This window comes from Bubalus kerabau, chromosome 3, assembly GCF_029407905.1.
Source record: "Bubalus kerabau isolate K-KA32 ecotype Philippines breed swamp buffalo chromosome 3, PCC_UOA_SB_1v2, whole genome shotgun sequence".
NCBI lineage: Eukaryota > Metazoa > Chordata > Mammalia > Artiodactyla > Bovidae > Bubalus > Bubalus kerabau.
Window position 1 is genome coordinate 154976529 of NC_073626.1, and position 72089 is coordinate 155048617.

General features: G+C 39.5%; 3 long non-coding RNA genes across 4 annotated transcripts; 2 read left to right on the forward strand and 1 right to left on the reverse strand.

The window, feature by feature from the left end:
* Nucleotides 1-31359: 31359 nt before the first annotated feature.
* Nucleotides 31360-36148, reverse strand: LOC129647825 (uncharacterized). Its single transcript, XR_008712525.1, has 3 exons — nucleotides 35307-36148; nucleotides 31583-31729; nucleotides 31360-31496 (listed from the first exon to the last, which is right to left on the reverse strand). It is a non-coding gene; the product is annotated as an uncharacterized LOC129647825 (long non-coding RNA).
* Nucleotides 36149-36321: 173 nt separating this feature from the next.
* Nucleotides 36322-40044, forward strand: LOC129647826 (uncharacterized). Of its 2 annotated transcripts, none has more exons than XR_008712526.1 (3): nucleotides 36322-36444; nucleotides 37505-37607; nucleotides 39495-40044. It is a non-coding gene; the product is annotated as an uncharacterized LOC129647826 (long non-coding RNA). The 2 variants fall into 2 exon arrangements; XR_008712527.1 differs by lacking the exon at nucleotides 36322-36444 and adding an exon at nucleotides 36838-37107.
* A 4794-nt stretch (nucleotides 40045-44838) lies between these two features.
* On the forward strand, nucleotides 44839-53656 carry LOC129646723 (uncharacterized). The gene is made up of 2 exons (XR_008712141.1): nucleotides 44839-45691; nucleotides 53207-53656. It is a non-coding gene; the product is annotated as an uncharacterized LOC129646723 (long non-coding RNA).
* Nucleotides 53657-72089: the final 18433 nt, after the last annotated feature.

A 72089-nucleotide genomic window follows, 5' to 3' on the forward strand; every position in this document is an offset into this window, starting at 1 on the left:
CACTTCACTATGAGAAGAGAATAATTTCTGTCTCTCTTCCTCTCCCCCTCCCTCTATCACTCTTCCTGAATCTCCCTTCCTCACTCTTTCTTCCTTCCTTTTCTCCTTTTTCTGGTCTTTTTGCTTATTGAAACAGGGACTCTCATCAGGATGTCATATGAAACTACCACATTATTGTAAATTAATTTGTGCACAGTAATATAGATTCCTTCCCTCACATTTCTACACATCCTATTCCTGCTGTTTTCTCATTCTAAACTAAGAAAACAGTGCATTAAAACAGATAATAATTACTCTATAAGTCTGGGATTATCAATGCCAATCCAAGTCACTTGAAACCCGTGTAACCTACACACAGTAAAGGGGAGGACTATTATGATGAGAGACATAGAATACTGATTGTTTTACTGATATATGTGTCCATTGCCATATGAGAATCCACACTGCAACTCTAGTTGATGGTTTCATTTCTGCGTTAATAAGGAAATTAAAGTCTTACTCTCGGGGTCATCTTGTTACAGAAAGTTCACTTCCTAGAGCAAAGGCCTATTAGGAATTTTTTCAAAAACCAGTCTGTAGCTACAATCAGGAACGAGGAAGCATGGAATAGAGTAGACCACAATCATTAAAGAAAGACTTAGTTACCAAACTTCAGGGCAGGATCAGACAGGCTAGGACCCTGCTAGGCATTGTGCTTCCTGGTCGAAAGAGTACAGGCCAATTGTAGGAGCTCAGAGCTGGGCCAAGACAGAATGAAGAAGCAGAAGAGGCTCTGCCTCTTAGCTCTCTTAGAAGAGCTAAGCTGGAAAGTTAATGTAGAAAAAAATGTTTTACTCGTGATTCTTTCATGAGGCCATAGACACAAGAAGCTCATAAACATGGTAAATTTTGACCACTGTGTATGAAATAGCCTAGATCAATAATTCAAATCAATTAAACAATTTTAGACATGAGCTGGAAATGTACTGGTGATGATTGACATCAGAGTTAATTGTTTTCATAGATTAAAAAGTTATAGAACTGGCATGGCATATTATTTATCTATATAAGTACAACTTTCACTGTTTATGAAGCATAAGGATAAAATTGTAGTGCTTTATTATTGTCAATCATGTAACTTTGCTCAGAGAAAGACCACATTTCAGTCTCTTGTCAACAAATTTGTAACAAGGAAATAAATACTTCTGAAGGTAACCATTTGCTCTACTTTTTCCTTATATTTAGTGATACTATTGGTATAACATGTAAGATGAAGTGTAGAAAAAAATTCATTCATCCATCCTTCCATGCTTGCAACAAATATCAGGTCTGGATTGGAGAAGTATATTTTGGGTCATCAGCCAATAGGAGGTAGTTGAAGCTCTGGATCCTAGAAATAGTGTATCATAATTTCAATTCAGATAAATTTGAGGTCCAATAGTGTTAAATGATACTAACAGATTAAAGAAAATAAGGGTTGAGAATTGACCTTTGGGTTTAGCAACATGAGGATTATTAGTGACTTTGACGGGAGTAATCATTTCTTTGGAGTGGTGGGGGGAAAAAGACTAGTTCACCCAAGTTCAAGAGAGAAGTCAGAGGCTGTAAATACTTCCAAGGACTTTGTCTAGAAAGGAAGGAGAGAAATGAGGTATTAGCTGGGGTACACTGGGTCCCAAGAGGACTTTTTAAGCAGCATGTTTGTAGGTACATGAGAGAGATCCAAGAGAGGGGAAAATTGTTGATGCAAGTAAGAGAGAAAAACTGCTGGGATGATGTCCCTTGACAAACAAGAGGGAATAGGATCTAGATCCTAAGTAGGGGGATTGGCCCTTGCTTGGAGACCAGATAGTGACAGCAGAGACATTTCTCAATAGATAGTTGTGAAAGAGTTTTAAAATGCTTAGTATGTTCTTTCTCAAAATTTTAATTTTCATATACATACATATACACACATGTATATATATATTTCCTGGTGGCTCAGTGGTAAAGAATCCACCTGCCAGTGCAGAAGATGCTGGCTCATTCCAAAGTCAGGAAGATTCCCTGGAAAAGGTAATGGCAATCCACTCCAGTATTCTTGCCTGGGAAGTCCCATGGACAGTGGAGACTGCCAGGCTACAATCCACGGAGTTGCAAAAGTCGGACTTGACTTAGCAACTAGGACCAGCATATGTATATAACTTAAAATGTAGTTCAGAATTCATGTGGGGGAAAATAGTCATCTAAAGAAATGAACTTCCACCCATTAATGTTTATGGGAAAGATATTGCTGCAAACTATCCTCAAACTAAGACATGGTGAATCAAATCCTACAATGTAAGGTTATGGAGAATTAACTCTTTCCTGAGCTATTCTTCACAATAGCTCAGAGCATCCTGAACTAGGTAGAAAAAAACAAGCATCACAGAAATTACCTTCCCCCAAATATTACACACTCCTTATGCCTTTCATCCCACAGACTGCTCGACTACACACTGACTGAATATGTGATGATGATAAGCATGAAGTGCATTATTACCAAAATAGATAAGCATCATAGGAGAAGACTCTTTAGAGTCCCTTGGACTGCAAGGAGATCAAACCAGTCAATGCTAAAGGAAATAAGTCAATCATTGCAATATTCATTGGGAGGACTGATCCTAAAGCTGAAGGTCCAATACTTTGGCCACCTGAGGCAAAGACAAGACCCTAAGGCTGGAAAAGATTGAAGGCAGGAGGAGAAGGGAATGACAGAGGATGAGATGGTTGGATGGCATCACTGACTTGATGGACATGAGTTTGAGTAAGCTCTGGGAGTTGGTGATGGACAGGGAAGACTGGCGTGCTGTAGTCCATGGTGTCTCAGAGTCAGACACGACTGAGTGACTGAACTGAATTGAATCATTTTGTGAGAGAAAAGATCTTACATCTTTGAACTTTCCAATGAGTGTAGGATCAGTTCCTCCCATGTGAATCACTTTGACATTTAAAGAGTTCATGGAACCAAGAGAAAGGTGAAGCCCATCATTGTAAAAGGAAAATGTTGTAACCCTCATGGAATGTTCCTGGGTCTCTGCCATACAGAGGAAGCAACTTGAAGTGGATGGCAAGAAGAAAGTCACCCAGGTGATGAGCAGCCAATCAAGACACTTAAGGTTTGCAATCATCAAGGCAATAAAGTGTCAGCATGGGCTCCAGTACTAGCAGCCCTCACTGCATTAAACATCATCTACACAAAATATGATCCAAAGGATTAAAAGACTCAAGCCCTTCCTTTGCGCACTCCCCTAAAGAGTGAAACAGACGTTGGTAAATATTTATTTAAGAAAGATTCTTTCTGATAACCAAACTGGATGCCTTTTCAGAGTAACCACAGCGGTAGGATTAGAATTGTCTCGGTGAACTAAGAGGAGGTAGTTAGAGAGGAAGTTGGGTGTTACCATGGAAAGCTGGAATCCTGCTCTACTGGTGTGTTAGTCTCTGCCACTTTGGAATCTTTTAATTGCCACCATTTCTGGGTAAACACAATGAGACCTGGGTTTGAAAAAAGGAGGGGGAAAGCACAAAGAACAGAGAGGCAGCCTTCCTATTTAGGGAAAATGGTAGGCAACCAGCATTTCATCAGCTGGGAAATAGAATCAAAATATATTGTATCTGAAACCTCAATAGGGCACTAAAAAGACCCAATATATTCAGAATTATCAATTCTAAAGCTCAAACCCTTTCATAAGGAGAAGAAAGAGGGGAGGGAAGGTCTCAAGTTCCTTAGTTACTCCTGGTGTTTCTGGCCGGAAAAAAAAAAAAAAAAAAAAATCACCTTTTCCCTCCTCCATTTTATTGGGATCATCTCAATGAAGGAAACTAACTGTCCATAAGCCAGGCCAGGCTAGACAGCCTGGACTTCACTGAATGCCACTGGCTAATTTTAACACCTGGCTTTCTTGTTCTTGAGTGTTAAGACTAGCAGTAATCAGAGGTACTATGCTCTAGTTCTTTTTAATCCGGTTTTAATTATAGTATAAACACAATACTCACAGCAATAGAGTGATTTCCATGGATTGTTTTGGCAGGTATTAACTTGTTTCCAAATGAATGACTTATTTTCTTCCCTTTTTCCTAGCACTCTTTTTTTCCCCCCCGAAGGAACATCTTATTTGAAAAGCCACTGTCCTTCTTGCTAAATTAAATTACCTTTATTAAGTAGTAAAAAAACGTTTTAGATTTACAGCAAGCAAGGCAAAGAAAGGTGTACCTCTTTTAGTAAAAATGACCCCAGGTTGGAGAAATAAAGAGCAATTTTATACTTTTTCAGAAAATAACTTTTGGAAATAATTAAACTTGTATTTCACAACGAAGGTGAGAAAAAAACTCTGATATTAAACTAGTACAATAAATAATGTATTCAAACTCAATAATTCTTATTATTGGCTTATGGACAGTTAGTTTCCTTCATTGAGATGATCCCAATAAAATGGAGGAGAGAAAAGGTGATTTTTTTTTTTTTTTTTTCCGGCCAGAAACACCAGGAGTAACTAAGGAACTAGTTACTAGTTCCTTAGTAACTAAGGAACTTGAATATTATTGTAATTGCTATTATTATATTACATGTGCATAGTAATGACCTCAACAGGTCATAGAGCCAATAGTAAGTGGAAGAGTTCAAATTTGGATGTGCAACTTCTAGTTCCAACGTTAGTCATCTTTATTCCACAAACACTTTAAATTCTCAGTATTCCTCATTTTCATATTTTTCTCTAAGTTTCATTCTCTTAATACCGTATACAAAAGTAACTAGATTAACCTTGGGTTAGTATTTCATCAGGGCTAAATTTATGAGCTATCTCCTTTTTACCTGCTTCTCTCTGAGTATTTCCATAGTGTTTCAGGCAAAGTTTAACTTAGTTCAGATGTGCTTTCCCACCCTACAGACTGCCTACCTTTCTAACTCTATTAAATGGGAATAATAATCGCAACTCTTAGAATTCTTCAAATATGATTAAAGCAAAAATATATCTTCCACATTATGCTTTGTTTTTAATTAGAAATGAATCATAAGCATCTATTAATTTAAAAAAAAAGAGCTGACAAGATTTTATTGCAAATGTCTTTGATAGACTAGGCTGTCATCCAACATAACTTGGTAGTAAGTTTAGAAAGTCACATAGGCAAACATTTTTTTCAAAAATATAAAGGAATAACAATGTGAGAGAATAAAGACATTTCTTTTCTTTCTTTCTTTTTTTAACCATGTGATAATAAGCAGGAGGGATTAACAAACATTTAAATTTTTCATTTCTAGATGTTGCAAAATTTCAAACTTAGCCTGACCTTTTGGTGTTTAAGTTTGTCTACTTTTGGCATAAGATAATTTCCTGATTTAAAGACATCAGGCAGCTCTTACCAATGAATGTTTTAATTATTCAAGTTGCATAAATGACTTGAAAACATATGGAATCAATTTCCCACACAATATTCATTGGTTAAAAAATCGTGAGAAAAATGGTTTTACTGTACATGGATTCAGTCTTCTTGAACTTTAAATTTTATGGGCTTCAAGGTAGAAAGATTATTAGACCTCAGACAAGTCAGAATGGACCATGAGGCAAGGTCCATCCGAACTATTTCAATTATTATTCGCTTACACAGCAATTGGTTTTTATCTGCACAATATATTTATCACTGCCCTTCCCTTGCCCCTTATACACTATCATATTATCCTTTAAAATGTTACTAAACCTCTGCAAGATAAATCAGGCCTCCTACAATCTACAGAATATCAAAGAGAGCCGAAATATATGATTTGTGGCAATATTCATTTTGCATGGACTTGTGATGGAAAAAAAAACAAGCCCGTTTAATGATAAGATCATATTGGAAAAGGCCACCGTTCATCAACTCACCAGTGTTTACCAAGCTCTCAATTCCTCCATTACATGATTTTCACCACTTGCTTTCTAAGTCTAAATTCCAAGCCATGGGGACACATAACCCTGCTGTTCTATTACTTATTTTTCTGTCACTTCACTTAATGGCACTGAGCATCATGTGGACTGTGTGGGATTATAGCACATGGTATGAGAAAGCTAGTGGGAGGACATTACAGAAACAGTTATGTTGGAACGAAAGTCTGGCATACACACCAAACCATCTTCTGATTCTTTCCCATTTCCAGTTTTGGCCCTACTATCATATATTATCACTAACATTTATTTTGTTATCCTTCTGTGTGATATAATAAACCTTAAAATATATCATATTTAAGTTAGTTTATCCCTAAAACTTTAGTAGAAAATGCATTATAATTTGAAAGGGTACAGACTGAAGTGAGGTTGATCATTACACTAATAATTGATCACCTAACTCCTAGTATAAAGATTAGGTTCATTGATTCCTCAGTGTGGATAGGAATGTAAGAGGCCACGGGATGAAAATGAGTTTTGTATGGTTTGTTTGCATTTACAGTTGAGTCTCTTTGTTCTCAGATTCTGCCTTTGTGAGTTCACCTACTCACAAAAATTTATTTGTAACCCACAGATCACACAGTTTCATGGTCATTCATACACAAGCCCAGAGCAGTGACAGCAAGCATATGTCCCGGTGAGGTAGAACAAAGTGACGCTTTCATACTGGAAATGTGTCATTTCTGTAGTCTCTTTAGTGTAACACTTTTTTTGGTTGCATGTTTGTGCTTTTTGTTGTGATTCAGTGTTTAAAATGAACTCCATCACCCAGTGATGAAGTATTGTCTATTGTTCCTAAGTACAAGACGTCTGTGATTGTATCTTCTGGATGTGTGTTAGATAAGGTTCACTCAAGCAAGACTTACAGTGCCTTAAGCTGTGAGGTCAATGTTAATGAATCAATGATAATAGTAAATAAAGTGCTTTTAAACAGAAACAAAGCAAGGTTATGTATTAATCAGTTATTGAAAATGTGACGATTGTAGGAACTTATCCCTTTATTTCCTCTAGGAACAGAGGTTTAATATTTAAGCCAATTTTATACGACAGAGCTACCACAAATAAGGAGAACATAGGTTGTTTCCATGTTCTGACTACCGCAAATAGTGCCACAATGAACAATGGGGTGCATGTATCTTTTGGAATTATGATTTTCTCCAAATATACACACTACTATGTATAAAAAAGATAACTAACAAGAACCTACTGTGTAGTACAGTGGGAAGAAAAGGTATGGTCTTGTTTGTAGGACATATATTAAGTAACCTCAAAACTGCATTCCAGTATACATTAGGTATAAACAAATACTGTTCAACTCCACTTATACAAGATACTTCAGTTCAGTTCAGTTCAGTAGCTCAGTCGTGCCCAACTATTTGCAACCCAATGAATCACAGCATGCCAGGCCTCCCTGTCCATCACCAACTCCTGGAGTTCATCCAAACTCGTGTCTATCTAGTCGGTGATGCCATCCAGCCATCTCATCCTCTGTCGTCCCCTTCTCCTCCTGCCCCCAATCCCTCCCAGCATCAGAGTCTTCCAATGAGTCAACTCTTCCCATGAGGTTGCCAAAGTACTGGAGTTTCAGCTTTAGCATCATTCCTTCCAATGAACACCCAGGACTGGTCTCCTTTAGAATGGACTCGTTGGATCTCCTTGCGGTCCAAGGGACTCTCAAGAGTCTTCTCCAACACCACAGTTCAAAAGCATCAATTCTTTGGTGCTCAGCTTTCTTCACAGTCCAACTCTCACATCCATACATGACCACTGGAAAAAACATAGCCTTGACTAGACGGACCTTTGTTGGCAAAGTAATGTCTCTGCTTTTGAATATGCTCTCTAGGTTGGTCATAACTTTCCTTCCAAGGAGTAAGTGTCTTTTAATTTCATGGCTGCAATCACCATCTGCAGTTATTTTGGAACCCCCAAAAATAAAGTCTGACACTGTTTCCACTGTTTCCCCATCTAGTTCCCATGAAGTGATGGGACCAGATGCCATGATTTTAATTTTCTGAATGTTGAGCTTTAAGCCAACTTTTTCACTCTCCTCTTTCACTTTCATCAAGAGGCTTTTTAGTTCCTCTTCCCTTTCTGCCATAACGGTGGTGTCATCTGCATATCTGAGTTTATTGATATTTCTCCTGGCAATCTTGATTCCAGCTTGTGCTTCTTCCAGTCCAGCGTTTCTCATGATGTTCTCTGCATGTAAGTTAAATAAGCAGGGTGACAATATACAGCCTGACATACTCCTTTTCCTATTTGGAACCAGTCTGTTTTTCCATGTCCAGTCCTAACTGTTGCTTCTTGACCTGCATATAGGTTTCTCAAAAGGCAGGTCAGGCGGTCTGGTATTCCCATCTCTTGAAGAATTTTCCATAGTTTATTGTGATCCACACAGTCAAAGGCTTTGGCATAGTCAAGAAAGCAGAAATAGATGTTTTTCTGGAACTCTCTTGCTTTTTCAATGATCCAGCAGATGTTGGCAATTTGATCTCTGGTACCTCTGCCTTTTCTAAAACCAGCTTGGACATCTGGAAGTTCACAGTTCACGTGTTGCTGAAGCCTGGCTTGGAGAATTTTGAGCATTACTTTACTAGCATGTGAGATGAGTGCAATTGTGCTGTAGGTTGAGCATTTTTTGGCATTGCCTTTCTTTGGGATTGGAATGAAAACTGACCTTTTCCAGTCCTGTGGCCACTACTGAGTTTTCCAAATTTGCTGGCATATTGAATGCAGCACTTTCACAGCATCATCTTTCAGGATTTGGAATAGCTCAACTGGAATTCCATCACCTCTACTAGCTTTGTTCATAGTGATGCTTTCTAAGGCCTACTTGACTTCACATTCCAGGATGTCTGGCTCTAGGTCAGTGATCACACCATCGTGATTATCTGGGCTGTGAAGATCTTTTTTGTACAGTTCTTCTGTGTATTCTTGCTACCTCTTCTTAATATCTTCTGCTTCCGTTAGGTCCATACCATTTCTGTCCTTTATCGAGCCCATCTTTGCATGAAATGTTCCCTTGTTATCTCTAATTTTCTTGAAGAGATCTCTTGTCTTTTTCATTCTGTTATTTTCCTCTATTTCTTTGCATAGATTGCTGAGGAAGGCTTTCTTATCTCTCCTTGCTATTCTTTGAAACTCTGCAATCAGATGCTTATATCTTTCCTTTTCTCCTTTGCTTTTCACTTCTCTTCTCTTCACAGCTATTTGTAAGGCCTCCTCAGACAGCCATTTTGCTTTTTTGCATTTCTTTTCCATGGGGATGTTCTTGATCCCTGTCTCCTGTACAATGTCACAAACCTCCATCCATAGTTCATCAAGCACTAAGTCATCAGTTCTAGTCCCTTAAATCTATTTCTCACTTCCACTGTATAATCATAAGGGATTTGATTTAGGTCTACCTGAATGGTCTAGTGGTTTTCCCTACTATCTTCAATTTGAGTCTGAATTTGGCAATAAGGAGTTCATGATCTGAGCCACAGTCAGCTCCCGGTCTTGTTTTTGCTGACTGTATAGAGCTTCTCTATCTTTGGCTGCAAAGAATATAATCAATCTGATTTCAATCAAGATACTTAGACAAGGCAAATTCATAGAGTCAGAAAATACATTCATAGTTGCCAGGGTCTAGGGACTGGGGCATGGAGAGTTAGTGTTTAACAGGAACAGAGTTTTGGTTTAGGATGCTGAAAAACTTGGGTGATGGATGATGGTGAGAGTTGCACAACAACATGAATGCACTTGGTGCCATTAACTGTAGAGGAAAATATGGTTAAAATACTAGTTTTGTATTATGTGACTTTTAACACAACAAAAAATTAAGGAAAATTGATGGTATATATGGCATGTTCATCATCTTTAGAAAGGGTCAGATGGAGAGTTTACAGGAAGGTACTAATATGAAGCATTTTTTTTTAATGAGAAGCTGTGTTTACTATATGTCTCATGCTCATCATATCCCTTTTTTTTTAATGGCTTTTAATTCCTTTTTCAAAAATCTTGCTCTTGCTTCTTTTTCTTACTATGGTTTAGGTGTCATTGAAGATATTTCCTAATCTAAAGCTCAACAAAGAGTGACTTGTTCAGAGTTCCCTGGAAGAGAGCTGGCGGTTGTGCCCACCTGGCCACACAGGTCTTCTCTGGGTCTTCCAGGTGGCCACATTACTTCTTTGACAACAGCACAGTGACATGCAGCAAAAAACAGAGTATTTCCTTTAAACATAAATGCATGCCAAGTCGCTTCAGTAGTGTCTGACTCTTTGTGACTCTATGGATTGCAGCCCACCAGGTTCCACTTTCTATGGAATTTTCCATGCAAGAATACTGGAATGGGTTGCCATTTCCTCCTCCAGGGATCTTTTTGACCCAGGGATCAGCATGTCTTATATCTCCTGCATTGGCAGGCGGGTTCTTTACCACTAGCACCACCTGGGAAGCCCCTCTTTTAAACATGCATGTGTGCTTAGTTGCTTTAGTCGTGTCCGACGCTTTATGACCCTATAGACTGTAGCCTGCCAGGCTCCTCTGTCCTTGGGATTCTCCAGGCAAGAATACTGGAATGGATTTTCGTGCTCTCCTCCAGGGGATCTTCCTGACCCAGGGATCGAACCTGTGTCTCTAGAATAGCAGGCAGATTCTTTATTGCTGAGCCACCTGGGAAGCTCCTCCTTTAAACATTCAGTTCAGTTCAGTTCAGTCACTTAGTCGTGTCCGACTCTTTGCAACCCCATGAATCGCAGCATGCCAGGCCTCCCTGTCCATCACCAACTCCTGGAGTTCACTCAGACTCACGTCCATCGAGTCAGTGATGCCATCCAGCCATCTCATCCTCTGTCATCCCCTTCTCCTCCTGCCCCCAATCCCTCCCAGCATCAGAGTCTTTTCCAATGAGTCAACTCTTCACATGAGGTGGCCAAAGTACTGGAGTTTCAGCTTTAGCATCATTCCTTCCAAGAAATCCCAGGGCTGTTCTCCTTCAGAATGGACTGGTTGGATCTCCCTGCAGTCCAAGGGACTCTCAAGAGTCTTCTCCAACACCACAGTTCAAAAGCATCAATTCTTCGGTTCTCAGCTTTCTTCACAGTCCAACTCTCACATCCATACATGACCACTGGAAAAACCATAGCCTTGGCTAGACGGACCTTTGTTGGCAAAGTAATGTCTCTGCTTTTGAATATGCTCTCTAGGTTGGTCATAACTTTCCTTCCAAGGAGTAAGTGTCTTTTAATTTCATGGCTGCAATCACCATCTGCAGTTATTTTGGAACCCCCAAAAATAAAGTCTGACACTGTTTCCACTGTTTCCCCATCTAGTTCCCATGAAGTGATGGGACCAGATGCCATGATCTTCCTTTTCTGAATGTTGAGCTTTAAGCCAGCTTTTTCATTCTCCTCTTTCACTTTCATCAAGAGGCTTTTTAGTTCCTCTTCACTTTCTGCCATAAGGGTGGTGTCATCTGCATATCTGAGGTTATTGATATTTCTCCTGGCAATCTTGATTCCAGCTTGTGCTTCTTCCACGTTTCTCATGATGTACTCTGCATATAAGTTAAATAAGCAGGGTGACATGGATCCAAATTCAGGCTTTACTAGTTCATGCTTATTTAACCTAAAATGAGCTGTTTATTTTTCCATGTTTCTCTTTCCCTCTTCCTTTGTAAAATAAAGATAACAATACAGCTTACAAATAAAAGTTTACTAACACCAAATCTAGAAACCCCTAGCCATGGAAGAAGCCAGGTGTTGATTTGGGTGGGGAGCCCTTTTGCTCTCGCATTCCCCCAGGTTTTTCTCCCTATGAGGTTGTCTAGATTTTACTGCCCCTGCTAGCACCACTAGGAGGAATCCTCCTAGCCTTGATGTTCTCTTTAACTGATCTGAAGGTGATTTTGGCCTCTAAGACTCTTCACTCACTATCAAGGTATACAAGAACTCTGGGTAAGCATGGGAGGCCTATACTATAGATTGTTCAAAATGGCATTTGGAATCTTATGAAGACTGAGTTCTAGTTAGCAACAGCTCAATCAGAAATATACACTGTGGACATGAGTTTGAGCAAACTCCAGGAGATAATAAAGGACAGGGAAGCCTGGCACAAGGAGTCACACACAACTTAGTAACTGAACAACAAACTAGGCTTATGTTATTGTCTTTTTATATCTGTGTCCTTTTCATTTTTTCCCTTATTACTTAGTTAAAACCCTTTAAAAACAGGGGCCTAGAAAAAAAATTTCCAATTTTGCTAACGAACCCATTTGGTATTTCTGGCCATGTATTAGCTGTAGCTTTAAAAGGGGTGTAACTGGAACTGCAAGGTAAGCGTAGTCTGTAGGACAACAATCTAAACTGAGAAACATCCAAGAAACTTTAGGGAAAAGTTATTTGGTTAGATGTAATTGGCTACTGGAAAGAGTAGCAAAGTGGTTGTCACAAGGACCAAGTGTGACAATGTATGTAAAAGTGTTTGGTCCAATAATATGGTACATTCTTCTGAAATACTTTGACAAGTAGAAACACATATGCTAAAATTAATGTTTTTTAAAATGTTTTCATAAGGAACTTACCAAAGTTCAATACGAAAGGGGGAGGACAGTAAGATATTTTAAAAAGAAATTGCAATTCCATCTATTCAGCTCAAACATATCATGTAATAAAATCATATAACTCTTTTTTTTAAATGAAGTCTGTGATAGGGACCATTATCCTTATTCTACCAAAGGCAAAAAGACATTACATGCATATTTCCAAATCACAGGTAGAATTTAAATTAGGACTAAAAACCTTAGGCCCCTGTGCATAATTAGGGCTCGGTAGAACTTTTTGCCAGAGTTAATGTTATTGGTTGAATTCTACTGCTTCCTAGAATATGTCACATTTTGTGATTTTTAAGTCTCAGGAAATCTGTTTGGTGTCCACTGCAAGACAAAAAATAAAAGTACTTCTGTAAATAGTGTTCAATGACTCCTTCCGGCTGGTAGAATAAGGGAAAAGGAATCATAGCCACCAGTTTATTTCCTGATTCAGAAAATGACTCACGATGTAACTTTGTGAACATTGCTTAACCTTTCAGCATTCCAGTTTCTATAGCTGAAAAACAAGGATAATATTTGTCCACCTTACAATGGTAAATGCTCTGGAAATACACACAAAAAAAGTTAATCTCCTATCAAGGGACAGTAAAGCTGGTTTTTCGTGTACTTGAGATATCACTGACACATTCGCAAAGCAGTTTCTGCCAAAGTTGTGTGGTTAATGCTTCCAGATCACCTCCCTAAACACCACATTGTGCACTGAACTCTCTTTATCCTGCCCTGAATCAGAATGGCAATCGCCGCGGGGTGTGCTCAACGTGACTGACGAGGCACGACAGTAGAGCCTGTCTCACTGCTTGTGCCAGAGCGCTTTCTGCATGGTTGTCAAGGAAGACAGCACTCAACAGAAGGAAAAAGACCCATACGGTGGGAAGAAACTTTCTCCTTGAATTCTGATTCTGGGAAATATGACTAAAATTATGAATGAGCCAATTTCATTTGCAGTCTTCCTGTGACAATGTACAACTGTTCAGCTTCCCTCATATTCTGGAAACCACAATTTAGGAAAGATATGTATGTGTCCTTTCTGGTACTTGGTTTATTATCTTCTTTTGTTCCTTATATGTTTTGCTTTGAAAGAATAGTTATTTACAAATAACTCAGGATTTCCAATGGCTATTGCTTGACATCCTAGTAGCTTGCCCCATTATTCCCACAGCTGGTAACAATTACAGTTCTCTAAACTAAAATCACTTCCAATGACTTTCTCTGAAATAATCTATTGCTGATATGGAGCTTTATTTTTAAGTGCCAAATTCCAATATACCTCAACTAGATAGGGCAGCATGGCGTTACCACAAAGAGGTGATGAGCAGCCAGAAACAAACTACATGACTACCTTGACCAAAGTTCTGCTGTCACAGAAAAGGTACAGGATTGACATCACAAAAGCCCAAGAGGTTGTCACACACAACTGGACAAAAGCAGGCTCCAAATTGAGAAAGGGTGAAGAGAAGAAAGGTGGTTTAGAAAATAATTAAGATTTATTTATTTACAATACTCAAGACATTGAAGCAACCTGTCCATTAACAGAAGACTAGTTAAAGAGGATATAGTACATATATACAATGGAATATTACTCAGCCATTAAAAGGAATGAAATAGTGCCATTTGCAGAGATGTGGATAAACCTAGAGGCTTTCATACAGAGTGAAGAAAGTCAGAAAGAGAAAAACAAATCTCTTATGATATTACTTACATTGGAATCTAGAATAATGGTATTAATGAATTTATTTGCAAATGAAAAAAGACAGAGATGTAGAGAACAAACATGTGGATACCTAAGGGGTAAGGAGAAGGTGGGATGAATTGGGAGATTGGGATTGACATATATACACTACTAAATACAAAATAGATGACCAATAAGAGACTATGGTATACCACAGGGAACTTTACTCAAGGCTCTGCAGAGACCTAAATGGGAAGGAAATCTTTAAAAAGAGAAGGGATATATATATATATATATATACACACACACACACACACATATGTATATATACGTATAACTGATTCCCTGGTGGCTCAGCGATAATGAATCTGCCTGCCAATGCAGGAGACATGAGTTCCATCCTTCAGTCTGGAAGATCCCCTGGAGGAGGAAATGGCAACCTATTCCAGTATTCTCACCTGGGAAATCCCATAGACAGAGGAGCCTGGCAGGCTACAGTCCATGACGTCACAAAAGAGTCGGACATGACTTAGCAACAAAACAACAACAAATAACTGATTCACTTTGTGTGTTAGCAGAAACTAACACAACATTGGAAATTTTAAAAGAAAACAATTAAGATTTCGCATCATGAAAGATTTTTTCCCCAAAATAAACACTTTATTTCCCCAAAATAAACAAACAAAAAAAATAGCGTGACTTTTCTCAAACACCATATTCATATTGTAAACACAAAAGAACATTTTCTAACTTTGTATTCCTAACTTTGTTTCTTAATTTTGTGATTTAATGCCACTGCTTTCAGCACTCACTGGCTAGCCTCCTCTCTGAATTTAAACTTGATTTTTTTTTCCTTTTCACTTAACTATCCACCATCGCACACCAGAGTAGGGTCATGTTCACAATTATGTCTCAAGAAGTATGGACGTCTGAGCATAAACACTAAATCCACACGAAACTGAAAGTAAAAAAAAAAAAAAAAAAGACACTGGTGTGTATGGGGCACGCTATCAAGATGTTTAGATACTGACAACACGATATAACCTAACCAGAAAACTTAGACCAAAGTTCAAGTACAATTTTCTTCTACACTAGTGTTTTCCAACCTGCTTTCCTCAAAACATGTGAGACATTTTAAAGTGCCGTAAAGTTTTATGTTTGAGAATTGTTGCTCACCACATACATCCCTCTCTTGGACATTCATATTATATATCAGCCTACCAAATATGCCAAAGTTATCTAGAAGGCAGTAACTTTCTTTAACTCAGCTTTCCCCAAAATTCTTTAACCAAGGAACACCTTCTATATCTTATTTTTTGTGGGAATTATAAGAGAAGCTCTCAGACCTTCTGATAAAGTTTGGAAACTAGTATCCTACATTTTTCAGTCCCTTTAATATGGAACTGAACTTCTGACTCGCCTCTTTCATCAATAATTCCTTCAACATATTCTTACATGTATTTTATATTTAAAATACAAATAACTTCCCTATTAGCAGAGACCTAGTTTAGGTGTGACCTGGGAAAGGATTAACTACAATTCCTTTTTCTTCTGAATCTTCCTTTAGAGAATTTGTGGGCAAGCAGCTTCCTCATTTTGATGGTGAGCAAGCAGAAAGTATTTGTTTAATTGAATCAGAGTATACCAACATCAGAAACTTCGATTTCCTGCAATAAAACTTATTCCAAAGGATAACAAAAAAGTGAGATTTTTTTCCTTTCACTTTTACATATTTAAAGAGCATCTGCCAGGACAAAAAAATAGTGCAACGTTTTATGTGTTAAATCATTTTTATTTGCAAGTCCCTGTACTTTGAATGCAGAACTGTCCCAACACACAGGTTATACCAAGATGTGAATTAACAGTGAATTTAGGCAGGAGACACTGGAATGTGGTCTAGCCTTTCTCTTAGGGAAAAAAAAAGAGAGAGAGAGAGAGAAGCACATAATATTAGCGTTTTTTTTCTTTTCTTCTGCCCACCCCTTCCTCCATTCCACTCTCTTCCCTTTTCAAGGTAATTTGAATTTCTCTTTTAGTTTTGTAATTAAGTATGATTTTGCTTTCACTTTTTCAGATAGCATCATAGAATCACTTGAAGCTTGAAGCTCAACTCCTTCCTTCTAATGATGAATGCACTTCATTACTTGAGTCTCCTGTATCTTGAAAATTTTTTTTTTTTTTTTAGTGAGTGACTTTCTCAAGTGTTTCAGTCCCCCTTTTAAAGGTAGAGGACAGAACTTAGAGATTAGGTGACTTACACATTGTCACATAGTGACTCACCAACTTCCCTGAAAAAGAGAACCATTTTTGCTATCCATTCAGGCAATTTTTTTTTTATTCTTCTGTTTTTGCCCTGAATCTTGTTTCCACTGTCTAATACATTTAGATGCTTTAGACACACATAACACACACACCCTTTTACATCATTGTAGCATTATCCTTGGCTTTTTTTTTTTTAAAGACATTTAATTAGCATTTGTACCAGGTCAATTCAAGTTTCCCTGTTATGCAAACCCACACCCATGCTAAGAGTCTCTAGGGTTAGGAACACAGTGATGATATGACTCTTTGGTTTCGGTGTTTGTGTAAAAGGAGCCCCAGGTCATTTCCAGAGAAAATCAAAGATCCTGAGGACAGCCTCACAGATGAAGTGGCGAATTGTTTTATTTTCTTTTTTTCTTTTTGGTGATGGAAAAGAACAACCATGATAAAATGGGTCAAGGGAATATGGATTATCAAAAATAGACAATGAATCAACTCTCCATTCAGTCAAGAGAGTTGTGGAGCTAAATATGGAGTGCAATGGATAAGTGACTTAATGAGAACTCTAGGTGCTCAGAGAGAAGGAAAACACCCAGATTAGGAGACATATTATCTTGATGATAGCTCCTTGAAATTTAGATGGTGTCCGTGCAAAGTCCCCCAATTTTAAGGCTTGTGTACCTCTGTGATTTCTGCAACTTTCCTCTGGGGGAAAGCTCACATGAGCTTCTCTGCTTCTGGGCTCCTGTGTCTCTAATTTGGCCCCTGCTAAGCACAGAGATGATTTTCAGCCCTTCCCAGATTCCCACCAGACATCTCCTCCGATTCTAAGAGATGCCTGGATAGGACCCTGTGTATGAGTGGGACTGTGGAATGGTTTAACAGAGTTTACATTAAAGCAGTACAAATACTTCCAAATCAAACTTTAAGAAGGGCCAACTTAAATATCCTTTATTGTACACAGACAACCTCCTCCCCATGCCCCTCCCTGCCCCAGAAATCCCAGGGACATTTTCACTTGCACTTTCAGCCACGCAGTTCCCCAGCACTTACATCGACACTGTCTCCCTTTTAGGCCCAACCTTATCCCATTACCTATCCTCTCCTCATAAGCAATGACAACTATTTTTCACTTTCTCAAGCTGATAGAGAAAGCTCCCTTTTAGATGTCCATGCCCCCAGGGTCTCACTTTCTATTCCAGGCAATTGACAATGGGTTTTCCCTTAACAGTGGGATTCTGGGGCCATCTCTTTACAGATAGTCTCAGCCATGTCACAGTTTTGTTCAGGACCACTCAGGGCTTCTTCTCTCTCAGAGGCATTGCCACTTAGAGATCAATTTTGTGAACAGTTATTATCAAACTTGGGCTTCCCTGCTGGCTCAGTCAGCAAAGACTCCACCTGCAATGCAGGAGACCCAGGTTTGATCCCTGAGTCAAGAAGATCCCCTAGAGAAGGAAATGGCCACCTACTTCAGTATTTTTGCCTGGGAAATCCCATGGACAGAGGAGCCTGGCAGGCTTATAGTCCATGGGGTCACAAAGAGTCAGACAGGACTTAGTGACTACACCACCACAATATCAAATTCAGGTGCTCAGTTAGAATGAGTCTTTCTCTATTCTCCTAAAAATTTGAAACTTTGTTGATTTAGATGAGAAAATTAGGATATGAAATCTTGCCCCTCCCCCCCTCCACCACCAGTAAATCTATTATCTCCACTGAGACCACTCACTGCCCTATAGCAGCATAAAAATGGGTTTAAGAGACCAGAATCTACCAGTAGCTCCAGTAGCTACTGGTCCAACTCTGGTTCACCTCTTTTGTTTAAAAAATAATTTTTTTTAATGTAGACTATTTTAAAGTCTTTATTGAATTTGTTACAAAACTCTCTCTGTTGCATGTGTTTTGGTTTTTTTGATCACAAGGCCTGTGGGAGCCCAGATCCCCAACCAAGGGTCAAACCCACACCACCTGCATTGGAAGGTGAAGTCCCCAACTGCTGGACTGCCAGGGAAGTCCCCTGGCTCAGCTCTTAATATCTGGGTATCTCAGTTTCCTCATCTGTAAAATGGTAGAATCCACCTTGCTGTACAAGCAAAATCAGTTAATATGAAAATTAAATATTTCAATATTTTTAAAAATGCTTGACACTCGCAAATGTGAGCGGTTTTTTTTTTTTTTTTTTTTAACTTGGCCAAGTGACAAGGGCTAGGAAAGGGCTGGGCAGAGTACAGACAGACTGTGGCAACAGAGCTCGTTTGGTACAAGCTTTCCCCATGGGAGGCAGAAGACATGGTTGATGCTGCTATTGTAAGAGGCTTGAAAGTTCCACTTCGGAATTAGTCCTTTGGGCAGGCTTTTGGCTATAAACTTTTGTAGGTGGAAATCCTAAAGAAGTGATAGGTGTCTCTCTGGATCTAGTACTTCACATCTACCTGGGATTTTTTTTTTCTTTTTTCTGGATGAGGCTTTATTTTATGAGCAAATTTGGGTATTTTCACAAGTAGACCCTAGTTTCCACTGAAATGTATTTCTGTTCCTCTCATGTTATATTCCTATATTTTCTGAATAAATTGACTTAAAAATCTCTGAGAGAAAAAATAAAAATAAATTGCATATACTTAACATGGGGCTTGCTCATTGTCTCTCCGAAGAATGCCTGTCTTGTAATCTCATATCCGTAAAGTGCCTTGTACATAGTATATGCTCAATAATTACCAGTTGGTTTGATTTTCATCATTTAAAAATATCACTGAAATATCATTTTGAAAGACTGTCAACTTCTACACAGGTTTAGCAGCAGCAGCAACAAAAGCAATTTAGACAAGTTTTCCATCTAATTCTTAAGGGACTTAATCACTTGGGTTCATATGTTAATTCGCTGCACATCTAACCACACAGGAGTCTCAGATCTGGGAGTAACCAGTGAGAAAAGAATACAGTTGTTCTCATTTTCAAGTGTCCTAGGATAAATTGCATTCTACTCACAGGTGCCAGAAGAAATCAATACAGACTCTAACAGTAAAAATATTCATTATTTGTGAAGAAGAAAGAAGCAAAAAGAAAAAAAAAACCCAACAACAATAACAAAAACCCCATGATGATGGGAAACCACAGAGAGAAAATTTCAAAGCATATCAGGATCATCAAGTTACACAATTCCAGAAGCTCCATTGTAAAAAAAAAAAAAAAAGTGAAATGTCCCCTGGAATTGCTCAAAAGGTGGCCTTGAAGAATACTTTCGGTGTCTAAAATTTTAAGTGACTTTCTTTATGGTCATAAATGGTTCATTCATATTTCTTTCTTTGTGTTTACATGGGGTGATCACATTTATCCATCAAATGATAAGAACAACATTTTTTCAGTACTTACTATATGTCTAGTACTATCTAAGTATGCACATATTAATTCATTTAATTTTTACAAAAAAACAAAATCCCTAGGAAATAGGTATTCTTATGTCCATTCTAGAGATGAGAAAACTGAGGCCAGAAATGTAACTCACCCAACGTTATACAGCTAGTAAGTAGTGGAGCAAAGGTTCAAATGCATTTGGTCAGTTTCCAGTGACTGAGGTTCTATAATGCTGCCTGATTTGTCTGGCCTTAGTACACGCCAGGGCATCTTGGTATTCATGGCTACTATGGCTGATGCCAACATTTCCTGGCTGGCTACACTGAGCATAAGCTTTTTCATTAGAATTTTAGAATTTTCAAGAGACTCCTCTTTCCCCTAAAACTGTGGGGATGTCTGACTGCTTATGGAGCCCTTCAAAAACCACTCACTGAACAAATTCAGAAAAACTGGATGTCAACCCTTCTTAACATCCCACTGGACATTTTTGGAAACCAGGGACAAAATGTCTTCCTATTTAAGTAGTGAGAGTTGGTGACTCTCTTAAGCCCTGGAATGCCTCTTGTCCCCAGCATGAAGAAAGTGAGCCAGCATCTACAAGGTCCTCTCCAAGGAGGAAGGCCCAGAAGGTTTTGGACCCTACCAGGGGACCTCATTCATACTGTGGATTGTAAGACATCTACCTCATGTCTCATCTCCCATGTTCCCTTTGTGAGGAAATTAGAAAAAAATCACTTTGAGATTTTCAGATGATGCTTACGTTTGTAAAGCAGTCATTTTACTTTAGTCATTTGATTATTCCCGGATCAGCAATTCTGCCCCATGACAAAATCTTCGGTAATCACTTGTTTTTTGTTTTTAAAAGAGAGTAATTTCCAAAAGAAAGTAGGTAACGGAATTATCATAAGTGGATAGACAATTAGCCCTTTGTATTCATGGGTTCCCCATCTTCGGATGCCACAAACTGTTATTGGTTTTTAGCTGCTAAGTTGTGTCTGACTCTTTTGCAACCCCATGGACTGTAGCCTACCATGCTCCTTTGTCCATGAGATTTCCCAGGCAAGAATACTGGAGTGTGTTGCCATTTCCTTCTCCAGGGGATCTTTCTGACCAAGGGATCTAACCCATGTCTCCTGCATTAGCAAGCAGAGTCTTTACTACTGAGCCACCTGGAAAGCCCCAACCAACTCTAGATCAAAACTATTTGGAAAAAAATTCCAGAAAGTTCCAAAAATCAGAACTTAAACTTGCTACAATCCAACAACATTTATGTTGTATTTGGGCTTCCCTGGTAGCTTAGACAGTAAAGAATCCTCCTGCAATGCAAGAGACTTAAGAGACACGGTTTTGATCCCTGGGTCAGGAAGATCCCCTGGAGAAGGGAACTGTTACCTACTCCAGTATTCTTGCTTGCAGAATCCCATGGACACAGGAGCCTAGTGGGCTACGGTCCACGGGGTCACAAAGAGTCAGACACAACTGAGTGATTTACAGCTATTTGCATAGCATTTATATTGTATTAAGTATTATAAGTAACCTAGAGATGATTTAGTGTATACTGGAAGATGTACATAGTTTACATGCAAATTCTGCACCATTTAATATAAAGGACTTGAGCACTTGAGCATCCGTGGATTTTGGTTTGGGGTGGGAGGCAGCCCTGGAATGATCTGCTGCGTATACGGAAAGATGACTAAAATATTTGGGATTGTGAGATAGTTATTTTAGGCAAAAGGAGTAGGAAAAACAAATAAGAGAAGAAAGGGAGCTTTTAGTTTTCTCAAAAACTAACAAAGTCCCACCTTAGTCAGGGAGTATCAGGTTAGAGCAGTTCTGAAAGGATCACCTGGCCCTCAACCCTTGGGAATTCTCAGCCCTGTGGTGTTTGCTTTTGTCTCCCAACAGAGGTGTGGTATGAAGGGGTCACACAGGAGGTGAGCAAGACGTTAAATGCTCCACTTCCCCACAGTAAAGTAACACTTCTTCAGTCAAACCAGGTGAGCTGAAATAACTGGATATGCTTCTCCATGAAGCTAATACATTTTTATCAAACATTTCAACAATTCTTATTCCCTGACTGAAGCATTTTTGGCTACTAATGATTACAGGAGGATGAAACTAGTCAAAACACCCCCAAGAAAGAAAATGGCAAAGAGAATTATAGTTTATGTTTTCTATAAAAGACATAATTCATAGTACACTATACTTGAATGAGTAAGAGATTTGCAGCTTGGTATAAAAACAGAATAACGTGGTAAACTTGGAGTTTGTTTTTTTTGTTTGTTTTAGCTTTTTTTTTAGTCAGACTGGTTTACCAAGCATTGGTAGTATAGAATCAACTGATGATATTTGAGAGGAAACAACTGTTTAGGAAATCAGGCAATGAGGCTGAATAGATTCCAAATCAATCTGAGTCTCAGTTCCCTAATCTATGAAATAGTGGACTGGACTAAAGTATCTCTAAGAACAACTCTTGCTCTGAAAACTCTTTGGGGATTCCTTAATTCATAAACATATACTATACACTTAGTCACTGTGAACAAAGACATTTGGACAGTATTATTTATATTTCACTGAAGCTGCTTAGAGAACCTATCCTTGGTTTGTAGACAAAATACAGGAATAAAAGACTTTGAACATAAGCAGTATATATATATATATATATATATATAATGAAATTCACCAAAACTTTCATAAAGCTCTCCTTCATTGCCAATCTACCTTACTGCATCACATATGTCAAGCCGCTTCAGTCATGTCCGACTCCTTGCCACCCAGTGGACTGTAGCCCACCAGACTCCTCTGTCCATGGGATTCTCCAGGCAAGAATACTGGAGTGGGTTGCCATGCCCTCCTCGAGGGGATCTGCTTGAGCCAGGGATCAAACCTGCATCTCTTATGTCTCCGACATCGGCAGATGAGTTCTTTACCATTAGTACCAACTGGGAAGTCCATCTGCCTTACTAAAATTTTCTTAATAGCTATTTATCTTTTAGAAATTCTCATTTGAATTACCAACTACCTGTCAAAAGGTCACAATGATCATTTATTTCCAGTGGAACTTTTATTTTCTCCTTGACAATGAACTCAGAAACTCAAAGAATCAAGGAAATTGGGATTACTTGGAGTTGCCAATGTAATCAAACTCCCTTAGGTAAAAGAAAACTTGCATGTTCTAAAAGGATTATATCAGTTGGCTGACAAGTTCTTGAACGTAAGAATCCACTTAAGCAAACCTACATAAAGTGGAGTCTATCGCTGAAAGGTATTGATTCACTCAACGCATTCACTCCCACCTAGTACACCTCCTACGCTTGCCGCACCCTTTTACCTTTTTTTTTCTTTCTCAGGCTCCTGCCGTTCTCCTTTGGTTTCAGATAACATTTAGCATCCTTATCCAGCAGTTAGTACTGAGCATAACTAGAAGACGGTGTGTTCCACTGGAAAGAACATGGACTTTGTAGTGAAATGGATCTTCCTTTGAGTTCTCTGCCATTTATTAGCTAGGTGATTTGGGGCAAATTACAGATCCTTTCTGAGTTCAGTTTCCTCTCTAACTGAAAGGATAGCATTAACTTTGCAGGGTTATTATGAATAATAGTCATTTCATGTAAATGTTTAGTATCATAATAACATTAAATAAACTAGTTATAGCTAACATTAAGAAACTAACATGAGTGAACATATAAGCTGATCAATCGTGTTGCTTCCTACCTTTAAATTTTACTGAGTCCCTCTTGTTCTGAAAACTCCAGTTGTCTTCATACCCACTGCCTTTCCTGCTCTTATTCTGCCCTCTTGTCCTGTTATCTGTTCCCATACCTCTCATTGTACTCTGCTTCAACCCAGCTGAGGGCTTTGTTGTGGCTGTCATGTCATACTCAGAGAAAATTCATTCTTCTGCCTGAAACTCAGGTTTCCCTCTTTGACCTGCAGCTAACTCCTTGCCACCTTTCAGCTTTGTTTAGTCACTGCTACATTCAATGTCTTCAATAGACTTCCTGAATCAGCCTAGATTATGAGTTACCATAACATCCTGCATTTCTTTTTTTTTTTTGTCTTAGTACTTACCATGCTGTTCTAGGATTTCCTAGTTAAGGAACTGTGTCCCTCTTACACTGAGTTCATGGAGAACTGGATTGTGTCTGTCTTGGTATCTTACCATAGCCTAGCAACATGCCTGGCATGTACTATGCAATGACTAAGTAAGTCCTAATAGACAAACAAATGTATAGTCTTTCAATTTCCATTTCTCCATGTTGCTACTTGTGGCTCGGCTGGTAAAGAATCTGCCTGCAGTGCAGGGAGACCTGGGTTCGATCCCTGGGTTGGGAAGACCCCCTGGAGAAAGGAAAGGCTACCCACTCCAGTATTCTGGCCTGAAGAATTCCATGGACTATATAGTCCATGGGGTCACAAAGAGTCGGACACAACTGAGTGACTTTCACTTTCTTTCACTTATACAACTTTGGGCATAAATGAGAAAGATATGAGCTTCCTGTTTCTTTCCTGCTCTCCACTCCCTGTTCTAATAGGAAAGGGAAATGTGGATTAGGCAGAATGCTTAATCATTAAGGGGAATTCTGCACATTGGCAGGAAACGTTAAGCTATTCTTTTGTTTTGTTTTGTTTTTGTTTTTGTTTTTGTTTTTAATTTTATTTTATTTTTAAACTTTACATAATTGTATTAGTTTTGCCAAATATCAAAATGAATCTGCCACAGGTATACATGTGTTCCCCATCCTGTTCCCTCCTCCCTCCTCCCTCCCCATACCATCCCTCTGGGTCGTCCCAGTGCACCAGCCCCAAGCATCCAGTATCGTGCATCAAACCTGGACTGGCAACTCGTTTCATACATGATATTTTACATGTTTCAATGCCATTCTCCCAAATCTTCCCACCCTCTCCCTCTCCCACAGAGTCCATAAGACTGTTCTATACATCAGTGTCTCTTCTGCTGTCTTGTACACAGGGTTATTGTTACCATCTTTCTAAATTCCATATATATGTGTTAGTATACTGTATTGGTGTTTTTCTTTCTGGCTTACTTCACTCTGTATAATAGGCTCCAGTTTCATCCACCTCATTAGAACTGATTCAAATGTATTCTTTTTAATGGCTGAGTAATACTCCATTGTGTATATGTACCATAGATGAATGGATAAGAAAGCTATGGTACATATACACAATGGAGTATTACTCAGCCATTAAAAAGATATTCTTTCCTAACAGGTCAATCTTGGAGAAACAGGCTTGATCAGTAGAAAGAGGTGACTTTTTCTAAAGTTAATTATTAAAAATTTGTAGTGTACTGCATATATGTTATAATTTCAATTATATCAATATATATGTTCATATTTAATGCAGAGGAAAAATACCAGAAAAAAAAAGGAAAATTTCAATTAAGCATCTCTTGGTGTTTTTATTCTCTTTTATTTTATCATGTTTTTCTGTACAGTCAAATTTTTAAAGGATTAATGAAGACAAAAATATTTGAAAAGAAACTTAAATTTTTATTTGTACCAGTTGTAAGAAGAGAATTCTGGGAAAATATTAATTTTTTGTTTTTTCTGTATCTATTACTTTCTTGGCACTATTGCTCATGGGTGCTAGACTGTCTCAGGCTTTACCCTACCTACCCACTCTACCCAGAACAGGAAAATGTACTTTCTGGCAATGTATGTCTTTCTGGCAATGTATGTCTTCAGAATTTACTTCCTTTGCAATGTTTTTCCAGATAAGACACTCATCAAATGAGGAAGGTCTTCCTTCCTCTTCAGCGGAAATCCTGTAGCACATATTCTGAGGTCTATTTTCTCTGTTCATTTACTGTTGTCTTTTTTTTTGGTTCTTTAATTTCCCAATTTTATTTCCCGCTCCCTAAAGTTAGAAGCTTGCTCTTCACAGGGTTAATGGCTCTTAGAATGGCCCTGGTCACACAGAAGACTCTTCCAAAATACTATTGATGTAATGAATATTGCATCAGAAGATGCATTCTACAACAAATTAGCAAGTAAGAATGCATGTCCCTCTATTCCCAGGATGCAGGTGATTAATCCCTGATGTTTTAGGCTGTTATAGGATTTGGATCTCTAGTTTGTTCTCTGTTTTTGTATTTATTTTTTTCCCAGTATGTTCTTTTATCAAGTGCAATGAATAACACATTTTTAATTAGGAACACATAAAGGTTTTCTGTCTTATAAAAATCAAAATTACCTAGCTTTGGAAATCATTATGAGAAATTGTATCTGTAAGTATGTTGTCTTTAAACACAAAGGCAAAATACAATAAAATGATAATATAGATCACTAGATCATCAATTGTTCTTACCTGTTCACTAAATGAAATTTTAAAAGAATTAAAAGACACTTGCTCCTTAGAAGAAAAGCTATGACAAACCTAGACATCATATTAAAAAGCAGAGACATTGCTTTGTCAACAAAGGTCCATATATTCAAAGTTATGAATTTTCTAGTAGTCATATATGGATGTGAGAGTTGGACCATAAAGAAAACTGAGCACTGAAGAACTGATGCTTTCAAACTGTGCTGAAGACTCTCAAGAGTCCCTTGGACAGCAAGGAGATCAAACCAGTCAATCTTTTTTTTTTTTTCCTTCTTTCTTCTTATTTATTTATTTTTTAAGTAAATTAATTAGGGTTTTTTATTTCTTTTTATTTTTTTTTAATTTTATTTTATTTTTAAACTTTACAATATTGTATTAGCTTTGCCAAACATCGAAATGACTCCGCCACAGGTATACCCATGCTCCCCATCCTGAACCCTCCTCCCTCCTCCCTCCCCATACCCTCCTTCTGGGTCGTCCCAGTGCACCAGCCCCAAGCATCCAGTATCGTGCATCAAACCTGGACTGGTGACTCATTTCATACATGATATTATACATGTTTCAATGCCATTCTCCCAAATCTCCCCACCCTCTCCCTCTCCCACAGAGTCCATAAGACTGATCAGTGTGTCTTTTGCTGTCTCGTACACAGGGTTATTGTTACCATCTTTCTAAATTCCATATATATGCGTTAGTATACTGTACTGGTGTTTTTCTTTCTGGCTTACTTCACTCTGTATAATAGGTTCCAGTTTCATCCACCTTATTAGAACTGATTCAAATGTATTCTTTTTAATGGCTGAGTAATACTCCATCGTGTATATGTACCACAGCTTTCTTATCCATTCATCTGCTGATGGGCATCTAGGTTGTTTCCATGTCCTGGCTATTATAAACAGTGCTGCGATGAACATTGGGGTACACGTGTCTCTTTCCTTTTTGGTTTCCTCAGTGTGTATGCCCAGCAGTGGGATTGCTGGATCATAAGGCAGTCAATCTTAAAGGAAATCAACCCTGAATATTCACTGGAAGGACTGATGCTAAAGCTCCAATACTTTGGACATGTGATGCAAAAAGCTGACTTATTGGAAAAGACCCTGATGCTGGAAAAGATTGAAGACAGGAAGAGAAGGGGATGGCAGAAGATGAGATGGTTGGATGGTATGAGTCCCTCAATAGACATGAATTTGAGCAAAGTCTGGGAGATAGTGAAAGACAAGGAATCCTGGCATTCTGTAGTCCATGGGGTTGCAAATAGTTGGACACAACTGAGTGACTCAACAACAACCAAAGGAAATTTTAAAGAATGTGTGAACAACTTTAAAACAATCATAGCACATTTCCAGCTCAATATTATGACAAGAATTGCTTAATAATGAGAGTCAGTAAAGATTTCTTACCTTTAAGTAACTCCAATGTGTCAGAACTATGAAATTAAGATAGAACTTGTAACACTACGTGAAGTTAAATGTATTAAGATTTTGATGATGCCCAAACAGTTATTGGGCATCATCAGATCGATGTTTTGTTGATAGGTACTGCTTGTTGACAATTCCTCTAAAAACTGCTCCTTAAAAGAATAAAAATTAGCTTTTAGTATTACCAGGAAGAAAGTTCTCAGTTTTAGCAACTGCCCCCGACAAAGAGAAAATAAACCATTTTATGGATCCAAAAATCATCAACCAGATATCTCCAGAACCCTTTGGAAGTGATCAGCATTGCTTGGTTTTGGACCTGGTGTCCTGAATTAACCTGAAAAGACAGGATCATATATTCTGAGCCTTAAAATGTCCCTTTACCTGAGCAAACCTACAAGCATAGGAAAGGAAGTTAACGCCAGCGCTCTGACCTTCATTCAAATCTCAAGGTTTTAGGGACTTGCAAGATTCAGAGTGAGAATGCATTGTGCCCTGCACATAGAAGGTGTATCTTTAAAACACCAACCACAGGAATCCAGCTACTTCTTACCTAACTGCCGCATGAGATTACATTCAGCAATATCACCTAGAATAATCAGGAGAAATACTTAACAAAGAGCATGCTTTCTTAGAAGACAAAGGAAAAGGGTATGACAGTAATGTCAAAGGCCCTGATTTCTAGATATAGCTGTGCTCTGAGTTTTTTATGTTTTCCCTTTATTCCTCTGAAAAATGGGAATAAAACCCTTGTCACTGAGCCACTGGAATGTTCAGGAGACAGTAAGTTAGTAACTGGAAAGGATTTAGGGTAAAAGGTGCTATGTGAGTTTACAGTATTTGTTAATGTTATTACTCAATCAGTTCTGGCCCAATGTGGAAACAAAAGCAACTTCTATTACAAATAGCGTAAATTGCTAAAATAACCTTGGGAAAGAGAGAATAAATGAGTCTACAAAGACAAATAGGTAGCAACTGGATTATTGAGACCTCATCTTGAGGTGGTAGGCTTTTAACACTAGAAAAGTTGTTATTTAATCTTCAAGGAAGAATCATTTGAGGAAGAAAAGTAGGCAACCTATTAATACCTGTTTATGAAAGAGGGACATTTCTAGTTGCATATTAACAAATATGTTTATAAAAACAGTTTCTATTACAAGACTCGATTAAGCAGAAGTCTTCTTTAGCAGATTTTAGGAAAAGGGATATATAACAAAAGGTCCATGTGTGAACTCTGGGAATACTCAGGACTTTGCCAGCCTCCAGCAGGTTCATTTAGAACCTTAGAAGCAGTGCAAAGGGAACCGGTAAGTATATGTGCTGTGTGCTGTGCACTGTGCTAAGTTGCTTCAGTCGTGTCTGACTCTTTGCGATGCTATGGACTGTATCCTGCCAGGCTCCTCTGTCCATGGGGTTCTCCACCTAGGGATCAAATCTGTGTCCTTTATGTCTCCCTGTAAGGCAGGTGGGTTCTTTACGACTAGCATCACCTGAGAAGCCCATTCAATATATACATAATATTTAACTTATTAAAATTTGTATTAAATTGTATAAATATTAATATATATGTAAATTTGAACTGACACTAGCTATGACTTTACCATCTGCCTTTAAGCTATCTTCCAATCAGCTATTAAAGGATAGAATGCTGCCATTCCTGCTCATGGATAGCTATTAATCGTGGGTTGGAGCTATCAGAAATAGCTCATCCTTGCTCCTAATATTTCCCCTCCTTTTAGAGGTGTCTACATTAACATAGCAGTGCTGACATTTTTGCCCTCATAGGAAGAAGGAATTATTTAATTTTATTGAACGCCTTTATCTTCTCATTCTCCTGGGAGCTGGGTGCCTACAGAAAGCACACATTACACTTCCCTATTTCAGACCAAGTTTTAAAGGAGGACCATGTTGGCTGGATGGCATCACTGATGCAATGGACATGTCCATGGGGTTTCAAAGAGTCAGACATGACTGGGTAACTGAACAACAATGCTGTCCAATGCTGGAAAGGCAGCAGGTAAGTCTTTCTAAATCTGAGGTTCAGTATTAGTAAACTCACTCTCCAAAATCAGCTCTATCAGGGAGAAAATGGATTATGTTCTCTATCTTACCATCTTGTTTGGTGGGTTAGACTCAGCCGGGAAAGAGATGGGCCTCGTCTTGATCCCCCTACTGATGCAACAGCCCGCATTATGATGGGAGTCATGCCTGCCTTTTCCAGGAAGGAAAGACAAATGTAAGTCCCCAGAGGCTTGCAAAAAAGTATCACAAACTCAGCAAAGTTAAACTCAGCCATTGATAAATGGGGTTTGTTTGTTTGTTTGTTCCTGTGGTTATTGTAACAAATCACCACAAAATCAGTGGCTTAAAAACACAGAAATTTACCCTCCCACAGTCCTAGAGGACAGGAGTCCAAAATTACAGCAGGGCCATGCTCCCTTTAGATGCCCTAAGTGAGAACCTAGTCCTTGATTCTTCTAGCTTCTGGTGGTTTCCTGCATTCCTTGGCTTATGGCTGCATCCTACAATCTGCCTCTGTGATTGCATAGCCTCCTGTCCTCCTTGAGTCAAATCTCCTACTGTTTCCCACTTATAAGGACATACATGACTGCATTTAGGACCTACTCTGATAATCTGGGATAATCCCCTCATCACAGAATCTTTAACTTCTTAATCACGCCTATGAAGACCACTTTTCTACTCAAGGTAACATTTACAGACTTTAAGAATTAGGACCTGATATCTTTGGGAAACCATTTTTTAGCTTACCACACAAATTTAATAACCACAAACAAGTATCATTTTCCATCCTTCCTTTATATTCTGAAATTTTACAATTTATGTGGTGTAAACACACAGTCTTATAGGACTAAGAAGGTGAATTTATCTTCAGCTTAAACCAACCAAATGATATTTATAAGGAATATATCATAAAGCAATCACCTTTTCTGTACATGTGTATGAATCACCAAATTTTCAAATACATATAGTATATTTTCCTACTAGAAATATGGCAAAGTATAAATTAAAAAATGTAAATAATCCTTACTTATATCATTGATATTATAAATTCAGGATCATTTCCTGTTGAGTTATTTTTTTAAAATCTTGGTTGAAGCATTTGCTGAAATAGCTCAAGAATTAAGAATAAAATCTTTTGTACTTTCTGTATATAAAGCATATAATGGAATTATTCATATCACTGATATGAACTTGGCATTTTATTATTAAATTATAGACAATGTTTACCTTTTATCTAAGAACTATTGCCTTCTTAAGCACACTAAAATTTATTTTACTTTATCTACCAGCAACTTACTGTTGTCATATTCCATCCAGATTCAAAATATATGCCACTTGGCAGTTATTGCTTATACTAAGGTGAGGTGGAGACGGCAATCATAATGAAAGGCAGGCACTCACTTTCTGAGTACTCTTGCTAGCTAAGAATCCGTACTCAAGACCAGGTACCTACTCAAAACAGGTACACTGTTTTAGAATGGTCCATGCTGTAGTAACAAAATTTTCTCCAGGGACTACCCTGGAATCCACCTTACAGTGCAGGTATGTGGGTCAAGAATTCACCTTACAATGCAGAGGATGTAGTTTTGATCCCTGGTCATGGAACTAAGATCCCACAGGCCTGGAGCTTGGAGCTACTGAGCCCATGTGCCACAACTAGAGTCCATGCAGGGCAAGGAAAGACCCTGTGTGCTGCAACTAAGACCCAATGCAGCTAACTAAATAAAACTAAATAAATACTAATATTTTAAAAAGGAGAGATCTCCAAATTAGTGTCTCAGAGAATAAGACATTTATTTCTCTTTCATTTAAAAGATCAGAGTGAGGGTTCCAGGTCAGTGGCAGTCATTCAGTGGACCAGGATGACAGAGCTCTATCATTCAGGGCTTCCCTGGTGGCTCAGATGGTAAAGAATTTACCTGCAGTGTGGGAGACCTGGGTTAGAATCCTGGGTTGGGAAGATCCCTTGGAGAAGGAAATGGCAACCCACTCCAACAATTCTTACCTGGAGAATCCTCCTGGGCAGAGAAGCCTGGCAGACTACAGTCCATGGGGTTGCAAAGAGTCAGACATGATTGAGCAACTAAGCACACACACACACACACACCATCCTCACACCATCCTTTCAGGGTGGCTCTTGTTGGCTCCATACCTGGAAGACAGATGGTGGGAAGGCATGTCAGAGCCCACCTGTGTGAGAATGCGAGCATCTGGTCACACCAGACTGCAAGGGAGACTGGAAAATATAGTTCATCTGTGTGGGGCTCAGGAGAAAGAGGAGAAGGGGTTTTGTGGGCAGCTTGCCACCTTTACCACACACACCATACAAATTCTGCCTCAGCAAAATAAAAGATACTATGTAAAGAGTGATTATGCCTTTTGGGGTTGTCAGAAGCATTCACAGCTATGAACTATAAGAACTGATTCTGCTCAAGTGTCTGTTTATGCTTCATCTCAGTAAGGGAAGAGAAAAGGAAAGAAATGCTTTATTTTCTTTGGGGATGATATAGGAAATAATATTAGCTTGTATAAATTGTCCTAAATGATGGTAATACAGGCCTAAAGTCTTTTTTTTAAGTATATTTTAGTATTATATAGTATATGTTGAGAAGCTTTTCTCTCTTTAGTTCTTCAATCTATTGAGGAAGGAAATAGGCCAAGGAAGTTAAACTTCTTTTCTCAGGGGACCTAACTGTTGGCCCAGGCTGGGTTCCAAGACCTGAAACAAGGGATGGTAACTGGTGGGACTGTTCTTTTGCTGAATAAAAAGAAGAAAAGAAGAATTCCACGTCTGTTTCCCAGGCATAAGGAGGACCAGGAAGCAAGGAAATCTCCAATTTTCAAGTCCACTGAGCAGAATACAAGAACAGGATCAAAGACAAAGAGTTCTCCATTGAGAACCAGCAAGATGGAGCAATCAAGTGCTGTGGGCAGCGGAGCCTGGAAAGAAGCCCAGAGGCCACGGCATTCTTGAGAGGGAGGTTTCTCTAAGACCCTTAAGGAGCTGAGGCTTTGACATTCCAACCCTGCCCGTTAGCTTTAGGCTTGTCTACTACCTCCATTTGGAGAAGAGTAATCTGAAGCTAAATCAGACACGTTATGAGAATGCAAATCGTGAAGGGAAAACAAGAGTTCACAAACAAAATTAGTCGAACTACCTGTAGGACCTGTGTTGAAAGAGAGATTAGCTTTCATGGAGAAGAGCTGTTATACCATGGCAATTAAGCAACTGAATTTGCATTTTAAAAGAGTTTGATTTACTGCCTATTCCTGCCATTAACTAGCTTGTGACTTTGGATAAGTGATCTATACTCTTTAAATCTTAGTTTCCTATTCTGTAAAATGGGAGATAAAAATAATACCTAACTCATATGTTTTCTTTGAGATTTAAATGAAAGACTGTTCAACTGTATTTAACAAATTATAGGAACTCAACAAATATTAGCCAAAAATATTTCCAAAAGTGGAGTTTTTCTTTCTTTCTTTCTTTCTGGGGTATAAAAACTGTTGCTTATACCTAAAAACCAATCAATCAAACCTCAGCCCCATGACCTCTTAGGCTCTAGTGAGTACAAGGGGAGGATTAAGTTATGATAACTGACACAGATAGCAAAAATATATGTCAACTGAAGACATTTCTTTTCAGACATGAGTGTTCTACTACAAATCTAGATATATTTCTAAGATCTTAAGGAAATAAATACTATAAAACATGACATAGTTCTAGTAATGTAAAAACAAAATTTCCACAGGGATATCTCAGCATTCTCTCATATGTCCCATATGCTAAGAATTTATGATTCTCTGCAATTTATTTAATATTCCCCCAGGAAGCCATCTTTCCTATCGTTACTCTGTCCAGGTCAGTATACATTTCATTTTCAAGGACTCCTAGCCCTTTCTTAGGAACCCATCATCACTGGGCATGCCTGTACATCGTCTGGCAAACTGTGAGAACCGTATTAGCTGGCAATTGTGAGAACAAAAGAAGATTTTTCTAAAGGTGATGAGGCAGAAAGGGAAAGCAGATGCCTGTGAGGAACAGGGAGAAATGTCAAGGGAATTGGTCTATCTTCTTGGCAGCCTGAGACCTGATGATGAGGGGCTGTGCCAGTGAATTGCCTAACGAAAGGGAAGGATCCAGCTGATTGCTCACTAAAGATGGCTTGGAAAAGGAAACTGACAGTCTTAGGGAAGAGGAGTTGCAACATAAAGTGAGAGCCGTATACAATTTACTGGTGTGATAAAATGAAAGAGATTTGCCCTCATGTGCTGGAAAATTAGTGGAATCTTCAGATTACCATAAAACTGCTTCATAATAATTATATTAATTATAGGTTTTAAAGCATCTCTTATGTATCCTATATTGGACTAAGTACTGCTGCTGCTACTGCTGCGGCTGCTAAGGCGTTTCAGTCGTGTTCGACTCTGTGCGACCCCACAGACGGCAGCCCACTAGGCTACCCCGTCCCTGGGACTCTCCAGACAAGAGTACTGGAGTGGGCTGCCATTTCCTTCTCCAATGCATGAAAGTGAAAAGTGAAAGTGAAGTCGCTCAGTCGTGCCCGACTCTTCGCGACCCCATGGACTGCAGCCCACCAGGCTCCTTCGTCCATGGGATTTTCCAGGCAAGAGTACTGGAGTGGGGTGCCATTGCCTTCTCCAGGGCTAAGTACTACACATGCTTTACTTCAGTTAATATCCTACCCCTAAGGGTAATATCCTACCCCTAAGGGTAAGACCAATATTGTCCTCATTTATTCAGACTGGAAAACTGAGGTTCATAGAGGTTAAGTCCTTTCCTTAGTCTTAAGTAACTTTAAGGAATGAATGTAAAGTATAGAGCAAAAAATCATCTACAGGAAACGTAGCTAGGGAAAGAGATCTGCTCAAAGCTTACTTTTCAGTGATACTAAAATTCTAAGAAAACTTTGCTCACATCCTCCTGGATGAATTGATAACTAGTTTTTGTGTCAGGAAAGACATGTTTCTCTGAGGTCATGTTGCAGCATTTTCAAAAGGGTTTCCCTCAAAGGTGTTTCATCCATTAGTATCAGCAAAGATCTCACGGAATGACTAATTTTTAGTAGTTGTGACCAGCAAGCCTTATTAAGTCATTCTCTTTAGAATTAACCTCTGATTCATCAGATCTGTTTTTAACATTAATTATATTTAACATCTGACATCTTCTTTACCCATTATCCACATCATTGAATACCAGGGAAAAAGTAAGCCAAACCCAGAGTAAGGTTAAAATAATACTCAGTTATTAGTGATTTAAATTAAAATTGAGTAACCTCAACATCCCATTAAGTAAAAAAAAAAAAAACAAAAAACAAAAAACAAAACCTACATTTCATAAGGTAAAAAAGAACATAAAGTATTTTTCTTAACATTTGACGTTAATTTCATCCACAAGTTACATGATACAAGTTGTATGCTTTTACATAAAAAGGATTGTTTTAATGTGATCATTCTAAGAAATGCAGTGATCAGCAAGAAAGCATCTAGCTGCCCTTCCAGATCCTTGGGGCATTGCAAAATGATTGATGATAAATAGCTAAGGCTTCTAAAATTGCCACTAATGTTTGTATATAACCTGTGCCTAGGCCTTTAACTGAAAATGATTAGTATTCGAACTCTGAACATGCAGAAAGATGTCAGCAACGCTGGATCAGATAGACTATCTTAGAGAGAACTTCTTTTTCCCTTTGAGAAGAGAAAAGTACCTGTGGTGAACATTTGCTGTTTTTGCCAGTGCAGCATCTCTTCCTCTTAGCTTGATAATGTCCCTCTGACTCTCTGGGGAATCCCCATCACGTGTCATCTTGGTGGACTCAAACTACAGACCAAAGTGCAAAGGGGTGGGATGGCACTTTTCATCTCTACTCTCACTTTCCAATCAGATAGGAGTCCTAGGAAATTGGCTTAAAGATAGAAGATGGTCAGAGGAGAGTCTTTTGATGACAACTCCCCAAAGAGATTGTCCTTGTTTCTTCACCCAGATCCTTGTTACTGTCCTGCTTTTGTCTGGAGTTCTGATTGTGCTTCCATTTCTTAGATCTTAGGAGCTATTCCACTTCTACTAAATTCCACTCTTAAGTTGATCAGTTTCTGTTGTTTGCATTAATAGGTATTACTCATGTCCTTTCTTTTTTTCACTGCAAATCTTAATGAACACTTTTTTTCTTTTTAGCATCCTAAAATGAGATCACGTCTTTCCTAACAGCGTCTCAGTCTTAACAAATGTAATATTTTCAATCGGGATGAACTTTTGATTAAGAGAATCATACCAGAATCTAAACTATGTCATAAGACATACAAATAACCACAGACAATAAAAACAAGAGCTCTTTTTCATTCTTAGTTAATTTCTTCTAAACACTTAATATTTTGAGTTATCATCACTGGGAAACAAATAGAAAATATAACTCTTCCATCCTTGAGCTTTTTCAAAGTCTGCTTCTAGTATAAAATTTGAGCCAGCAAAAATATAATTATGGCTGTTTTCAAGTATTTAAACAGTTAAACTATCTTTCTGGGTTAGGCTAAATGTATATCCAAAGGTGTATTATAAAGAATGAAAACAATTTGCTTAGACGGTTCAGGTAAAATTCACTTAATCTCAATTATCTGGCCACCTAGATTTGAAATGGTTAGCAGCTTGAAGAGTTAATTAAATCAATTGAAAATAGATGTAGCCATTCACTGATGAGTCATAGTTATCAGGTTGGGCATGGGGATGCCCTCCCTCAGGACCAGCCAACATGCTAACCAGGCTGGGGAGCACCGTAGAGCTCTCATTCTTCAACCCCCATCATATCTGAGGTTTTCCAGCTCATAACATGTCTATACTGTGTAAAACATGTAAGTACATTTTAAGAACAATTATAAGGGGAACACATTCAAAACTGTTATTACATTCATTATATTCAGCATTTTATATTTGCCTACTGAAAACGTCCCTAAACCCCAAGGGCAAGTTTCCAGGCACCTCTTGTGATTAACCTTAAGAGTCCTTGTCCTTATCCCTATCAGAGCATCCATACCAGTGCTCACACATAAAGTTTATTAATGACACAGAGTATGCATTGTTACCACTCAGCCAGGTACGGAGTTGGTCACTTAGTAAATAACTGATGATAAATGAATGAATGAAAATAAACAAATGACCCATCACTGTCTTCAAGTAGCACCAAGGACAGTTGGTGGTGAGGAACCAGTAAAACAAAAACACAATTTGCTAGGTGTTTTGATAAGAAGAGTCGAGGAGAGGCTGAGCGTCAGGAAATAGGCACCCACTTCACCAAATCTTCCTAAAAATGGTGTGCTGAGCCTTAGTGGAAAAGCCGGCGTCACAAGTTGAAGGTGGCAACAAAAGAAAGAGCAAGCTACAGGAAAGGCAGGAGACCTGGTAGCTTGAGATGCTATTAAGAGGCTAAAACACAGTCTAAATCAAGGCTCTTAATCCAGACTGCAGGTCCTGAAAGGTCCATGGATAGAATACAGAAGAGTCATGGACTTGGATGGGTAAAAAAATAATCCCTGTTTTCATTAATCTCTAACTGAAATTTAGCATTTCTTTTGATTATGAACGTAGGTGACAGCTATTGTATTAGTGATAACCTGTGACCTTTTTCATAAAAACAAATAATAGAAAATTTCATATCATAGTAGAGTCATTGTAGATATCTTAAAATACAGTTTATACTCATTGATGATTTGAATTGTGGCAGTAATTGGATACACAAAAGATCTTTAATGTTTTATTTATTTTTACACTGTTTCCTCTACTTATATATATTTGAGATTTTCTAAAATAAAACATTTGAAAACATCAATAAAGAATTTGATGAAACAAAATTGGTAGAATCACAGAATTCTATAGGATCCTCTTTTTAATATAATCTTAATGTTTTAATAAAAGTTTATAGGTACACATATTTACAAGTTGCTTCGTCATGTCTGACTTTTTTGTGACCCCCATGAACTGTAGCCCACCAGGCTCCTCTTTCCATGGGATTCTCCAGGTAAGAATACTGGAGTGGGTTGCCTTTCCCTTTTCCAGGGAGCCTTCCTAACTCAGGGATCAAACCTGCATCTCTTTTGTCTCCTGCATTGGCAGGTGGATTCTTTACCACTAGCACCATTTGTTTTAAAATACTTAGGTGGCTATTTCTCTAAAATTTATTTATATTTTGTTATTCCACATACTTTATTGTATGTGTTTAAATATTTAAAAGTATTGTTAAGAAGGGATCTCTAAAGTTCTCAAAATTGGTAAAGGGGTCCATGATAACAGAATGTAAAGGCTCTAAAGTCTTTTCAGGGTGGAAATGAGAGAATGGGGACAAATGGAAGAATAAAAGGGAAACTTAGAGCCAGTGTTCTCACCAGAGATACCCACTCAGTCCTAGAAGAATTTGCTCTGCATATTATTATTTTCCCTTTATCCCTTCCGTGGGGCTCACCCACCACAAAAGCATTATTTATGTTTAACTTTATCCAAGAAAAAACAAGGCAAAAATTTGCTAATTTTCATTATATCAGAACACAGCTTAGAGTTTTTGAACCGTCACTTTATTCATTTTAAATTATGAGGAGTAAGTGGCCAAATGTTGAGTTTTAGGAGATGAATACACAAATTATATTTGAAAATAAGTTTATGAAAAGAAAATCATAATTATCATCATAATAAATTATCTTGAATTTGTACTTCTTTTCAAAGAAGTTTCATGTCTACAATGTTTGTCCTCTTTCTACCTTTGAAATAGGTAGAATATGGACACAGGGGAATGACAAAAAGGAAATTGTGACATAAAAATATTAGAGTTGGTTGACAAACATAAGGACTCAGACTGCTAAGTATTCATATTGTGTGTGACAGGGGAATAATACAAGGAATAAAAGACAGCATTTTTAGCTTCAAAGAATGCCCATTTTACTCCATATATGGACCCAAACCATATGTCTGTGAAAGAGTATGAGACTGTTTAACAGTATAACTGGTGACAAAACTTCCAAAGTAACTTATTTGAGTAATTTGAACACACGTAGACTTGGGGTTGCTTCATGTAAAAGGCTTTTAAGCTCCACTTTTAAGCTCAAGAGTAATAGATGACTAATAAATATTGCATATTTAATAGATTCTGGGCACTGTTGTAAACCTTTGTCACGTTCCTCAGGGTCACACAACAGGTTAGTGATAGATCCTGCAGGAGAACACAAGACAGTTTGAATTCCAAGTCAGACCTCTTAAATATTGATTAATAACCTCCATGGGGACTAGGACTGAGTCTCCTTGTTATGTTGTTTCTGGAGCAGCTGGCATGGTGTTTGGTAGACTTTAGATGTTTGAAAATTTGTAGTTGAATGTATTTTAACTAAAGCAAGGAGGAAGGGCTCCAATCTAATAAGTGATTACACTGAAATTCAAGTTAACTGGCTGTTAATTCTTTCCGTTAAATCCATCATTCCAAACAACTAACAGCACAGACATGGGCAAAATCACACTTAATCATCCCTCCATCTCTATAGCTCAACACTGAACAACAACAAAATGCATATTATATAAAGAGAGGGAGTGAGATGATCTTGCGTGTGTATTTTTGTGTGTGCATATGTGTGTGTTATTTATGAGAAACTCCTGTTCATCATTCAACCCCTTGGTCTCCATTTCTTTTTCTTATCACAAGGCCAGTATTTCTTCTTTTCATTATGATGTTCTAAATATTTTAATGTGAGCATACATTGGATTTTAGCCTCATTTATCATTTAATTTTCACCTTGTATCTTATCCTATTTCCATGAATCAGTCATATGGACAGATGACAAATTGTTTATTCCTTTTATTTATTTCCAAATAGATTATCCTTCCTGGATGTATGACTCACTTGTTCTTTATTTTTTTTACCCAGTGTCCTGACCGGAAAACCACAGCTCTTGATTTCAAAAGGCTGGCAACTTGGTTTCCTTGGAATTACCACCTCCATGCTGCCTCTCCCCAGAGAAATCCTAGTTGAACAGTTCTGCTTGATTTACCAAAATCCTTTGGCATCTTCCAATTACCCAAGATGAGTGTTTTGTAACTAATTACATCAAATGCTTCTCAGAGTTCAAATTTTAAAATGCCCTCTCTTTATTAACAAAATGGCTGTTCACATTGTCTCAAACTCATGATGCTTATCTTAAATTAGTTATTCTTGATAAATATTGATTTCCTCTTAATTTTTGTTCTATGATTTTGCAAATTCTTGACAATCCATTCCCATGACAATATTTAGGAGATAACATCCACAGAAAAATTCAGAAACAATTCCGGGACATACTATTTCCCAGCCAGGCTTTATTTTTACAGTGGCTCTTTGATTCAAGCACCAGTAACTAAACAAGGGATGCTCCCTACTCAAAGAGTGGTCCTCACAGCACACATACATCTGTATGTGTATGTGATACATCTGTATCACCCAGGACTATAGAACTCGGGCTCCCCTGGGGCGAACTGAATCAGAAGCTGCATTTTTAACCAGTTGTCCAGCAGATATTCTAAAGTTTAATCTAGTACTTCTGCTCTAAATGATTAGTAGTGCATATTTAGGGATACAGTATCGAGATGAAGGGGCTTCCCTGGTGGCTCAGACGGTAAATGCTGGAGACCTGGGTTTGATCCCTGGATTGGGAAGATCCTCTGGAGAAGGGAATGGCAACCCACTCCAGTATTCTTGCCTAGAGAATACCATGGACAGAGGAGCCTGACAGGCTACAGTCCATGGGGTCGCAAAGAGCTGGACATGACTGAGTGACTAACACACACACACACTGAGATGAAATCTTCACTCAAATTTGGATTCAATGGAAAAAAGTAAGGGAACTGACATGTGAGAGTACGATTACCTTAGGAGTAGGATAATTGCATTACCATTACAAACCCTTCCTATCTCTTCATCTTCTCTTACTCTATCAAATCAACTATTATCTTGAATTTCTCCACAAGACATAGTTTCTAATTTGGCCAGGACAAACTTTGCACTGTTCTGCAACTGTTGCATGGCTGTACTTATTGTTTTGGTCAGGATTCTCCAGCAAAACAGAACCAATAGGATGGAGAAACAGAACCCACGTGGATTTACTACAAGAAACTGTCTCATGTGATTTTCGAGGCTGCAGAGTGAGTCAGGACATTGGAGACCCTGGAATGCTGATGGTTTACTTCCAGTCTGAATCTGAAGACCTGAGAATCAGGAGAGAAGATGATGTAGGTTCCATTCCAAATACTGGCAGACTCAAGACTCAGGAAGAGTTAATGTTTCAGCTCAAGTTTGAGGGCAGGAAAAAAGTCTATCTCTCTGTTTGAAAGGCATCAAGAAGGCAGAATTCTTTTTTACTTGAGGGAAGGCCAGTCGTTCTTTTCTAGGTAGGCCTTCAACTGGTTGGGTGAGCACCACCCACAGCAGGGAAGGCAGTCTTCCCTTAGTTTACTGATTTAAATGTTAACCTCGTCTAAAACACCCTCACAGTATCACCCAGAAAATATTTGACCCAATATCTGGACACCCCATGGCCAGTCAAGTTGACACATAGCATTAACTGTGACACTTTTCATGTTTTCATTGCTTGGGATTGTCCCCTTTCCATTGCACACCTGTCAAGTCAGAGCTCAAGTCTATGTTTTCCAAGAAGATTTTCCTAACTTTCCTCCATTGATTTCTTCCTTGTCTCAACTACCGATAGCTCTCAGAGGGTCAATACTATGTGCTAGTCCTGCATGATATACTATCTTAGTTTTTCTACTCTTGTTTTTGGTGTATTAGACTTGCCTCTACCCAAGTGGTGATAATCATAAAGGCAGGACTCCTGTCATACTTTTAACATAAACTTCACAGTGCTCAACACTCCTCAAATTTTGGCTAATTGGTTTTTTATTTACTTTCCCAGTTCATAAAAATTTTTATCTGAGTACTTTTACTAACTAGAAGATACTATAACATTCTTCCCAAGAAGTACTTACTACTGGAATACGCATTATTATTACATGCATACTGAGACAGTCTTGGAGATAGCCATGATGCTGAATTTTTATTGTACCACCTATTGAGTACAAAAAAATGATACCAGTGTAGAGTTTGTCTTAACTTGCATTCCCACACTGACATAGGTTTTGCTGAAAAAGCCTTGGGAAACAGTATGTTCATATAGTAACCTCGGAGAAGGCAATGGCACCCCACTCCAGTCCTCTTACCTGGAAAATCCCATGGATGGAGGAGCCTGGTGGGCTACAGTCCATGGGGTCGCTGAGAGTCGGACACAACTGAGCGACTTCACTTTCACTTTTCACTCTTATGCATTGGAGAAGGAAATGGCAACCCACTCCAGTGTTCTTGCTTTGAGAATCCCAGGGACAGGGGAGCCTGGTGGGCTGCCATCTATGGGGTCACACAGAGTCGGACACGACTGAAGCGACTTAGCAGCAGCATAGTAACCTACTTGATGTTGAGTAGGCAGCAATTATATTGTAATGTCCTAGAGCTGCTGATGCTGGGCTTTGCAAAGAGGAGATTAATGACACAGAAAAGACCATGGTGCTGTACAATGAAGACATTTATTTTCAGCTCAGAGTCTACACAGAAGGTGATTCTTCTCACCCAAAGGAGTTTAAAATGTTCACTGGTTGGTTGACTTCAACAAAGAAACAGATGGACCATGGACGAATTGATGAGACCAGGGTGACACGGGGGTCTACAACTAGGGGGAACCTCTAACACCTCCCCCAGGACAGTGATTAGCTCTCTTGAGCACACCTGGAGGAGGTAGAGAGAGGTAAAGGGAGAGGCAGGAGGTTAAGTGAGGAGGAAGAACTGGATCTCTGTTCTTAAAACTGGGCTGTTGCCATCGCTGAGTCTCCTTGCTATCTAGGGAGCCATGTGTGTCTTCACAGAAGCTCCCAGGGCTGGGTTGGCTACATTCTCTCTGGCAATGGCACTGGGACATTAGCTTTCTATTCTTTGATCAAGTAATCCACATGTCCATGCTTCTTTCCCTAGAATGTTTCCCTCTTAAAAACCTCATTCTTATGTAGATTGTCTACACTTAAAGGAGAAAAGAGAACACTTTCTGTTTGCCTGTGGTTTGGGGGTCCTGCCCTAATATTCACAGGGCAGGATCAAGGGTACAAATGGAGGTCCATATACTGTATGTCTAAATATTTAAAGTTTAAGCCAACAAATGCTTGCATGAAATACATTCCAACCCACATCCTTGACCTAGAAAGCCTGGCTCAAATTTAAGCTTCATCGTAGCCCTTATTTATAGTTCTGTTCACAACTACAGCTTCCCTTTATCACAATCTTGGGCACAGTCTGCCCTTTGGAAGATGGACAAGACAAAGATACCAATCAGATCCAATACACTCGGTGCCTGTTGGGTGGGCAATTCTGGTGTCTCTGGAATTTAGACATTGGTCTTAGAACTGGGGTCACAAACTCAGTGGGAAGGGAAACAGCCAGCAGATGGCTACAGTCAACTCTTTGGTTCAGGAGCCCAGAGCAGCAGATTCACCTCCCCAGGTCTCAAGGCAATACTGAGGCTAGGGGTGGGAGGCAGACAGGGACCCTTGTACATTAGTACAAAAGTTTTGCAACTGCAAATCAAATAAAACGCAGGGAATACAATCCAGTGGGAAACTCACACATATACTACTCAGGTCGGCGAGTTAAAAGAGGCAGTCTCAGGAAATTTCCATACAAACAGGCACCTTGTATTTCCAGCTGATTTTGGAAAGGACTCAAGTCCTTCACACAGGGCAATTGGAGAAAACTCCATACATAAAAAGCGTACTTGGTGTCAACTGCATAAAAAGAATTTGGGGCATCCTGTGATTTTTACCAAAGCCCCTGAAGCAAGAGGCAAACTCCCAGGATAATCAGGATAAGATACAGAGCAAAGAATTATTAGCAGAATCTAGGAAAAGAGGAATCCAGACCATCCTAAGTCAGAAATCATGTTCTTGGTTGCAGATCTATGATATATCCTCATGGTTCACTGAATAGCAAAATGTACATAGCACTTTCAGAGTTAGGGTTCAGTCATTCTGAATATATCCCATTGTTAGTTATATGAATTCTCTAGGTCAAATTATAGATTCTCACACCAGCTCAGGAAAAACAACTGAGCCCCTTCTCCCCATCCCTGCCTTCAGTGACTTCAGGATGGTTGCTTAAGATTGGTATTGATGGGAGTATTTTTAAACACCATTTGTTGTAGCTGTGTAGACGCTAAGTTGTATCTGACTCTTTTTTAACCCTGAGGACTGTAGCCCCCCAGGCTTCTCTGTCCATGGGATTTCCCAATACTGGAGTGGATTGCCATTTCCTTCTCCAGGAAATCTTCTTCACCCAGGAATCAAACCCACATCTCTTGCATTGGCAGGCAGATTCTTTACCACTGAGCCACCAGGGAAGCCCATTTTTTAACACCATAGAAGGCTACAAACATTACAAATTAGGGCTGTCTTCCCCTAGAGAGCCTTTTATTATTAATTTACCAGCACACAACTGTTTGTATGCCAAAAGCAGACAAAAATATCAGGTAAGTAGTTCTCTTCTTAATGATGCTAATTCCTCAGTAGGCTACATATTTATTATACACAGCCATAATTTACACACTTATATCTAGATCTTATTTGAAGATATATAAAGTCCCAAAACTAGATTTTGTTTTCAAAGATTATGAATGAGAAATATCTATGTTTAAAAACTGCCAGGGTCATCTGATATTTTTATGCAAATGTGATTTGAAAATAATAATTTATTGCCCAGGAAAGTAATAAAAATTACTTTTGTGTTTAGGAAAAAAGGAGAAAAAAAAATATTCTCCTGCACCTGGTGAGAAAGTGCTACTCAGCTTCTGAGACTAATTTTGAACAGAAGGAAGGCATTCTCATGTTGATGGTTTTACTCTGGGGTTTGTTTTCTGAAACTGCCTAGAGCATCAAATCCAAAAAAACAGGTGTGTGTGTGCATTTCCTATGGGAGTCTGTCATCCCTTTGGTTCCCTTCTGTAAGAAATGGAAAAGCCAAGTTTCTTCCTCCGAGTCACGCTTCAACACGCCGAGGGCGGACACGGCACACCTGCTCCACCTTCGCCACACGTCACTCATCATCCGCAGAGAGAGCGGCATCCAGAGGGAACAGGGCGAGGGCGATTATCAGCCACCTGAAGAGCTGGGCATGGCCTCCTCAGCTGTTTTCTGTGTCTGAAGGCATAAAGTTACAAAATTTGGAAAAGTCAGAACTGCAGGGCAAACCAGCTGCATAACTCCTTTACAGGGAATGGGGATGGAAGAAAGTGTTTGTGGTTTTTCAGCTCTGAGCACAGTTTGGAGAATACTAAACACAGGTGCCATGACTCCAGCCTCTTCCTGATTTATCTGCAACATCTGCGGAGAAATCCACAGCCTAGAAAGAAATTACCTTCGCAACTCCTTTTACCCAATGAACTGTTGGATTTTCTCAACATTCCTGTGTAATACTTGCACCCAAAACGCATTTGTGGAGTTGAATTGGAAAGATTTTCATTTGAATTGACTAACAATTCTGACCTGGCTGGGGTTAATTGGTCTAGTGAACAGTAAATATTTTGATTTCCAATGAAATTTTGAAGACTAAGTATCTTCTTTAGAATAAGCATTATCCTGTAGACACCCCATTAATTTTTATTGTGGTAGGCTTAATGATGGCTCCCAAAGATGTCCATATCCTAATCTCCAGAACCTCCAGGGAATATGTGATGTGACACAACAAAAGGGGCTTTACAGGTGTGACTAGGTTAAGATCTTGAGATGGGGAGAGTAGTCTGAGTTACCCAGGTGGGCCCAGTGTAGGCACAGGAAATTTATAAAGGAGAGGGCAGGGGCAGTGGCGGAGAGATTCACTGTTGTGTTGCTGTCCTTGAAAACAGAACAAGGGGTGTGGAGCCAAGAACTTTAAGTTACCTCTGCAAGCTGGAAAAAAAAACAAAGAAATGAGTCACCTCTGGAACACCCAGAAGGAATATGGCCCTGCTGCCACCTTGACTTCAGCCCAGTGGAAGACATTTTGGACTTCAGACCTCTAGAACTGTAAGAAAATACATTTTTGCTATTTTAAACCACTGATTTGTTATAGCAATAGTAAGAAATTAATATATTTATGAAGTAAAATTTTAAAATCCATTCAACTCTAAAGGGGGAATTTGTATCTGAAGTCTGCAAAGTTTAGAGACCGTACCATTATGTTTCACCACACACTTACTTGTCACAATTATATGCAAATGACTATCCAGATTTTAAACCCAAGGCACTTGTGTTTCAACAACACTTTTTATTTAAGGCTAAAGGATAGTTTTTAGACTTAAGGGAAAACGTATGATAGCATATGCTCTCCTGAGAAAGACTGTAGGTAGGAGGAGACGGGAACAACAGAGGATGAGGTGGCTGGATGGCATCACTGAATCAATGGACATGAGTTTGAGTAAACTCTGGCAGTTGGTGATGGACAGGGAGGCCTGGCGTGCTGCAGTGCATGGGGTTGCAATTGAGCGACTGAACTGAACTGATGATAGCATCAGTTAAGAGAGACATATTTAAAATACTAATGCAGACTCAGCACTGCTAAAGCAGATAGGTTGCCAGTTAATTATGATAACTTGACTTTTTGATGAGTAAAATCTCACGTTCTGTGGAAATGGAGTTTGGGTGTGTGTGTGCAGTTAGCTGGAAGGATAGTAGGAAGCAAAATAACCCATTTTAAGAATGCTATCTAAAACTTCAAGGGAAGTCTGTGTTCTATTCCCCCACCTCAAATAAAAACAGGGGAGTGGGAGATGCGAAGGTTTTGAGAAGAGGGAGGTCACCCAGCAGTCATAGCTTATAAACTCTGGAAGTAAAGTTGATAAGGCATGGGCAGGATAGTGTCTTTTGGAAACCTGGCAAATAAAGCACAATCCTACAAATGAACCATAAACCCAAAGAAAAATTCAGGTTTTTAACCGAATTTTCTCTGACCTAAGAAATCGTGAGACCAAAAAAAAAAAATTCTATAAGGCAGAAGCCTGCCTTGGAGAGAAGCCAGGGTCAGCCAACTGTAGCAAAGCTTATTGTTGTTTTCGTAAGGTGGATGGATGTGGATCCACCAGTGAATGAGGAAGGCATAGTCAAAGGTGGTGATTCAGTTTGGAAGAAAAGCATCTCCAATGCTCCCTTACTGTGAAGTTAAGAGAAATAAAATAACAGAATTTACTGGGTCTCAGAGGTTGGACTGCCATTTCTGAAGTCTGCTACCTTAATGCAATTTTAGAAAACTATGCAGATTTGGGGGTGGAACAGCCCAACTCCTGATCCAACAGTTCTCTTTACTCAGCAAATAGAAGGCTGTGTAAAGGCCCCCGGATGTAAGTCTCAGCTGTGTGATGAGCCAAGCACAACAGCAAATAGGTCCTGAAGCCATTTGCATCTGAGGAGGAACTTGTGAGTAGGATGCAAAAAGAGTCCAGACTTAGGGTGACTAAACAACAACCCTTAGACAAGCAGTGCTTGCTGTCAATTTTCCAGTGAATCCCAAAAGCTAGAAAACTCCTTTCTAGATGGATAGGATGAGGGTGTCCTGATGCCCTCGAAGAGCTATGTTAATTTTCTCTCAATTGCTTTCAACATACCAGTTTGACTTTGCAGCAGTGACCAAGGTTTTCTATCTTGTACTTCCATGACTACCTACATGGCCTTGCTTTTACAAATTGTGTAGGAGAAGAGCATGCACTATGCCAGTCTTCTCTTTCTACCTCCCCACCCATATTATTAAAGCTGCTCAACTTAGACCCCAGAGGCATAGTTTGTAAACGTCATTGTTTCATGGACCCCTTAAAAATCTGATAAAAGACATGTAACCCTCCCACTCTACCCAAAGAGGAGACTCTCTATACACACATAATTATACACCACATGCCACATATATTTGCAGGAGTTCATGAACTCCTGAAAGCCCATTTACAGAAGCCCACATAAAAAAGCCCTTGCCCTACAGGATTTTCTTCACCCTGTTTTAGAGTTGCCAAGAGCTTTGAAAAGAGAGAGAGAAGTGCAATGATGCATGTGCCTTTTCAGATAGCTTGGATAGTTCCATGAGCTGTTGAAGAGTCAAAAAGCAAATAAACGTCAACAGTTCTGAATCCCAACATTGTTTAATGACAACCTTCCCATGTTTGCCAACTTGCTGCTTAACAACAATCCTGTTGACACTGTGGAAAAGGCTTTCCAGGTCCTCCCAGGTAAATAAGACACTCCTACTGATCACCTGGCCACCCAACTGAACTCTAATACACACAGAATTCATGACGATAAGTCATTCTCTTTGCCAAATGTACGTTGACATAGCATAGATTTTGCCTCTTCGTAAGAGCTTTTCATATACTAATCCCAGCAAAGATCATTATAAGAAGGCATCAATTCTAAGCAAAACTCTATGACTGAAGTGTTGTTTTCACATTTGTGAGAAGTGTAAATGTCTAACTTTTCTGAAGCATTCCATTCCCATTGTTCTCAGGCCTTAGCATATGACTGGATGGGTGGAAAGATTTTTTTTTTAACTTTTTTCATTTGTTGCTGAAGTTTAAGTCTCACCAATTTATGTGCAATTCAGTATGTTACTGGGAACAAGGAAGCAAAATTGAAAATTAGAACATTCATCAATTCTTTAGAAACAAATGGGACAAGTGGTAGATTTCCTGAGGTAGAAAAACATGAAGAGTCAAGGGAAGCACAACTTTTGATGCTGAAAAGACAATTGTGGAGTGGACGGCAGATAAACAGCATTTTCCCCTGCTGGCCCCACTGCAGAAGTAACTTGATCACTCTGTACAACCTGGCAAGAAGACTCAGGCAGGAGCAAAGAACTGTCCCAGGCGAGTAGGGGGTGGGGCGTGGAAGTTGTTAGATTGGCTTACCAAACCCTTCCCTAACAGCCAAGAAGGAAGTGGATTACCTACGGCTGTGACTAAGGAACTTATGGCCAACAAGACCAGTTGCCTGCACAGAATTCTGCCAAGTTCAGTAGCTTCAGCTTTCGTGATGGTTTTACACAAGTTTGGAAAACAGGTGGGAATATATGGGGGTGGGGGGGAAGTCCAGGAGGTAGATTTCATTTCAAACAGTAAATGAAGATAAGCAAGATCTCCCCAATGCAGGAGAAGGATAAATTAGGAGTTGGGGATTAACATAAATACACTAACATATGTAAAATAATCAACAAGGACCTACTGTGTAGCACAGGAAACTCTACTCAATATTCTTTAACAACCTATATGGGAAATGAATTGGAAAAAAAATAGATACATGTGTATGTATAAGTGTCTCACTTTGCTATACACTTGAAATGTGACACTGTTAATCAACTGTACTCTAGTATAAAATAAACATTAAAAAGTTTTCCCCAAATCCAAAGTGATTAAATTATTAGAAACTACCTTAAATGCTAGAGGTCATATTGGAGGTAGACAGATTAACGAGGGCAGGGTTCCTGGTATAAGAGGAACCTGAATTGGAATTGTTGTAGGCCAAGTTCAGGGACCCTGGAAATAGAGAATTGGATGCAAGAGGTACTACAGTGGAAAACCAATTATAGATTAATAACAACTGAAGACACCCCAAATTAGAAGGCATCAAATTTAACCAGGTGTTAGCATGATTGAGAATGAATTTTAGTGCTTTAACTTCTTGGGTTAGGAGTCCTATTTTTTAAAAAAGCACATTCTAATTGCTCAACTATGCAGAAAACCAAAACAATAGCATTAGTGAAGGGGGTTTTACCATTACAAATGTCAAGAAAGGATGATCTACACAGTTCCTCTTACTTGAATAGAATGTTCTTAGAAATGTCATTCAATGATTTGCCCATAGTGTGAATGATTTAAAATGAAGACTTCTAATTATTTCTAGCTATAAATTGAGAACATATTTTAAGTTAGGCAGCATTATTAGACTCTAATATTCATATGAACTTTATCTAAGAAGCTGAAGGTCTAAAAACCTGTAGTAAAAAAGGACACCTTGACTTTATTAGTGTTTCAAAACTCCAGTAGAACCTTCTCCAAAGAGTTATAATATCACACAAAAGTAGGGGAAAGACTTCTAAGAAGTCTTCTGGAGTTTATGAAGGAGCTTCATTTACTGGAATTTATTTTATTTTTATTACTGAATTAGGAAAAAGTGACCTTTCTAGGTGTAGTCAGAAAGTCTGCTTTTTTTTTTAAACTATTATGATTATTCGCTACAATAAGGTCTCTATTTGCTACAATAAGGTCTCTGTTCTATATACTGAAATATTTATTTAAAATGTGTAGCAATGAAATTTCTTCACTATTGTATATTTTTGTTCTTAATACAGAGTGATTTGTTGTTGTAGTTCAGTCACTAAGTTAATGTCTGACTCTGCAACCCTGTGGACAGCAGCACACCAGGCTTCCATGTCCTTCCCTATCTCCTGGACTTTGCTCAAACTCATGTCCATCGAGTCGGTGATGCCATCCAACCATCTCATTCTCTGCCACCCACTTCTCTTGCCCTCAATCTTTCCCAGCATCAGAGTCTTTTTCAGTGAATCGGCTCTTCGCATCAGGTGGCCAAAATATTGGAGCTGCAGCATCAGTCCTTCCAATGAACATTCGGAGTTGATTTCCTTTAGCATTGACTGGTTTCATGTCCGTGCAGTCCTAGGGACTCGAAGGAGTCTTCTCTAGCATGTCGAGAGCCCCATGAACAGTGATTAAGATGTACTTTAAAAAAATATGGATCTAAACTCAAGCTAAAGAACCATAAAATTCATTTTAAATCCTGATAATACAGTTATAATTTGGTGTTTTTTTTTTTTTTTTTTCCTAGTTTGTAGTTTCAATTGTTGGTTATCTACAGTTGTTTTTTTGTTAACCTTGGCTCAAGACACAAATTATCTACTTGGCCACCTAATGTGGTGATGGCAAGGCCACAAGAGAATTTACTGGGGCCTGAAAGTTAAACATCTTTCAAATGACTCCAAAGAGAATGTCTGAAAGATGTGAACTCTGTCCTTTTTGTTTATATAATTTTCTTTTTATAATTATTTAAATTGTATGGCTATGTAGATATTTCAATAATAAAAATAAACTAGATTAAAAGTAAGCCAGTGGTGATACATGAAAGATGTAAAGAAAGAAATGTCTAAAGTAGTTTGGACTCCTCTGAAGATGAATACATTAAAGCAGCAAGTGCTATACCAGTGTAATTTGTATTACCATTAATCACCAGAGCCCATGGGCTAAAACCTTATCTAGACACTAACCTCATAAAAGAACATGCAGAATATTTATCAACTATTTTCATTTTAAAAAGCACCACATCCTCTATCACTTTTAGTAATGTCATGTGTAGAATATCCTGTAGAATTTGAAATACAAAGTATAAAGAAGGTGTACTGTGGTGTTAAGGGAGATGACAGTGGCGATTTAAGGACAGGACTTGTTTCTTAGGCGTGAAAAGGCAATAGCAACAACCAAGCAAGTGAAGAATTCATCCTGCCAGGATTTAGGAATAAACTGATGAAGTTCCAAGCAGAGTGACTCTGCATATCACTCCCATCTCTGAGAAACTGCCATAGGAAAGTTTCTCAATTACGTTTCCAGTTGAATTATCAGAAAGTGTTAACCAGAGCAGTAACTTACCCTTCAGAGAACTTCCATATTACTCATGGTATTTAGACCATTCTAATTCCAAACAATGAAGAGAAACCAGGAAAGAAGCAGAGTTCACTCTTCAGTCACTGGTTCTTGGAACTTACTTGAGCCAACCTACACATGCCAACACCTTTTTTTGTTGTTAATTTGCATTACTCTCTTGATCTTAAACAGATGCAGTCTTTAAAAATTAACACAAATATTTAGGATTTTGGTCTAATTTGGTTATTGAAATGATCAATTCCCAGACTGTGTGTTATGTATACATTCTAGTCCTATATATATTATAGGCTCCTTTGGATTTTCTGCTCAAAGCCCATGGGAGCTGCAGCACCTACTCTCCTCTACCATCATGATCCTTGAGGGCAAATGGTTTAATTGCATGTATTTCAATTGTACAAATAAAATGAAAGAAATGGGCAAAGCCACTCATGATTGAAAGGGCAAACTTAAAAAAAGTCTCAGTAATGTTTGGGGCTACTCTCTAGTTTTAGTGTGTGGGTTCCTCATTGAAGTGACTTTTGCATGGGCTCTAGGCCACTCTGGCTTCAGTAATTGTGGCTAATGAGCTCAGTTGTTGCGGCTCTTGGGCTCTAGAGCACAGGCCTAATAGTTGTGGTGCATGGGCTTTTTTGTTCTGCAGCATGTGGGATCTTCCTGTACCAGGGATTGAACCCATGTCTCCTGCATTGGCAGGAGAATTCTTTGCCACTGAGCCACCAGGGAAGGCTGATGGGTCTCATTACTTTCTACAGTACCTACTTCCATTTGACAGCAAAAATATAACCTGTTCATTTCAAATGGTTGTATGATCATTCAGCCATTTCAGGGGTGTGCTCAGTCAAATGGAGGGTTTTGTCCCTCTTCTTCTATCCAGAGTCACAACTATATCCTGAGCTTATGTGATCATGGCATGGAGTGGGAGATGAGAGGGCTGGAGATTGTCTGGTCCTTGGTCAACATCCATCTTCCTCAACTGCTCATCGAGGCAGGTAGACTTGACCCCCACTAGTTGTGAACTGTCATCCTTGATTTCTACTGTGCCCACAGATGTCTATGTTTGTCCAAGGTCTCTGGCTTGGATTGTCCAGATTCTTCTAGGTTCATTTGGTTCTGTTTATTACATCCCACAACCTACTGTTTGCCTATCTAGGCCCTCTTTGAGAAACTTACAGACCAAGCACAGATTCTCTTCACTCTCAGAGCTCCCGAACCTTTCTGGGGGGTCCTATTCTTCCCTTATACCTGGGTAGAGGGGATTGGGGGAGGAAATGAGAGAGAATCTCTTCTCAGAGACCCACCCCAGTAGCTAACTGTAATGCTTTCTTTGATATAATTTTTTCCCACCCCTATTCTTTTGGAAAACTGACTCTGGTATTATCATACCTTCTTCCTGACTCTGCTATTGCTGATGTAAAATATAAGATATGAATCCTTCAGCCTCTTGGGCTTTCACTGCTCCAAAAGAGTTTCCTTGCTCTAAACAGCTTTGGGTTTCAAGAGTCTATTTTGCAAATCAAGATCCAAGAATTTCACTCTTTTTTTCTTTGCATTTGGCACTCTCTCCACAGGAGTAATAAGGAAGTCTTATTTTAGATGGAAGACTAAAGAGTTTGACAACAGTGAAGAAGGAGGGGCTAAGCAGAGGAATGTGAGGCTTAGAGAGGTGAAGTAACTTGCCTAAGAGAAGGCAATGGCACCCCACTCTAGTACTCTTGCCTGGAAAATCCCATGGATGGAGGAGCATGGTGGGCTGCCGTCGATGGGGTCGCACAGTCGGACACGACTGAAGCGACTTAGCAGCAGTAGCAGCAATGTTCAGGTATTAATAACTTTAATGCATTAACTATTATAATTCCATTAACCTATGTATTATATATATATATATTCTTTGCAGCCAAAGATGGAGAAGCTCTATACAGTCAACAAAAACAAGATCGGGAGCTGACTGTGGCTCAGATCATGAACTCCTTATTGCCAAATTCAGACTCAAATTGAAGAAAGTAGGGAAAACCACTAGACCATTCAGGTATGACCTAAATCAAATCCCTTATGATTATACAGTGGAAGTGAGAAATAGATTTAAGGGACTAGATCTGATAGATAGAGTGCCTGATGAACTATGGATGGAGGTTTGTGACATTGTACAGGAGACAGGGATCAAGACCATCCCCATGGAAAAGAAATGCAAAAAAGCAAAATGGCTGTCTGAGGAGGCCTTACAAATAGCTGTGAAAAGAAGTAAAAAGCAAAGGAGAAAAGGAACAAGATTCCCATTTGAATGCAGAGTTCCAAAGAATAGCAAGGAGAGATAAGAAAGCCTTCCTCAGCCATCAATGCAAAGAAATAGAGGAAAACAACAGAATGGGAAAGACTAGAGATCTCTTCAAGAAAATCAGAGATACCAAAGGAACATTTCATGCAAAGATGGGCTCGATAAAGGACTGAAATGGTATGGACCTAACAGAAGCAGAAGATATTAAGACGAGATGGCAAGAATACACAGAAGAACTGTACAAAAAAGATCTTCACGACCCAGATAATCACGATGCTGTGATCACTGACCTAGAGCCAGACATCCTGCAATGTGAAGTCAAGTGGGCCTTAGGAAGCATCACTACGAACAAAGCTAGTGAAGGTGATGGAATTCCAGTTGAACTATTTCAAACCCTGAAAGATGATGCTGAGAAAGTGCTGCACTCAATATGCCAGCAAATTTGGAAAACTCAGCAGTGGCCACAGGACTGGAAAAGTCAGTTTTCATTCCAATCCCAAAGAAAGGCAATGCCAAAGCATGCTCAAACTACCGCACAATTGCACTCATCTCACATGCTAGTAAAGTAATGCTCAAAATTCTCCAAGCCAGGCTTCAGCAATACATGAACCGTGAACATCCAGATGTTCAACCTGGTTTTAGAAAAGGCAGAGAAACTAGAGATCAAATTGCCAACATCCACTGGATCATCAGAAAAGGAAGAGAGTTCAAGAAAAACATCTATTTCTGCTTTCTTGACTATGCCAAAGCCTTTGACTGGGTGGATCACAATAAACTATGGAAAATTCTGAAAGAGATGGGAATACCAGACCACCTGACCTGCCTCTTGAGAAACCTATATGCAGGTCAGGAAGCAACAGTTAGAACTGGACATGGAACAACAGACTGGTTCCAAATAGGAAAAGGAGTACGTGAAGGCTGTATATTGTCACCCTGCTTATTTAACTTATATGCAGAGTACATCATGAGAAATGCTGGGCTGGAAGAAGCACAAGCTGGAATCAAGATTGCTGGGAGAAATATCAACAGCCTCAGATATGCAGATGACACCACCCTTATGGCAGAAAGTGAAGAGGATTAAAAAGCCTCTTGATGAAAGTGAAAAAGGAGAGTGAAAAAGTTGGCTTAAAGCTCAACATTCAGAAAACGAAGATCATGGCATCTGGTCCCATCACTTCATGGGAAACAGTGTCAGACTTTATTTTTCTGGGCTCCAAAATCACTGCAGATGGTGATTGCAGCCATGAAATTAAAAGACGCTTACTCCTTGGAAGGAAAGTTATGACCAACCTAGACAGTATATTAAAAAGCAGAGATATTACTTTGCCAACAAAGGTTCGTCTAGTCAAGGCTATGGTTTTTCCTGTGGTCATGTATGGATGTGAGAGTTGGACTGTGAAGAAAGCTGAGCACCGAAGAATTGATGCTTTTGAACTGTGGTGTTGTAGAAGACTCTTGAGAGTCCCTTGGACTGCAAGGAGATCCAACCAGTCCATTCTGAAGGAGATCAGCCCTGGGATTTCTTTGGAAGGACTGATACTGAAGCTGAAACTCCAATACTTTGGCCACCTCATGCGAAGAGTTGACTCATTGGAAAAGACCCTGATGTTGGGAGGGATTGGGGGCAGGAGGAGAAGGGGACGACAGAGGATGAGATGGCTGGATGGCATCACTGACTCTATGGACACATGTTTGGGTGAACTCCGGGAGTTGGTGATGGACAGGGAGGCCTGGCGTGCTGTGAATCATGGGGACACAAAGAGTCGGACACGACTGAACAACTGAACTGAACCTATGTATAGTATCTTTTAAAAATTGAAGTATATTTGATTTACAATGCTGTGTTAATTTCCGGTGTACAGAAAAGTGATTCATATTCTTTAACATGATAGTTCATGTTTTCTTTTCCATTGTTTCATAATTATTTTTCATTATATTCTCTTTCATATTCTTTTCCATCATAGCTTAATACAAGATATTAGTTCCCTGTGCTATACAGTGAGATTTTGTTGTTTGTTTTATATTTGTAGTTTGTGCCTGCTAATCCCAAATTCTTAATTTATGCCCCCATTTCTCTTTGGTAACTATAAGCTTGTTTTCTATGTCTGTGAATCTATATCTATTTTGCAAATAAGTTCATTTATATCATATTTTAGATTTCATGTGTGATAGCATGTATTTGTCATCCTCTGACTTCACTTCATATGATAATAATATAGTGTGATAATGATATCAGATCAGATCACTCAGTCGTGTCCAACTCTGCGACCCCATGAATCGCAGCATGCCAGGCCTCCCTGTCCATCACCAACTCCCGGAGTTCACTGAGACTCACGTCCATCGAGTCAGTGATGCCATCCAGCCATCTCATCCTCTGTCGTCCCCTTCCTCTCCCGCCCCCAATCCCTCCCAGCATCAGGGTCTTTTCCAAAGACTCAACTCTTCGCATAAGGTGGCAAAGTACTGGAGTTTCAGCTTTAGCCTCATTCCTTCCAAAGAAATCCCAGGGCTGATCTCCTTCAGAATGGACTGGTTGGATCTCCTAGCAGTCCAAGGGACTCTCAAGAGTCTTCTCCAACACCACAGTTCGAAAGCATCAATTCTTCGGCACTCAGCCTTCTTCACAGTCCAACTCTCACATCCATACATGACCACAGGAAAAACCATAGCCTTGACTAGACGGACCTTTGTTGGCAAAGTAATGTCTGTGCTTTTGAATATGCTATCTAGGTTGGTCATAACTTTCCTTCCAAGGAGCAAGCGTCTTTTAATTTCATGGCTGCAGTCACCATCTGTAGTGATTTTGGAGCCCAGAAAAATAAAGTCTGACACTGTTTCCACTGTTTCCCCATCTAGTTCCCATGAAGTGGTGGGACCAGATGCCATGATCTTCGTTTTCTGAATGTTGAGCTTTAAGCCAGCTTTTTCACTCTCCACTTTCACTTTCATCAAGAGGCTTTTTAGTTCCTCTTCACTTTCTGCCATAAGGGTGGTGTCATCTGCATATCTGAGGCTGTTGATATTTCTCCCTGCAATCTTGATTCCAGCTTGTTTTTCTTCCAGTCCAGCGTTTCTCATGATGTACTCTGCATATAAGTTAAATAAACAGGGTGACAATATACAGCCTTGACATACTCCTTTTCCTATTTGGAACCAGTCTGTTGTTCCATGTCCAGTTCTAACTGTTGCTTCCTGACCTGCATACAAATTTCTCAAACTCAGATCAGGTGGTCTGGTATTCCCATCTCTTGAAGAATTTTCCACAGTTTATTGTGATCCACACAGTCAAAGGCTTTGGCATAGTCAATAAAACAGAAATAGATGTTTTTCTGGAACTCTCTTGCTTTTTCTATGATCACAAAAATTAAATATTACAAATTCACAACACAATGTGAATTCCAGAGTTGGATGGAGTGCTATTATTGTTCAACCACAAACACTTGTCCATGAAGAAAACAGTTTGTTGAAAGGAGAAAAGAGAACTTGTATTTCATCTCTAAGAAATTTACACAAATATCTTAAACATCACTTTTGTCAGAAGATGATAATATAATTAAGGGCACATATCTTATTAAAAGTCAAAATATCTACTTTATACTTATTTACAAAAATCCTTTGGCATACTCAAGATGAAAGAGACTAGTAGCCTGAGTTGAGTATTCACTTATTCTTTCAATCTGTGCTTAGTCAACAAAGAGAAAAGCAGTAGAAGCGGGGAGAGTCCCCTTTTCCTTTCAGACTTCAACCTGTAAATCTAAGACAAGCCGCCTAAAAGTTTTAGGTACCCACTTGCCTAGACAAATATTTATATAAACACACTGGTGTATGTGGGGTGTGTGTGTGTGCTTATGCTGTTGGCTGGGTTAGGGATGTTATTGTGGGGAGGTAGAGAGTGGAACCAATACTTACACAGGCTAGGGGGAGAGAGGGAAAGATGAGAGAGGTGAAGTCACTTGCTTATGGAGATGGGATCTGGACCTGGGTTTCTGCATTACCTTAAGTCCCATGCTCTTTCATTATACCGCACTGCCTCCCCGACAACAACCCTATAACATAACCTCCTCAACAACTGAAAAGATCTTAAGTGGTGGTTTTCTCAGAGTGTGGAAAATCTAAACCTCTCCATGGATTATCAATAATTAAATGCCCTTTCAGAGCAAGTGAAGTGTGTTAGTCATTCAGTCGTGTCCAACTCTTTGCAACCCCATGGACTGTAGCCCACTAGGCTCCCCTATCCATGGAATTCTTCAGGCAAGAATACTGAAGTGAGTTGTCATTTCTTTCGCCAGGGTCTCTCTCTGACCTAGGGATTGAGTCCGGATCTCCTGCCTTATCCCTGGAAAAGGGATAGGCTACCCACGCCAGTGTTCTTGGGTTTCCCTGGTAGCTCAGATGGTGAAGATTCCATCTGTAGTGCAGGAGACCTGGGTTCAATCCCTGGGTTGGGAAGATCCCCTGGAGGAAGAGAAGGGCTACCCACTCCAGTATTCTTGCCTGGAAAATCCCCATGGACAGAGGAGCCTAGCAGGCTACAGTTCATGGGGTCGCACAGACTCTGACGTGACTGAGCAACTCAGCACAGCACAGCAGCACTCCTGCCTTGTAGGCAGATTCTTTACCATCTGAGCCACCAAGGAAGCCCTATAAGCTAGGAGCATTTGGTCAATTCCTTTGAAATAAGGCCATCTTGATATGTTTATTAATTCATTCATTGCTTCATTTTTTGATATCTTTAGGCTTTATTTCCTTTAAAATATTTACTGAGAATCAATTATATTCCAAGCACTGCTCTTATAATTATTTTTCCTTTCAAGTAACTAGCAAACTAGAAAATAAGTTACTGTAATTCTATAGAGAAAATAACTCATGTACACCTATGTCTGCTTTACTAATATCAAAATGATAACCTATTTTTCAAGAGTACTGAAACAAAACGCCACCTAAATTAGATATTCACCTGGGGTCTATGAGTCTTAAATAATTAAGTCAGTGATTAAATTATAACAAATTGAAGAAACAAGTGTCTAGGCAGTGGTGGTTGGTGGGATGGGGGAGAGAACTGTGAAAGGAAATAAAACGAATAGGGTAATTTATCTACCTTTACACTGAAACTGTATCGAAAAGCAAACTTGTCTTCTTACACACCCTTCCTTTCCTCCACAAAATAAGACGGGGTCGTTAAAGAAGTTATGAATCTCTTGCTATCCAAATTGGGAGCTCAAATTTGAAATATCCATGTCAGCAGCTGACAATACTTCCAAAGGAAATTCTGATGTATTTTCTCTTGTGTACTCAGTTCCTTTTAAGAAACCAGAATTACGCTTGAGGTTTAAGTACATAACAACCAAAAAACCCACAACCCTGATAGAAAAAATAAATCTTTTCTCCAGAGATGACTGACTGTTCCTTTGTGAGAAGTGGACTGCAGAGTGCTACCCTTGAATTTTGCTCTGGGGGACATGGGCACCTTCCTACCTACATCCCAGCCCAGTATTACTGCAGTATCCCAGGCATCAGTGGAGGTGTGCCATCGTTTTACATTTAAATGGAATGGATTTGAGCCTTATCCTGCAAGTGATAGAAGCCCCACATTGCTCATAGTTTTTCCAAAAATTCTGGCAGGGGAAAGAAGGGTAAGGATGGTGTATGCTTTTCTTGGTCAACTCAGGCTCTGAACCACTTTTAAGTTTGTGATGGACTGTGATGCTTTCCCAAAGAATGGTGTCTGTATGGTCCCACATCACCCCTGAGGCAGAATACAGTGCTTTCTCCTTGATTTATCCCCTAAAATATCACACTAGTTAGTGTGAGTGTGTAGAACATCTTAGTGAAGGTTTGGGGATAACAAGGGAATTTAGTTAGCAGTAAAGGAGATCCAACCAGTGCATTCTGAAGGAGATCAGCCCTGGGATTTCTCTGGAAGGAATGATGCAAAGCTGAAACTCCAGTACTTTGGCCACCTCATGCTAAGAGTTGACTCATTGGAAAAGACTCTGATGCTGGGAGGGATTGGGGGCAGGAGGAAAAGGGGACGACATAGGATGAGATGGCTGGATGGCATCCCTGACTCTATGGACGTGAGTCTGAGTGAACTCTGGGAGTTGGTGATGGACAGGGAAGCCTGGCGTGCTGCGATTCATGGGGTCGCAAAAAGTCGGACACGACTGAGCGACTGAACTGACTGAACTGATTGATAGTGTCTCTTCTGACTTCCCTGGTAGCTCAGATGGTAAAGAGTCTGCCTGCAATACGGGAGACCTAGGTTCAATCCCTGGGTCAGGAAGATCTCCTGGAGAAGAAAATGGCAACCCACTCCAGTATTCTTGCCTGGAGAATACCATGGACAGAGGAGCTTGGCAGGCTACAGTCCATGGGGTAGCAAAGAGTCAGACACAGCTGAGCAACTTCACTTTCACTTTCATAGTGCCTCTTGGGCTTCCCAGGGGGTAAATAATACATTTGCAATGCAGGAGACTTGGATATGATCCCTGGGTTGAGAAGATCCCCTGGAGAAGGAAGTAGCTATAGTTGGGTTTTAAATAACCATTTGCTTTTTCTCCATTATACTTCATGGTCCTTGAAGGATTTCACTTTTTCTGCCACAGGATCACAGGCAAAGCCTTCTCCACACTGACGGGTTTGTGGACCATCAGTGGGTTGCCCAACAGTCTCAAGATCCAAATCCTTACTGGTCATGTCAGGACACTCTGATTAGGGAAGGGACAGAAACTTAGAATTTCTTGAGTATCTACTGTATGTTCTGCATGGTAGATCTACGTTCACAAGGACTGAGCAAGCAGGTCCTAGTGTTCCTGATCTTACAGATAAGGAGGCTGAGATCAGAGAAGGAACTCACATAAAATCACATGGGTATTGGAGGCAGGGCCGGGGACTGTGCCCAGATCTTCTAGCCAGCAAAACTGTAATATGTGCCCTTTCATCAGATTGTGGTCTTAGGGAAAAAAAAGATGTTAAACTGTATTTTCCAGTATAGGATGCCACCACCCCCACTGCTGGGCAACTTTGTTTCTGAGACTTTCTGAGACAGCTTCTCAGCTTCTCTTAGCAAGTGATAAGGTTTCACTGTAAATTGCCTGGAGCAAAGAGCCTCAGGAGTCCAAAAGAACCCTTTCCCATGCCAAGCAGAGGGAGATTCAGCTGTTAATGTCAGAGATTGATAAGTAACTACTGAGTTGAAAGATAAAAAAAATAAAACTCTAAAGTCAGTTGAGAGATACTAAAGTTAATGGCAAATTGCATATTTGAAATAAAAATTTTGGATTGATGATAGGTTTAGAAGAGGTAAGAGGATTAGCCGGAGACAAAGGGCGGTAAATGTGTACACATATGCGTTTATAGACAAGTGGATAAGGACATCCACACTTTTATGGCCTGCCTTTAGAAAACCACTTAACCAAGAATTGAGCTTCCCTGGTGGCTCAACTGGTAAGCAATCTGGCTGCAATGCAGGAGACCTGGGTTTAATCCCTGGGTTGGGAAGATCCCCTGGAGAAGGGAAAGTGGATTCTGGCCTGGAGAATTCCATGGACTGTATAGTCCACGGGGTCACAAAGAGTCGGACACGACTGAGCAATTTTCACTTTCACTTAACCAAGAATAGAGAAATGTATCATTGCAGCTGCTCTACTCTGTGTGTGTGTTGTAGTAAAATATATTATAAACATAAAAATGTTTAGAAAGGTTAATGTTAAGTGTCTAATTCAGCATATTCACACTAGTATAACCACTAGTTAGCCAGAATTTTATTATTCCAAACTCCATACCTATTAAACAGTAAGTCCCCATCCCTCCCACCCTTTAACCTTGGTCACTATTCTACTTCTTGTCTCTATGAATTAGACTGTTCTAGGTACCACATGTAAGCGGAATCAAACAGCATTTGTTCCTTTGTGCTAGGCTTGTCTCCAAGGTTTTCCCTATTTGATTAAGAAGGGTAACTTTCTGGTACCATTGACTAGTGGCAACAACTTCTCTGGGGTGAAATACTTGGTTTGATCATGTCCAGGGATACCTATAATAAAGAAACTTTATAAATATGCAGATTAATCAAGCAAGAATCATGTATGTTTTCATAAACAGTGGCACTTTACCAGATCAGCAAAATTCAAAATTACAAAAGGAGAGCTTTATGTATACATTCTGCATATGTACATGGCAATATTTTGACACTAGGAAAGAATATCAAACTTCTGTTTATTTAGGAAAGTTTACCAAGTTTGTACTATATTAAAGATATCAAGAGAATGAGGTAAAGAGTGTTCTCAATAAAAACAATGGGAAAATTGTGTTTTTTATGCTCATTATCAGCCATTATTATAATCATCCCTCCAAAATATATAATAAGATAACTTAAAAGGGTTAAAAACTGGTTTTTAAATAAATGGTTTACAAATATTATTTGTAGGAAGAAAGTCATTTCTACTCCAGGGGAAGCACTGCGGTTTCATATAGTGGAAAGTATATCAAGAACAATATAACTCTGGCACAATATAATTCTGGCAAAATAATGCTTAGAAATTGAAAGGCATCTTACAATCTATATGAAATTGGGTAAACTGAAGAAAATACAAAGTGCCTTCATTTTTTTCCTTCATTTGTTTGCCTTTCTTTCAAGGGAAGTTTTGTTTGATTTGTGTGTCTATATGTGTGTGCAAAGATGGAGAAGCTCTATACAGTCAGCAAAAACAAGACCAGGAGCTGACTGTGGCTCAGATCATGAACTCGTTATTGCCAACGTCAGACTCAAATTGAAGAAAGTAGGGAAAACCACTAGACTATTCAGGTATGACCTAAATCAAATCCCTTATGATTATACAGTGGAAGTGAGAAATAGATTTCTGATAGATACAGTGTCTGATGAACTATGGACGGAGGTTTGTGACACTGTACAGGAGACAGGGATCAAGACCATCCCCATGGAAAAGAAATGCAAAAAGGCAAAATGGCTGTCTGGGGAGGCCTTACAAATAGCTGTGAAAATAAGAGAAGTGAAAAGCAAAGGAAAAAAGGAAAGATATAAGCATCTGAATGCAGAGTTCCAAAGAATAGCAAGAAGAGATAAGAAAGCCTTTCTCAGTGATCAGTGCAAAGAAATAGAGGAAAACAACAGAATGGGAAAGACTAGAGATCTCTTCAATAAAATTAGAGATACCAAGGGGACATTTCATGCAAAGATGGGCTCGATAAAGGACAGAAATGGTATGGACCTAACAGAAGCAGAAGATATGAAGAAGAGGTGGCAGGAATACACAGAAGAACTGTACAAAAAAGATCTTCATGACCAAGATAATCACAACGGTGTGATCACTCATCTAGAGCCAGACATCCTAGAATACAAAGTCAAGCAGGCCTGAGGAAGCATCACTACGAATAAAGCTAGTGGAGGTGATGAAATTCTAGTTGAGCTATTTCAAATCCTGAAAGATGATGCTGTGAAAGTGTTGCACTCAATATCCCAGCAAATTTGGGAAACTCAGCAGTGGCCACAGGACTGGAAAAAAATCCGTTTTCATTCCAATCCCGAAGAAAGGCAATGCCAAAGAATGCTCAAACTACCGTGCAATTGCACTCATCTCACATACTAGTAAAGTAATGCTCAAAATTCTCCAAGCCAGGCATCAGCAATACGTGAACCGTGAACTTCCGATGTTCAAGCTGGTTTTAAAAAAGGCAGAGGAACCAGAGATCAAATTGCCAACCTCCACTGGATCATCGAAAAAGCAAGAGAGTTCCAGAAAAATATCTATTTCTGCTTTATTGACTATGCCAAAGCCTTTGACTGTGTGGATCACAATAAACTGTGGAAAATTCTTCAAGAGATGGGAATACCAGACCACCTGACCTGCCTCTTGAGAAACCTATATGCAGGTCAGGAAGCAACAGTTAGAACTGGACATGGAACAACAGACTGGTTCCAAATAGGAAAAGGAGTATGTCAAGGCTGTATATTGTCACCCTGCTTATTTAACTTATATGCAGAGTACATCATGAGAAATGCTGGGCTGGAAGAAGCACAAGCTGGAATCAAGATTGCAGGGAGAAATATCAATAACCTCAGATATGCAGATGACACCACCCTTATGGCAGAAAGTGAAGAGGAACTAAAAAGCCTCTTGATGAAAGTGAAAGTGGACAGTGCAAAAGTTGGCTTAAAGCTCAACATTCAGAAAATGAAGATCATGGCATCTGGTCCCATCACTTCATGGGAAATAGATGGGGAAACAGTGGAAACAGTGTCAGACTTTATTTTTTGGGGTTCCAAAACCACTGCAGATGGTGACTGCAGCCATGAAATTAAAAGACACTTACTCCTTGGAAGAAAAGTTATGACCAATCTAGATAGCATATTGAAAAGCAGAGACATTACTTTGCCAGCAAAGGTCTGTCTAAAGCTGAGCGCCGAAGAACTGATGCTTTTGAAATGTAGTGTTGGAGAAGACTCTTGAGAATCCCTTGGACTGCAAGGAGATCCAGCCATTCCATTCTGAAGGAGATCGGCCCTGGGATTTCTTTGGAAGGAATGAGGCTAAAGCTGAAACCCCAGTACTTTGCCACCTCATGCAAAGAGTCGACTCATTTGAAAAGACTCTGATGCTGGGAGGTATTGGGGGCATGAGGAGAAGGGGACGACAGAGGATGAGATGGCTGGATGGCATCACCGACTTGATGGACCTGCGTCTGAGTGAACTCTGGGAGTTGGTGATGGACAGGGAGGCCTAGCATGCTGTGATTCATGGGGTTGCAAATAGTCGGACACGACTGAGCGACTGAACTAATGAACTAATGTGTGTGCTTTAGTTTTAAGAACTTGTTTGACTCTTTCAGTTTCTAGTGCTGATAATCATATAAGCTTAGAATTTAAATGGTGCAAAACTCTGACCTTCATTTTTTGTTCTCTCTTCGGACCATCACTGGGGAGTGTGGAATTTGAAGCAGAAAGAAGGTCTGAAATTGGTGATGCATAACCTGAGCCTTTCTCTATGCAAGACTCCGTAACATATCTGTGTTTGAGTCATGCCTCTCCTGCTTATCTAGCTTTGTGATCTAGCAGGTTACTAAACCTCCCAGTGCCTCAGTTTTCTCAAATGGTGAACAGTTATACACCTCATAGTGTTATGAGTGTTAAGAGAGTTTAATGTAAAGCACCTTGGCTTTCCAGGTGGCTCAATGGTAAAGAATCAATGTAGGAGACACAGGTTCATCCCTGAGTTGGGAAGATCTCTTGTAGAAGGAAATGGTAACCAACTCCACTATTCTTGCCCAGAGAATTCCATGGATGGAGGAGCCTGGTAAGCTAAAGCCCATGGGGTCATAAAGAGTCATACACGACTGAAGCCACTGACCATGCACTAAGCACCTACATTAATGCCTGGCACATACTAACTACTATCCACTGTTAACTGTTAACCCTTGAGCCTCACTTCCTTGATGTTGTCTCTAGACTCATGTGTTTTCTTCAACTTTCTTAAACTACTCTCTTGGTTTATCACCCTCCTATCCAAGCTTTCAGCAAAGCCTGTCCATTCAACCTTCAAGATACATCCAGATTTGACCATTTCTCATGACCTCCATTGCATTTGAAAAAATGTGATAGGTGCTCAGTCATATGCAGCTCTTTGCAACCTCATGAACTGTAGCCCACCAGGCTCCACTGTCCTTAGAATTCTCCAAGCAAGAATACTGGAGTGGGTACCATTCCCTTCTCCAGGGGATCTTCCTGACCCGGGGATCAAATCTGGGTCTCCCACATTGCAGGCAGATTCTTTATCATTTGAGTCACCAGGGAAGCCTCTGGCTCAAACTGTCATCTCTTCCTTGAACAACTGGAGAAACTTTCCACTGATTTCTCAGTTTCCTTCCTCCTTTCTTCTGATATTTTATCCAGAGTAGTTCCTTTAAGTTGTGGCCTGTTATGTTACTCCTTTGCTGAAGGCCCTTCAATTACTTCCCATCTCATTCAGAAAAACTTTAAGTCCTAGCACAGCTTTTCAGGTAGCATCTTATCTGGCTTGCCTACTCCTTGAATCGCCTCTTCTCTCTCTCCTCTCTGTTCCAACCACGGATGCCTTCGAATGGCTCATGTAGCATCCTGCTCTTGCTACTCTCTTTTCACAAATACCAGGATGGCTAGCCTATTCCTTGATTTCTTTCAGGTCTCTTATCAAATAGGCCTTCCTTCCCTGACCACTGTGTGGAAACAGCATCCATTTCCCTCCTCACTGTATACTTTTTCTATTTTACTTTCTTCTTTGCAGTTTTGTTGTTGTTCAGTCGCTCAGTCATGTCCGACACGTTGTGATCCCATGGACTGCAGCACACAGTGCTGTTCTTCACCATTTCCTGAAGTTTGCTCAAACTCATGTCCACTGAGTCAGTGATGCCACCCAACCATCTCATCCTCTGTCATCCCCTTCTCCTCCTGCCTTCAATCTTTCCCAGCATAGGGTCTTTTTCAGTAAGCTGGCTGTTTGCATCAGGTGTCCAAAGTGTTAGAGCTTCAGCATCAGTCCTTCCAATGAATAGTCAGGGCTGATCTCCTTTAGGATTGACTGGTTGGATTTCCTTGCTGTCCAAGGGACTCTCAAGAGTCTTCTCCAGCACCACAGTTCAAAGACATCAATTCTTCAGCACTCAGCCTTTTTTATTGTCCAGCTTTCACATCCATACATGACTACTGGAAGAATCCTAGCTTTGAGTATATTGACCTTTGTTGGCAAAGAGATGTCTCTGCTTTTTTAATACACTGTCTAGGTTTGTCATATCTTTTCTTTTAAGGAGCAAGTGTCTTTTAATTTCATGCTTGCAGTCACTATTCTTGCACTTATCACTACCCAGTATATTATCTATTTTCTTTCTCCTAGATATGAGAGATAATTTTCATTCAGGCTGTATCCCAAAGGCCTAGAACAGTATTTGGCACATTCCAGAGGCTCAGTAGACATTGAATAAATGAATAAAATAATGTGTCATTTTCTAAGAGTGCTTTTGTTGGTACCCTCATTTGAGTGATTGGACTTCCCACTGCAAATGGGTTTGCATTTATTTATCAGTCTGTGAAAGATTGGGTTAAAAAGAGCTTTTATGTTTTTTTTCTATCATAAATTCCTCCCGAGGTTTGGACATGGTTTCTCTTACTCACTTGTTCAGAGCCAATCAATGTCACCCTTTAGTCTGCCAAAGTGGTTGCTGAGTGATGAGGCATTTTATCCCTCTGGGAGCTTAAGGTACTGGCTGTGTGGCATGTACAGTTGCTGCTGGCTATGAGCAAAAATCTAAGATTGATCAAGCCAGAATCTCCTAGTAGGGAGCACAGGCAAGGAATGTTTGGACTCTGGGTCAACTCAGAGGGTCTTTCAAGTCCTCCCTTTAATACTTGTCAGGATTTTAGTGCTCATGAAAGCAGAGCACCCCAGAGAGTTGGCTGTAGTCTAATACACTGCACGATCCCCACAGAGCTTCAACCACAGCTCTCAGGGAGAACTGAGTCTCTCTGGTGACTAAGCTCATCATATACTTTTATAACTTAATTTCGAATAAAATATTATTTGAACCAAGAATAAAGTCCCATGTGGATTTTGCTTTTAGAGCTGGAGAAATAAAGAACTTGGCTTTTTCTCATTAAGATCATTTTTGTTTTCATGCTATAGCACTAATACATGCTGTGTGCTAAGTTGATGCAGTCGTATCTGACTCTTTTTGACCCCATGAATTGCAGCCCTCCAGGTTCCTCTGTCCATGGGATTTTCCAGGCAGGAATACTGGAGTGGGTTGCCATTTCCTCCTCCAGGGGATCTTCCTGACCCAGGGATCGAGCCCTAGTCTCTTATGTCTCCTACATTGGTGGATGGGTTCTTTACCACTAGCGCCACCTGGGAAGCCCAGCACTAATATAATGATTGCTTAATAATCTGGTGGTCTTACTCTGCTTGGCTACTGTAATATACACAATACCAAAGACTGGATGATTTAAAGAAGAGAAATTTATTTCTCACAGTTCTGGAGGTAGGTAGTCCAGGCTCACAGACTTGCTCCTGGTGAGAGCTCGCCTCCTGGCTTGTGGATAGCCACCTTCTGGCTATGTTCTCCTATAGCTTTTCCTCTGAGCAAGTTCCTGGAGAGAGAGAAAAAGGGGGAGGGGGAAGTCTATCTTTCTTTTCTTACAAGGGCACTAATCTCAGGAGGGCCCCCACACAGGACCAAATCCAAACCTAATTATCTCCCAAAGGCCCCCACCTCCAAACATCATCACATTGGTGGTTAGGGCTTAAATACATGACATTCAGTCCAAAACAGAGGTTAAGAGCTTTGAAGGCAGAGAGACCTGGATTCAAATCTTGGTTGAGATAATTACAAAGTACATTTAGGCAAATTCAGGTGGTTCAGATGACAGTAAAGAATCTGCCTACAGTGAAGGAGACCCAGATTCAATCCCTGGGTCAGAAGATCCCTTGGAGAAAGTAATGGCTACCCACTCCTGTGTTCTTGCCTAGAGAAATGCATGGATGGAGGAACCTGGTGGGCTATAGTCCATGCGGTCACAAAGATTCAGACACAACTGAGCAACTAACACTTTTACTTTTAGGCAAATTACTCAACTTTTCTGCTACTGCTACTGCTGCTAAGTCACTTCAGTCATGTCCGACTCTGTGCAACCCCATAGACGGCAGCCCACCCGGCTCCCCCGTCCCTGGGATTCTCCAGGCAAGAACACTGGAGTGGGTTGCCATTTCCTTCTCCAATGCATGAAAGTGAAAGTGAAAGTGAAGTCGCTCAGTCGTGTCCGACCCTCAGCGACCCCATGGACTGCAGCCTACCAGGTTCCTCCATCCATGGGATTTTCCAGGAAAGAGCACTGGAGTTGGGTGCCATTGCCTTCTCTGCAACTTTTCTAGGCCTCAGGTTTTTAGATCTGTAAAATGGACAGCCAACTACCTCACTGAAGTCGTACTGGCAAAGTTCTGCCCTCTCTATAGAGCAAATATTTAAATAGCAGCTGTCATTTCTGTCTTTTAAATGCCTCTCTTTACCTTATGTAATTGCTGAAAATATTTTGGGAATTAATACATATCATAAATAAAAACTGTCTTATTTCTGATATGTATTAAAATGTAAAATGTATTATCCTCCCTAGTGGAAACTTGCTTTATAGGTTCTTAAGTTTTTATAAGGTGCCAATATTCATATTATGTAGGAAATGTATGAAGTATTGTTTTATAATCATAAAGCAAAATAAATATTAGATTGTAAGAATTTTATACCTAGAAACTCTGCACGTGTGTGCTCAGTCACATCCAACTCTTTGCAACCCTATGGACACATAGTGTATTTTAAATCAATCTAAGATGAAAGTAGAAAGTAAATGTGTTCTGAAAAATATATATACATATCTATTTTATTTATGTGAAGAAGTTAGCTAAGTTCTAAGCATATAGTAGATGTTTAAGAGATGTTAATGTCCCTTCACGTCAATATCTACATAAACATTAACATAAGTTTTATATAGAAACCCATGACCAAAATGTTAGCATTTTAAATTTTTAAATGTCAGTTTCTATTTTAACCATTTTTAATATTAACACTTTTTCATCTGCTTGACTTGCAAAATTTCTAATGCAGGCAGTAAGAGCTATGATAATTCTATTATCTAGAGTGGGCCCTTTAAATTGTTAATCACTAATATGACATTCTTTTGCTAAAATGTTCACTGCCAAATTCAATTGTTTATTAAGTCAGAACTTATTACGAGCCTGCTGTGGAACCTCCCTGATAGTTCAGCCATTGAGACTCTGAGCTCCCACTGCAGCATCAAGGTTTGATCACTGGTAGAGGATCTAGGGGAGAAGGCAATGGCACCCTATTCCAGTACTCTTGCCTGGCAAATCCCATGGACGGAGGAGCCTGGTGGGCTGCAGTCCATGGGATCGCTGGGAGTCGGGCACGACTGAGCGACTTCACTTTCACTTTTCACTTTCATGCATTGGAGAAGGAAATGGCAACCCACTCCAGTGTTCTTGCCTGGAGAATCCCAGGGACGGGGGAGCCTGATGAGCTGCCATCTATGGGGTTGCACAGAGTCGGACATGACTGAAGTGACTTAGCAGCAGCAGCAGCAGCAGCAGAGGAACTAGGATTCTGCAAGTTGTGTGGTGTGGCCAGAAAGTCTTGGGGAAAAAAAAAAGTGTGCTGTCTGCCAGGCACTGCACTAGGCAGTGGGTGGATAAGACACATAAGATCTCTCCCCTGAAGCAGATTCAGTTCTAGTGTGGAAAAACAGATAATAAGCAACAGCCGAAACAACTTCAGATTTTCAAGAGTACTAGAAAAAAAGAATAACAAATGAGATAAATATTCCGTTCTGTATCTGGCCAGAGAAGGCCTCCCAGAGGTAGCACCATCTGAGTTGAAACCTGAAATCTGAAATAATCAGCCAGGCAAAAGGCAATGAGGAGCACTGTAGTGAGAGGGGAGTGCAAACCCACGGCCCCCAAGGCATCTTAAAGAGAGTTTACCTCCTTAAAAAATAGTGGGTAGGCCACTAGGAACATAACAAATAAGTGAATCTGCAAGGAGATGATGGGTGTAGTAGGCAAGGGCCAGATCAGATGATGTTATGTAGTCCAACAGAAAATTATAGATTTTATTCTGAATAAGGAGGAGAGTGACATATTAATAATTTTACTCCATATTGACAATATTTTACTCCATAATGATAATGACAAACTTGACAATTGTGTGCTGAATCTGCTGCAGAGGGGAAGAAAAGTGAAGGCTAGGAGCCCAGGCTGGTGGCTTTTTCCATAATCCAGACTAGAAGTAATGGTGGTTCAGACTAAGGTGTGGTAGTAGAGAGAAGGAGAAATGGAGAAATCAGACTCTTCAATTTGAAACTTGAGCAAATGAGAAACATTTCTGGAGGGGGGGAATCTTTGCACAGGTTTTGACAAGATGGGGAGTTATCAGGAGTTCTGTTTTTAATATGTGAAACTTGACATGTTTATAATATACAAGTAGAAATGTCAAATGTTGTTGGATATGGGTCAAGGATAAAGACATATATTTAGGAGCTGTTGGCATCTAAGTGTTATGTAAATTCACTGGGTTAGGAGAAAGTATAGCAGGAAAAATTATAGTAGGCACTTGATCAAGTTCTGTAGCACTTCAACACTTAGAGGTCTCATTTATTATAAGAAAGATCCAAGAAAGAAAAATAGTGATGGAGCACTCAGAGTAGAAGAAATAAAACAAAAGAATGTGTCATTGAATAATATCAATGATTGCTAGCAATTCCTGTGCCAAATACTGTTTTAATTGCCTTAAACTAACTTAATCCTCATAATTTCAAAAGGTAGATAATATTATTACCCCATTCTAAAGGCACAGAAACTAAGGCATAGTTAATCAATTTGCCTGTTTACACAGCTCATAAATGGCAGATCTAGGACTCAGATGAAAGTTATCTAATATGAAAGGCAATATTCTTAATTGGGACCTGATATTGGTCCTCTAATTTGCAAGTGAAAAGTAGCTTTTTGCCCCCTTAATAATATCAGATCTCCCTGCAAGATAAAATAAGATGAAAGGAAAATATTTATTGGACTTGCAACATGGAGATAGATTGCTTCAATGGAGAAAACTTCTCAAGTGGAACATTGGTAACAGAAGATAGATGGGGCTTAACAAGTCAGCAGGAAGTAGGCAGTAGAAACCACAGTGTCAGATGGCTCTTGTGCAAAGTTCTATTGCAGAAAAGAACAAAGCAACGGGGCTGCAGCTATAGAGGGATTTGGACTCAAGGGAGGTATGCTGGTTAGGTCATCTGGGAAGCAGACCATCATATGGAGATAGAAGTACAAGAAATTAATTGGAGTAATGCCTTTGAAGGATAATGAAGAGGGAGCAAGAGTAGGCAACAAAAGCTTTGAGATAATGACACAAATTTGAGACCTGTGAATGGAGGAGGGAAAGGCAAAGAGAATTTGGTCAGGAGAGACTACTATGCACCTCTGAGAATGTCTCAGGAAGCTCTGTCATCAAGACTCCCCAGAGAGGAGTCTTCATGAGGCAGAATGGCCAGGATTCAGAAGCCTTGCCACAGTCAGTCTTTGGTTAGGATTATCTGAGAAAAGTCTTGCCCTGACTTAAATGCTGCAGTGGATAGCCAAGGTGCTGCAGCTGGAGTGTCTCAGCTAACTGAGCTCCTTATAGCCGATCAGCAAGATCTGTCTTAAAGGCAAATCTGAGTGTTTAGCTCCATGGCCATCCCAGGAGGAGGGCTGTTTTTGTATATTGACTTTATATGCTGATGAGAATCAAGGTAAAACAGAGATAACACAGTTACTTAAAGTTTTCAAACACTAGAATGGGACTTAACTTTGCCTCTAACGCCAGAATTTTAGGCAAAAAATTTCCTATTTAAATATTCATTTAATATTTGTTTAAATGGTCCCAACAAAAGTATTATGTAACAGAACCCCAGGCCCCGAGG